Below are 71,400 nucleotides of genomic sequence, written 5' to 3' on the forward strand. Positions count from 1 at the left end.
ACATCTTGACTTGTTGTACATCCACATCCAATCCTGAAACTGGGTAGAAGTTATAAAATATATTCTATTTAATTTCCTTCATTCTTGTAGATGCTTATAAAGATTTAATGCATTACTTCTGGTGCTGTTAATTGTTTGATTTTACTTTGAAATGGTTTAATCCTTGTAAGTACTATTAGGAAAACTCTGAACTGGTAGAAGAAATGCATAAAAAAAAGATGGAAGGCTGGTGAACTATTTGACAGCATAGAGAAGTGTACATCCTCAGGTAAATACTGTATAACTGACACACTCAGTTTTGGATCTTCATCACTCAGGCTGGTATCAGGTTAGAGTATTCTCAGTTGTACTTGGTGATGCTTGAATTTTTTTATACACAGGTATTGATTTGTATTTTATATAGTATGATATATGTATAATTACATTGAATGGATGTGTTTTCTTTTTTAAATACAATTGGTTATTTATGACTTATAAATAAGCCATGTTACTTTAGAATTATTCACATACAGAAAACTATTATATTACAATCAACCTCACATTTAGATTTTTATATTTAATATATTTTTACAGTTTTCTTGATTTTTTTTAGATTTTATATTTTGTAAATCTGAATTCTGCACTCATGAATCAAAACAAAGGACAAAATAATTCTTTTAATTTAGCTGTATACTGGTGGACAGGTATATTTGATGCTTATGATATTAAGATTCACGTCTACCATTATTTAAAGTTTTCTTATGTTCTCTTTTGATACTCTTTTTGTAGTTATCTTCCTTTCCTTCTCCTCTTCTTCATCAGCACTCCTGTTTGTCTTCATGACTTGCCTACATTCATTTTAACATTTTTCACGTACTCTTTCTTTAGTTCCTCATCCATCATGTTGCTTTCCTGCTCCCTTCACCACTCCACCTGCCTTCGTTCAGTGCTCCAGGGCCACTCAATTTATTGCTCTTTGTCAATTCCTCATTTATCACTGGCTATTCTTACTTTCTAATTTATGTTCCCAGATTTCATTTATCATTCACTCCTCATCCTCCCTTTGCACTGAATTTCAAGGGTAATCAGTTCGTTATTTTCATTGCTAATTTCTCATTTAGTGTTTGTCTCTGCTTCCTCATTTATTATTCTATTTTTGTATTATTACTTTCTATTGATCTTTCTTCCCCTCACCTAAAGTTTCATGGTCATATATTTGTTTCTTTTCTGGAACATAACTTTGTTTTCCTTAAGATTTGTGTACTTTTCTTATTCATAGCCATGTTTGCCTGTCAAGTTTATTTTATACATTTTCCTTTCATTTTTTATCTTTTATCTTTTTTTTTTTCATAGTAATAATTTTTTTTTCTTATGATGTTTGCCTTTCTTATTTATTACCATGTTTGTATGTTCAGTGCTCTTCTTTCTCCTTTTATATCTTCCTTACTATTATTATTATTGTTATTATTTTTTTTTTTTATAATTCTCTTCTTTGTTGATTCCTTAAGTAGCAAATATTTTTTGTGAGACTCCCGTTTCTCTTTGTCACCATTTATCATTACTGCCACTTTTACGTCCCATTTATCACTTCCTTCATCACTCATTCCCTTTCTTTTACCTCCTCATTTGTGGTTCTCTTTCTGTATTTCATTATTTATTCACTAGTAGCTTTGGATTTTCTTGTCTTTTCTTTTCTTTATACTCTTATTTGTGAACCTTATTGCCAGTTTTCTCTCTTTATCACCTCATTTATCAGTGTCTTGGTCATTCATCTTTTTTTTTTTTGAGGTTTTCAGATTTTACCTCCATTGTATTTTTATTTATTGGTTTTCATTCATTTCATCTATCCTTTTTTATTTGCTTGCCCATATATTACTTATTCTGTACTTTATCACTTCTTCTTTTCCTTTGCCAATTAGTTTATCATATTTGTTTTCCAGGATGCAAGTTTTTTTTTTTAGTTTCATCAGCTTTTTTTTTTTTTTTTATATATAATTGACATCATTGACATTTTATTTATATTTTTTTATTTGCTTCCTTTTATACAACTCTTTGTCTTTTCAATCTCATTTATCCTTTCTTAGGTAATACTGCCTTTCTATATTCCATCTATTTCTTCTGTTTATCCCTTTCTGTACCATTTCCATCACCATCTATTTCTGTTATGTATTCTTTTCTTTCTTTTACCACCTCAGTCATCCTTCCCATTTCTCTCTATTACTATTCATTATTACTTCCATTTCCCATTACATCCCATTTATTTATTTCATTTGTTCCTTTCTTTACCTCCTCAGTCATCACTGTCTTTTCTATGTATTCTTTTGTTTTTCCTCCTGCCCATTCATCACCATCTATTACTTTTATTTATTCTTGTGTATAGATAGACTCTTTTCTCTCTTTATCACCACAGTCATCACCATCTTCTATTTCTTCATTTCTTTTCTACTACTTCAGTCATTACCATCAGTTTCTTTTATTTATCCATTCCTTTCCTCACCACTTTTCTTTCTTTATCACCTCAGTCACCATCATCAGTTTTCTCTATAATTTAGGTTATTTTTCATTCAGTTCTGTTTAAAACACAACATAAATCCATAAAAATAAAAATAAAAAGGGGGGAGTGATTTTGGGACCTGTAAAGTATGAATTTTTCTATAGTAATTTGAATGGGATAAATTGCTTCCCAATTTGAACATTTCCAATTTGAATAGCCCAAAAGAACCAGTTAAGTTCAAATCATGAGGTGCCACTGTATATTCTTCCCTCTGTTCACCACTTCAGCCATCACCATCTCATTCCATCCTATACAGGTGTCAAGATCCAAGCTGAGGCTACTGTCACTATCACTCAATGGCTCTGGCAGCATTGCCAATGTCACCCTGGCCTCAGCTGAGCACCTCCACCACTTCTATGATGCCGCTGACTGGCTCCTGAGGCACCAAGACCAACAGGGAGGCTGGTCCATCCCGGTTCCCCGCAAGGTGAGCTGCTGGTACCCCTAGTTGTGTCTTGCAACCGTATTGTGGAACACTTCTATGCCACACCTTTGCTACTTTCCAAAGGCTGTAGTTGAAATGACAGGTTTTTAAGGTGTTTTTATGGTTCTAGTGACAAATTGATAAGGTTTTTATGTTATTAATAGGAGAAACACTCTTGAGAACCTGGCTATTCATCTCTGTTGCCTTGGAACATAGCCATGAAGAAAGACCAAAGCATTTCTGAATACAGGTCTTGATGTCATCTCTTGGTTATCCTTTGGCAGTGAAGAGCAGAGTACTGTACAAGTCAGAGAGTTTATAAAGTTAGAGAGAGAGAGAGAGAGAGAGAGAGAGAGAGAGAGAGAGAGAGAGAGAGAGAGAGAGAGAGAGAGAATATGGACCCTATAGTATAAGTAATATAATATCTGTATTGTTATTTATCAGGGCAGTTTTTTGCCACATAAATCAAAGGTTCAGCTGGAGCCATCAGTTTATTGTAAGATAGATTATTGATGGATGGACGGATAGACATAGTTTTCTCAGTTACTCAGTCAGTCAATTGCCAGATGATATATACTGTATTGCTTAAAAAGTTCATATTATAAGTTTAGTTTTATCATCATTAGTTTAAATTGTTGTGTATATTTTGTACTATGTGTGAACCCTCACTCCATTTTCAAGGTACTTAACAATCCTCTAATTTTAGATAATCTCTTTGGGTTTTTCCTTTATGGACTTGCCTTTCAGTTTGCTCTTTTTTTCATTTTTGTTTTTTCTAGGCCAGTATACTTCATACATGACAAAAAAAGATAAATAGATAGATTAGAAAACAACTCTTTGACAGTCAGTAAGTTGACACATGCACACATATCTGAATGAATGGTGTTGGTGCAGGTGATCAGTGGGGTGCTGGAGCTCGGGGCAGGTTGGTACTCTGCCATGGCTCAGGGTCAGGCCATGTCACTGCTGGTGCGGGCCGCCCACCACTCTGGGGATCCCCGCTACCTCAGGGCTGCTGCTCGGGCCACCTCGCTCTTCACCATCAATGCCACACAGGGTAAGCACACAGCCTGGACTGGAATTTTTTATTAAACTTTTAGACCAATAACTAATAAAAAAAAATGGTAGTTCATACCCTTTCATAGTTCATGTTTTCCCCTACCATTGCCTTGCAGGGTGAGTATTGAACTTCACTGGAATTCATTTATTTAAATATGTAGCAAGTAAATAACCTGTTGTTCTTGTTTCTCTCTAAATGAATCATTCAGAAATCATTAATATGTCAGCATTGGACTTCACAATACTATGAAGGTTGTCTGGAAATGTCAGTCAATATACTAAGAATATTAGAGTTACAATGCAATTGATTTTAGTTATTTTAAAGATTGATGTATTTAAAAATAAAAATCATGCCATTTTTTGTAATTTAAAATGTGTGCTGTAAATAGTTTGAGATGATGGACCTCAGTCATGTATTGTTCATTTTAGTTTAACATTGAACTCACGACAAGATATGCACAGCTTCACTTTGTAGCAACACAGTGCTGTAGATTAGGTTTATGCTGCCTGCTGAGCCTCACATTAGCATGTTTGTCCTGCAGGTGGAGTGCGAGCTTACTTCCCTGGCAACACCGTATGGTATGAGGAGTACCCCACCAATCCTTCACTCTTCGTGCTCAATGGCTTCATCTACAGTCTTCTGGGACTGTACGACCTGAAGGAGTTCTCGTAAGTCTGCTGCCACCACTCCCTCACCCTGTGCCTGGTATGCGCTGCTCTGGGATGCCTTCCTTGTCTGGGTGTGGGGAACTGTCTGGGATCATTGATCCTATTTCTCTTCTGGGAGTGAGTGATGGTGACTAGTGATGTGCTCAAAATCAGTTATAATTTTCACTGAGGGCACATGTATTACCATAAATTATACAGTGGTGTATCAGAAGCAAGTGTGAGGTAAGAATGAGAACATGCAGTGACCATTATTGGGTATGGTTGAGATGTATTCATTCTGGAGATCTAGAGTTATTAATAAGTGTTTATGTACTCTTATGATATTTCACAGCAAGCATAGTCTTGTCTGTCTTGTCTGGTCCTTGTGCCACTAAATCAAGTAGTAATATAATTTCCTAAATCAACTTTGAGTTTCACTCTGTCATGCTTTGAGACCATCCAGTGTGCATAGAGAAGTGAATAGTGTATGTACTATTGATTTAACCACAGATTAAAGCAATAAAGATGACAGATTTATTCATCACATCAAAGGGCCCACGACTTATTGTACCTCCACTGCAGGAATGATGAAAGTGACAACAGCAGGGAACTATTTGACATCGGCATGAGGTCCCTGAAGACTTTACTGCCCCTGTATGACACTGGGTGGGGCTCCCTGTATGACCTGCGCCACTTCACAACACACGTGGCTCCCAACCGTGCACGCTGGGACTACCACACCACACATATCACTCAGCTGCTGCTCCTGGCCTCCCTCGATCCTGACCCCATCCTGTCCACCACAGCCCTGCGATGGAAGGACTACATGAATGGCCACAAGGCAAAGCATAACTAACAAGAGGAGAGAGTAGTGAAGGCATCAAATATTTAGGTGGTGGTTCTGGCTTGAGCACATCCTCTCGGGTGTTTGTGTGCTGGAAGGTCCACAAAGAACTGGTCTGCATTTGCACTTTAGGAGCTTTGTCATGTTAGGAGAAAGCCTCACCAAGGTGACGGAGCCTTGTGTGAGAGCGATGTTTGTACACGAGATTAGTATCCATAGGGTGTTCACTACAACAGTAGGGAGGGAATGGGTGTGTTGTATCCCAGCTGTGAATGTTAACTGGTAGCTTAACATTGAGTAGGTGAGATTGCATTCCATTAGCTTTAACACTGAAAATCTTTTGTACGTGTATGTGTGTGCATGTGTGTGTGTGTGTGTGTGTGTGTGTGTGTGTGTGTGTGTGTGTGTGTGTGTGTGTGTGTGTGTGTGTGTGTGTGTGTGTGTGTGTGTGTGTGTGTGTGTGTGTGTGTGTGTACCATGTCCCAGGTACGGTATATCTGAAATTTATCTATATCTGAGTCTCTGTAAACTAACTGTTTCCAGGCGGACATTTTCTGCCATATTTACCGAGGGTTCCTGACTCACGAAGAAAATTTTCCTGTTACAGACACACAGCATTGCATATCCTCTGTCTGGGTTTGAGTAACTTCACATGACACATTTCAGCCATATCACCAATGGGAAAATTCTGGCAAGGATCCAATCTCACTAAGTATGGCAGAAGATCCTGCTCACTGTTGCTTCCTAGTCTCTGAGAAGTGGATATGGACCTTAGTAGTTTGGTGACTAATGTGAGAGCAGCAGAGGAATGGTAGTTTAGAAAGACAGGTGGTTAGTTGAGACTAGTATAACTACTCTGCCTTGCTATGTGATATTTCTGGTATATATTGAACTGGGTCCACTTGTCAATACAAATGTGTACGGGCGGTGGTGAGCAGTGGGCAACCGCGGGAGGTGGTGACCCACTCCTCTGTGTTGTGTTCTGTGGGGAGGTTGTGGGTCTGTGGGTCTGTGGCTCTGCCTCCACCACAGTCCTCAAGTGATCTTCCATTTCTTGTGGCCACAGCTCAACCTGTGAGTGTGTAATTAGTATTTCTTCAAAACTTTTACCAGAGATTGCTGATAAAAATTTCAGCTTTATTTTTTTATACCCAAGTGTGAGGTGCTGAAGGGCAGTTGCCTGTGTGGGTTGCCTGCTTTGCCAACTCAACTTCATAGCACTAATTCCTTTGGCTTCATATTTATTCACAATGCTGCATCCTCTTGTGCAAGATAATATTACTACACAAAGAAATATTTTAAGTGGCTTGTCACATTTGAAGTTTAATCTTTTGAATCAGGATTACATTTCTATCAAAATTATATTTTTCCACAGACACCTCACAATACCTCATCATATAAAGAAACAACTAATGGGGTGACAAACACGAAAAAAAAAACTTTATTTCAACACCCTGCATTTTATATACAAACTGAGATGTGTTTGCCTTTCAAGCAAGTTCCCTGTTTCACATGCATAGCAGTTTAACATTTCCCTGGGCTTCCACTAATAATGTGCTGCTGTGCTGTAGGTAGTTCCAGTCTGAAAGTCAGGTTAAACTACTACTGCCTCAGGGTGGTCCATCAGGCTGCATCACACCTCCCCCTTGGCCGCCAGCACCTCGGCCCTCACCTGCCAGGACAGTCACACGTCAGCTGCAGTTTTCTACGTGAAGTTTGTTGCTTTGGAGGTGGAGCCTGATGGACCGCCACCCTAATGGTCAGATGATTGCCTCCCAAAAGTGACTCTGGAGCTGTTTTGGGTCTCTGGCTCAGACATGTTTCTTCACCTCTGCTCAACATTGTAGTGCTGCAGAGTCTCACCACAGGTTGTCTCTCTCTCATAAACACTGTGTCAACTTTCACTGATTATGCATGATGATTGATTTACAAGAAAGCTAAAAAGGAAAATTGTCCTTGGTGAAATAGATTTGTACAGTACTTAATTATCAATACTTTCTGACAGTTTTTATGTTTTTTGTCTTTTTTCTGTTATATTTAGTTGTAGATTTGCTTGTGATTAAGTTGAGGTGTTGGTATAAATATGTGCATGTGTGTGTGTGTGTGTGTGTGTGTGTGTGTGTGTGTGTGTGTGTGTGTGTGTGTGTGTGTGTGTGTGTGTGTGTGTGTGTGGCCAATTGAGACAACAGCTTATCATTATCCTGTTAATTGCCACTGAGAGCTAAATCCATTTTCAGGCCTAACTTTTGCTACCTTAGGACAACCTTCAATTTCATTCCACTCTCCTTGCACCAAATTGCCTCTCTGCAAATTAAAAGCAAGAAAATGAGAAAGATGTGGAATTTTTAAAGTTGTTAGTTCAAGTTCTGAATATATATATATATATATATATATATATATATATATATATATATATATATATATATATATATATATATATATATATATATATATATTATTACTATTTTATTTATTTATTTATTTTTTTTTTGAAAACTTCTAAAACAACTTTTCATGATTAGCTTTCCTATTCAGGTTACATATAGAGTGGTCATGAAATATCTTTGCTGCTGTGTGTATGTGTGTGTGTGTGTGTGTGTGTGTGTGTGTGTGTGTGTGTGTGTGTGTGTGTGTGTGTGTGTGTGTGTGTGTGTGTGTGTATCTTGTGGTTCTTTCATTAATTTGCTCACTTATTGTTTTACATTAATTTTCAAATGTATATGATGATAGCTTGTAGTTGCTCAGTACTGACCAGGAATAAATGACAGTTATTTCTCCTCACTTGATAGAGACTGGCTGTGTTCATAACCTGCCGTGTCTCACAAAACAATGGTGTGTTAGTTGGTACGATGAAATCAGGGAAAATAGTATCCTAAGTTTGTTGTGTTGTCTCATTAGGTGTTCCAGATACAAAATCAAAGGAAAGTTGACATACTTTATGATGTATTGACAATATATGCACTTTTGAATTGATATTCATTATACATATTTAACAACTATTTCATTTTACAAAAGATATAATTGCATGTGAGTACCTTGAATTAACTTGACCAGATAATTTCCACTTATGAAGGATCACATTGGGTTCTAAGTAACTCTTAGACACACACACCAAGACTCACTCTGGGTTAGTGTGTGTGTCTGGAGGGTACTCACCTGTGCTCCTGGGTCTGCACTTGAGAGAGAGAGAGAGAGAGAGAGAGAGAGAGAGAGAGAGAGAGAGAGAGAGAGAGAGAGAGAGAGAGAGAGAGAGAGAGAGAGAGAGAGTTCAATGACCCAAATATTCTAGACACCATATTTTATCACTGTTTTGGAAGGTGAACTTTAAGTGCATATTTTGACTTCCTTCTCTGTGTATTTACTGGACTCTATTGTCTTAGAGAACATTGGATCTCAGCTTAAGTTCTAGTATGTTTCATGTTTTGATTGTGATGTGGTGGTGAGATCTGAGTACTACTGTGAATGAATCATACAAGTTGCAAATACTTCATCAATTTGGTCTTCCAGTCTCACGTGTACAGCTGTATAGGATCCCCACCCCCCCCAGGGTCCTTGGCAAAAGATTGGATCCCCTAACAATGAGATTATCCTCCCTTAAGGTATTGTACATATGCTTTTGTAGGGTTTCTATAACCTCTGAATTAATCTTAAGATTAGTTGTCATGGATCTGAGTGGAAGTAATCAAGGGGTTTGTGTAGATGGGAAGCACCTCACCTCATTGGTCTGCTTGTCTCACCACAAAAGTCACTCCCTGCTAGTTTATCTTGCATCACATTTTCCCAAAGACCTTGATTGCTTCCCAGAGTGTTAATAGCTGTTATTAGTCAACTTACCTTGAGGAAAATAATGTACATAGATCCTATATTTGTATCTTCCATATAGCTCAGAGGGAAGTGAGCATTGTACTGGGCAACAGTCACCTCCCTATTTTTCTCTCGTGTTCTCACATCAACAATCTCTGCATCCTCTCTCCACTGCTCCAGGTTACTTGGATGCCATTTCTTTACTCATGGGAACTATGGTAGTGTTGTCCCATTGGTCACTGAGTCCATGTGATACACTCATAGTGTTTGGTATAGAAAACACAAAGTTTCAACAGCAAAATGTTAAATGAAACATTCCATGGTTTTTTGGTTGGTGTGCAATGTAAAGGAATTTTTTATGTTGGAGATGTTTTTTGGAAATTGCCACAAAAGCATTCTTAAGAAGTACTCTGCCACACTGTAAGAAACTCAGTCTTGATAATATATACAGTATGTATTTTGTACACCCAACATTACTAGCTGCTAGATGCTTTTATGTTCATATCAAAAGCTAACCGACCATTTAGCTATTCCATTATTTTTCCATGTAATGAATCAACTCCATTTTTTTGCAGAATTTTGTATTTAATCTACTTACTGTGGTTGAACACAGAATTTTTAAATATCCCGCTAATTGTAAGCCTTCTTATCCACAACCCTCATTTTGGGGGCACTGTGGTGGGGAGAAGGCAGCTTGGCCTCCACCACAACCTGGGCACCGGCTCACCGCCCCAGTCACTGCCGGGCTGGTGAGACCGCTGCCATTACCATCTAGTTTTTATATCAACTTGTTGCTTTTCCACATGCTCAATACTTGGCTTACCAACCTCTGTGGGCATTTGCTAGTCAACCTGAGTGTTACCTGTGTAGGCCTCAACTCCCGTGTCCTGTGTTGTGGAGGTAGACAGGGTGGGTGTGCTCCCCCTTTTGGAATCTAAATCTGAATACAAGTTAGCATCTCCCATTGATGGTTCAGACGATGAGGCTTGCATTTGGTGCTGAGGTGCAGAGTGCTGCTCCTCCGGGGTCACCACCAGGGTTGCACTCAACACATCGCTGCATTATAAACTTCTGAGTGTTTGAAACTTCACTTGCTTCTACAGTTATGGCCATACTTGAACTTATTGGATACTTTAGTTAAATTAAGGGATTCTACAGAATGAGTCTTGCTAGAAGGAAGGCTTCTGTTTTGTATGGCAGCTTTGTACATTCCACACTGTCCTGCCAAGGGAGGTCCTGGCCCTGTGCTGGCCCGGGTTTGGCATGGGGAGGACAGCCAGCCTGAGGGAAGCTTGTCCTGCCCATCCAAACCATGGCAGTTCATACCTTAACTCTTAAAGGAAATGGCACATGAGAGAAGAGTGTTAAAGAATTGTTATATCTTTTTATCTTTTTTCTTTATGTATTGAAGTTAATCTTACCTTGCCTGTCATAACCACAACAGCTTGCATTTCCAACCTTTGAAAGAAAATTATGTAATAGAAACAGATGTGATTAATGATGTACAGAGGAGGATTTTTATATTTTTATGATGTTAGTTTGATACTGGAATGTAAGTGGAACAGTGTGTGGGATCTGGTGGAGGTGGTCTTTGATACTGTCGACAGCTGCATCTGTGGTGCATCACCCAAGCATGACATGCTTTTGAATATCCAGTACAAGTAATGAGAAATGATAATGGTAATGAAAAAAAACATATACACATACACAATGACCAACATTGCATACACAAAATTAAGAACCGAGTCAGAAAGATTGTCACTTGACAGATCTGTAATGTGTTAAGTTGTAGCAAATTTGTATTTCTTAGTTATGCAATTTAGTATTCTTACCATGATCTCCCAGTAATTTAGATGTTCCTTCCACCATCACTGTGCATCAGTAACATAAGCAGGAAATAAGTTGTAACATGGCTTTAAGATTTAATATTTTGTTGGCTTGTTTATTATGAAGTATTATAATGCCAGGAAAGGAGTAGAAGAAACTTCTCAACTATTTTATGACAAACTTGGTGGTAAGAATTGTAACAAATTACATATTAAGTTGCATTCTTGTAACCATTATATGTATTATGTTTTGTTCTACTACTTTTAAGGTCATCAGTGCATGTGCACAGAGACCAGTAGAGATCTGGTCACTTGTCATAAGGCAAACAAGGCTAACACATTCAAAAGTATGATAATGTGTTTCTATGCTCTCTCTATTTATTTACTGTGATTCAAATGTTCCAGATTGAATTAGCACTACTGATGGTAATACTAATCATGTTTTTGTTGGAATCTGATTATTGTCCAGCCAAGGTCAGTTTTAGTGCAGAGTAAAGAGATTTTCACTTCCTGAAGTGACATCCACTGCCTGTATCTTTACTTGGTTGTCTTCACATTATCTGTAAGTTATGTATATTTGATATATCCCGATGATGACAAAGTGCAGGGTGGTGCAAAAGTAGGCATACAGTTTTGTGCATCACCTTAAAGACAACCAAACTTAACCATTAAGCATGTGTCATACACCATAATGTCTTATTGGATGTCATATAAATTGCTTTTCAATAACTGTAGTGTATGTCAACTTATGCCTACCATGTGTACAGTGTGCAATACTTAACACACTAACACATTCCCAGTGCGGATAAACAAACACGTAGGAAGAGAAGCAAGAGGCAGGAGTCTCAGTGTGGAGAGTTCTGTTGCCAGTTGAGGTGATAGCAAGTCAACTCTCATCCTCTCGTGACCTCAGACAGATTTCATTCTTTGGAAATGTACAGTTATTATTTGGTACTCTAAATTTGTCTGTGTGTGTTTGTATTTTTGTAGAGGTTCAGGCAAAATAACTTAGTGTACAATGTTTAATGATAATCACATTGTAGTGCAAAATGGGTTATGTTATGTTGGCAGAGTGTTGTGTTTCTACCTGTGAGATGAGATGGTATGTTTTTTGGCTCAAAATAGGATGGCCTTACAGAATGGTAAAATCTGTTGACTGTGAGGAAACAGAAACCAACAGAATCATAGATAACATGAGTTGTCTGCTGTTAATGCTTTGACTGCTACTGAGAAGACTGCACTTATCACTTCCTTTGAGTAACCAAAGTTTATTGAACTTTGCAGAAATAAAGCCACAGGCACTAAAAGATCTCGATAATTCATCTTGCTGCCAATGGTGTCGTTTGAAACTAAACTCTAAACTTGTATCAGACTATTTTATTAAATTAGAGGAGAACTCATAGCAGTGAAAGGGTTGATGAACACCAGAGTGACAGTGTCATTGTGCTCCCAGTGTCACTGCATTCATTTCCTTCATACATATCATGGTGACAGACTTATACAAGAAATATTGTACAGTAGTTTTTACAAAGTGGACGGAACACAGGTCAGTGAATAAGAATTAATCCTTGCTGTTGAAGGCTGATGACTGCACATTTTTGCTCATGCATCATTCTGTCTTGTTATGTTTCATTGGTACTCAGACTATACATAGATTTTACTTCATGAATACATACATTCTTCACTCCACATCCAGAGTCCAGTTATAATGATCACAATCCTCCTCACATAATTTATTTTGTTCATACATTCCCATTCCACTCATGAGAAAGACTTTTCCAGTAAATCATTCCTACTACAAAGTTTTCTTATATACATAGTCATTAGGTCAAGGTTATAATAGGCATATGAAAGTAATTCTTATGTCTTGGTTTACAGATGATGATTTCCGTATATCATTTTGAGTATTGCATAGAGGGTGTTGGCATGTCACGGGTGTCCCAGGGAGGAGAGGACGAGCGGCTGCACCGGCACAGTGCCTGCGATGATGAAGTGATGCAGGGAGGGAAGAGGTGACACCAGCATGGCTCTCTGGAACTTGATCATTGATGCTTCATGCAAGATTTTGCTTTGAGAGAGGAAATCTTTTATGGACGTCTCATTTTTGGTTCAGCGTTCCATTCCTGATTAGACTTAAGAAGAGAGAAGTTTTTTAGAGATGTCTTTTATGAAACACTGGTTGTATTGCTTGATTTCTGATGTTTTCAGTTGATTTTTAAGGAGAAATGTCTTTAAAAGTACTATTCATGGAAATCAGGGTCATTATTCATTTCCTAATGTTTTGTACAGGAATTCTAAAGTCATATTTCTTTAAGATATCGTTTATGAAGCATCAGTGAGTTCCTGGGAGGTGCTGTCAGTCCCCTGCCCCCTGCCAGCATCACCACCACTCAGCCCAAGACTCCCTCGGCCAGAACTGTCCTGCCCGCCAGGCAATCTCTGCTCTGAGCCGTCTTGAACTCAATCAAACACTAGCATGCTGTCTGTGTAACCATTTCGGCCATATGTCTTTTTATATGATACATTGTGGCTTGTGCCAATTAAGTCATGATCACTCTACTGACATAGAAGTGGAATTTCAGTTCTTCATATGATGAAATACAACAGTCATACTAAGATGTTTGTTTTATTTCTTCCTTTCTGAGTCACATGCATGATTTTAATGTAGGTAGAAATAAAGACTTGATAAAACATGTGACTGCAAAAGGCCAGGTTTTGAAATATGCGTAAGTCGTCATCATAGTGTATTAAGACCTCAGCTTAAAGCTTCAGCTGAAGTTGTGGAGCCCATGCATTATCGAGTTTCCTGGCTGACTTTGTTCAGTTTCCTTTCACTTTATTCTCATACTGAAACAGGATGTGAGATCAATCTGGAGTTTTCAAAGCGTTTTCATGTTTGTAGCGATAGTTTAACAAGGATAATAAAGAAAACCCGACTGATTATCTCTGTGGTTTTCGATAATGGCGAGTCTAGTGCTTAGAAGAAATCAGGGAGGAAGTAAGGCCGGAGTGAAATATAAGAATGCGGTACATGTATAGTACAATCCACCAATGAGAAGTTTAGAGAACCTAACGAAAACGACATACATTGAGTGGACAACACAAGAATCCATGTTGTCAGTATGGGGAAGAACTAACACATTAACATTAAACTAGAGAAACAGACACCAAGAGAAGAGTGGAGAAGGTTGTAGCATCACTTTCTGTGCCTGTTATCTTTTAGAGGGTTTATATATATATATATATATATATATATATATATATATATATATATATATATATATATATATATATATATATATATATATATATATATATATATTTTTTTTTTTATTTTTTTTTTCTTTTTTATGCAGAGGTAGTTTTATGGTTGCACGTTTAGGATATAGGGAACGAACAGAAACTTAAGTTCATTATTCTTATATTATATTATAATATTTATGTACAAGAGAATATGTGTATTTTCATGTGAATCACTATTGCTTCCTAATAACAGTTAAAGTTCAGTGCCTCGCGCCCTCTGCTGGCGCTTCGTTTCATTCACTTGACCCACACATTTCTTTATAAATTAATCACTAATTTATGTATAAACTGAAGATATCTGTTCATATATTACCGTGATATATATTCCCTATTCCATAAGATCCATTCGTTACATAAAGAGAGATGAGGGAAGGAAGGGAGGGAGGAAAGAGGTGCCGCAGTGGTTTACTACTGCAGTGTCACGTGGTGTGTGGCGGCGAGGTGATGCGAGGTGATACCGTAGAAAAAGGGCTCTGCCCTTTTTCTACGGTAGAATAATTACACTGTGGCTTTGGCTCTGCTTGATCACCAGCACAGACTTAGGACCTCGGGCAGGCACCAGGATGCATCCTCTGACAGCGAGGTAGGCAAGAATAGTGATGTGTATGGTGGTGGTGATGGTGGTTGAAGGTTCCCACTTCACTTGATTCAACATGGCTTACCTTAGTTACCTACAGTGGTTGTATAATCCTGCTACTATATCCTTGTAACTATACAATATACAGTAGAAAGCTATGGGAATTATGAAAATAACCTTAGCCTACTGATTTTCTGACAATGTTTATTTAGCGGCAAAATATGACGCTTCTTCATATCGCCATCTACACAATGAGGGAATCAAAATGAAATTAATCCACCTAACTTAACCAAATGTAGCCTTCAGACGAACACTTTAATGATATTTTGATACTATCAGCAGCTTGTTTACAAGCCGAGAAAGGCACACGAGGAAAATTGGTAATGATTTGTTTTATACGCATATTTGATCATGTACTGCCTTTTAAATCTAGTTAGAAGTTTCCTGATTTCCCGTGTAAGAATATATGTGTGTTATATACTTCAGGAGGCATCTGGCGGGTAGTTCACCAAATGTTGCCTCATTATTATTTGTGGGGCCGCAACTTTGCTTGTCCCACGTGGCAGTGAGGAGAGGGAGGAGGGAAGGAATATTAATTTTGTGGTGGTCCAGATTTTGTGTATTTATTTATTTTATTTTTATTTGTTCATTTATTTATGTATTACATTTTTGTTCTAAGTGCGTCCCTGGTATGGAGTGAAGCAACACCCACACCGTGAGCAATTGAATCTCAAACTGGGTGTCGTGAATTTATCTGCCCCAAAAATAATTGTTTAAAAATGTACTTGCATCATGAAATTACTTCAAGAATCAAATGTTCATTCAAGTGTCCCGTGTCTGAATTATTAATTATTATTTTTTGTTTAGTCAATTTTAATCCAAGGAGAATACGCACTTTCTTTTCCTAAACAATGCTAAGACAAATAAAAAAAAAAGTTTATTGTTTTATATAAACACAGAAAAGTTGGGGGAGGGGGGGCATGGTGATCTAGTGAAAGCAATAAAGGATTATCATGTTAGGGAAGTACTGCCATAAGCACTCAGCGTGTTGTGATGACAGTCCCGCCAAGTCTCGTCAGCACTCGACACCCAGGCGCTGCTGCATGGCGAGGACACGCTGAGTGATTTATTGCCACTTCTATCCAGTGTTGTCATTGACCTCATTACGTGCAAGAGAGAGAGAGAGAGAGAGAGAGAGAGAGAGAGAGAGAGAGAGAGAGAGAGAGAGAGAGAGAGAGAGAGTATTGGCGATGCTGCAGGTGTGCTTTAAGTAATCTCACACTGGGGCGATACAAGTATATACGATACCTTGCGCGTAATATCGCCAGTCAGGACAAATTGCGTGCATAAAGTTCACGTTGATGTCTGTGTGTCTTTACAGTGTGTGAAGGTTGGACTCCGAGAAACATCCCGTTACAAGTGTCCAATCAGCTGTTCTGCCTCTCTCGACCCCGTAATAGTGATTTTTTTTATTTTTTTTTATTTATACAACCCTCTAACGTGACTAAATAACGTTATTAAGCTCTTACCTTTAAATGCTTCGTTTAGGTGGCTCTTGACTGCCCCATATGTATACTTTCCTCTTACACAAGAGAATAATATGTAAGTGGTAGCGTTAAAATACTTATTTTGTCACTTTAAGTTTAGTTTATTTCATTACAATAAAAACGTACTTAGTAATATGTTGTTTATAGTCTGGAAGTATATTCTGGTTGACTGTATCATTCTTATTTTCAACTCATGCACTTTTAATTTTACACTTAATGTTCTGAGTCACTGTATTTTCTTATGTATTTATTCATTATTGTTATTATTTATTTATTTATTTATTTATTTATTTATTTATTTATTTATTTTTATTGAACGAAAAGAAATTTGTTGGTGTCACTGGTAAAAGTTACTTACATCTTTAATGAACTTTGGCTTGAGCTTTATAGCGGAAAACCATTGCATATTACTTGTGATGTATGTCAGTGTGGGGGAAAAAAAAATGTCAGTACAGGAATTATCTTAGGCTACTGATGAGGCTCGTAATGTGTGTGTGTGTGTGTGTGTGTGTGTGTGTGTGTGTGTGTGTGTGTGTGTGTGTGTGTTTGTTGGGCGGGGAGGGGAGGGGGCAGTGACATCATGACTGCGTTCCTGGCGTCTCCGAGCTGTTACCAAACTTGAATCATGACGCCGCTCGGCAGGCGTAACCCTTTCCCTGCGGCGCTCACTCGCGAGAGATGCCTGGTGCCGTGGCTGATTGTGTGCTGCTACAGTCTTTCTCATAGCATTATACTCTTGGAAAAACAGCGCAGCTTTTGTGGTCTGGCGTTCCTGTAATACGAAAAAGGTTTGAACAGTGTCTCCTGCGTGGGTGGAAGGGCTGTCGCGGCGCGGGTGTGGCGGGGGGCGGGGCTCACCTGGTTGCCAGCCTTGCCAGCCCGTCTGGTGCGCCGCTGTATTGATCCGTCTGATGCTTCTCCTGGTTTTAATTTCTATTCTAGCAGTACTCTTTTGCTGCCATGGCCGCTTGATGAGAGGGAGATAGGGAGGGAAAAAATCTTAGAGTAACGTAAAGTAAAGCGTGGGGAGTACAGCAGCACAGTACACCAGCAAACTTTCAGGTGGACTCGAACTTGTGCCGCACCTGCTGTTATGTTGCCACAGGCCAGTTCCTTGTCCGCCCAAAAATAATGGAATAGTCGGTTAGGACAAATATTATCAGTGCCGAATGGTGGCTGGGGGGTGCAGAGATGGAGTGCGGCTGGGATGGCAAAAGGGAGGTCGTGGTTACTAACGGGTGATTCATGGTAGCTAGTCTCAATTGTCAATCATAGTATCGTGATTCGTCCACATTAGCTCCGGACCTCCCGAAGGTAAAGAAGGAACTAAATCAGGTGTTTTGACCGGCAGCTGGCTAAACCTTTCATATTCTTACACATATATGTATACATTTACATACAATACAACAAACTGACGGTAAAGATAACTAGTACTCCCGAATTTTCATGAAGTAAGCTAAGATAATCATGAAAAGATGTCACTGTGTTAGGATTCGTTTCGATGCTTACCAAGGTGTGCATGCCCGGCCGGTGGAGGATCAGCGGTGCCCGGGCAGGTGGGGCAGGTGTTCCAGGCTGGGAACACTCGGTGGGCAAAAAAAGATTCGTGCGACTCCTGAGGGCAAAAGGGAAGTCGTAGTTGCTAACGGGTAAGTCGAGTTTCTAATCTTAATGCTGTGCTATGATCATGAATCTCCCACATTAGCCCCGGACCTCCCGAAGGGCAAGGGTTATTTTGCAGCTTTTGTCCTCGGCTTCCTGCCTCTCGCGTTCCAGTGCCGCGGTGTTTGTTGTGTCGGGAAGGCCAAAGGCTCATCGATAAGGTTGTGTCTTCCTTGTAAAAGTAAAAAAAAAAAAAAAAAAGCTTGTGGAGAATTTGGTTTACATTAATAATTCATAATTCATTAGTAAATAATGTTTTGGTTTATTACGAAGCTGATTACTAAAGTTTTTTTTTTCTACACTTTACTTTATTTGTCGCTTTGTTTATTTCTTAAATGACTAATTATCATGCAAAGTCAAGTACACCATTAAACAGTTGTAGGGAAAGGAAATCATTATTTTTCACGTTAGTTTTTTTTTTTTTTTATTATTATTATCGTATGCTCACTTTGATTAACTTGCTTGGTGGTATGTGATCGAGGCTATTCACTTAGGGTTACGCATTGATATCTTAACTGTAAACAAATTAATAAATGAATAATAGTAATAAAGTAAAGTAAATCATAGATAAAAAAAAAAAAATGGGATGGGGGCAAATCCTACTTCGTTTCTCTTCACTCCAACTTCCGACTAGAATTCTAACTCCAGCTTGTTATCTCTTACCTTCAGACTCACCCTCATCTTTACTCCAACTTTCTTCTTAACTAAGCTCACTCTCCAATGAACTCCCAGCTCCTTCCTTTAAACTACAAATTCCTTCGCTTTACCTAAGTCCAATACTTCCTCTTAACTCCAAGCTCCTCCCTCTTACCAAACTCCAAACTCCTCTTTTTCAACTAAAAAAAACCCTCTTAACTCCAAGCTCGTCTGTCTTCACTTGTACCTCATAATTCTTAGCTCTAATCTTCCTTTAACCTCCAATCTCTACATCCATAACTTCAGCTCGTAACTCTTCCGGCCTAGCCTTTTAACTCCTACCCTGGGAACTAAAGTGAGCAGAGTGGTGATATAGTGAAAGGCATTCCATATCAAATCTGTCAGTGCAGTTTGGACTCGACCTGGTCATTCTCGTGCTTCAGATTGCAAGAAGAAATGTTTGGGCTGAGACGGTGTTCCTAACTTCCATGATTCCTCGGAAACTAATACATGTTTACTTTTTTTCTTTTTTTCACTGGTTTGCTGCAAGAGAGAGTTCTTTGGAAGTAAAGCAGTGGTAGAGGGCATTGGTGCGGCCGCGTGGGGCAAAAGGAAGTCGTGGTCACTAATGGGTACTAGTATTTATGGTCATGATTCATGCTGAACTGCGCTTTGATCCTCCACATTAGCTTCGGACCTCCCGAGTGTCAGCTGTGTTTGGAAGGTTCTTATCTCTCCTTGGGTTATTGTGCTTACTTTTATACTTCATATTTGGGTGCATGTGGTTTTGTTTATCATTGGCTTGTGTTAGGAATGTTTTGACGTGTGATAGTCGTAATAGAAATGGGCATAGTTCTATTTTTTCTTTTATGTTCTTTCCCTAGTAAAAAGCTCGAAGAAAGTGTTAATTTATCGTTATTCTCAAATTAAAGCATCACTTGTTAAATAAGTAAATGTATAAAGTAAGTAAACAAATATGTAAGCAGATAACTGTGTGGTAATCGCGAAGTTTATTATTACTCACGGGTTGGGGGCGCCTCGCTCACCCGCAGCTATGTTTGGAAAATGTAGGGCGGTATACCTTATATTTTTATGATTAATTAGTAAAGATTGTAGGTTGAAATAGTTCACTACCTGCCACTACAGCCGCATTGCTTCCTGCTTCCCAGTTCTTGGTACCGGAGACCATAATAGTGTGTATATCGAGAGAGAGAAGGATGATATAACAAGGAAAGAAAGCAGCTGTGGAGTTGCCGGCTGAATATTTAGGGAGGTCTAATATAACTGATTGAAGTAGTTACATTTGGAGGCATAGGAAGATCGATATTTAGGAGAATCGGTTTCCTATTTTTGAGCTTAGGAAACGTGACAAAACGTAATTAAAATGTGGACTCGAGTTAGGTTTTGTTTGCGCTGTCTCATTAAATAACAATATATAATGAATTTTTTTTATTTGAATTTGTGATCTCCAAGGTAGAATAATATTTGAATAAAAAAAAGTATATCTATTTATTTTATTTTATTTTTATTTATTTATTTATTTTTGTTCTCCCACACGTAGTATACTAGTAATAGTAGTAGTTGTTGCACTTCAGTACCTCGTTATAAAACCCAACATGTTTCCTTTTACCTTTTTCTTCCATGTAACGTTATATAGCCTATCGCATAACTCATTCCTGGATATCTGCAAGTGGAAAAACCCTTGCTCCACTCTCCCTTCCTCCCACTGTGGCTCTTGACTCCCCCTGAAGATACAAGTGTATGGACATCAGTTCCTTCTGTATAACCCTTTGCAGTTCCTTAGAAAATACATCCCTTGCACTACTCATCTCGCTGCTAATGTCAGGCTTCACATTTCTCTTATGCTTTGTCAGGTAAAATGTATCTCGCCATCAGTTGCTTCAATATAATCTTGTGTAATTCCTTATAAAATATATTCCATAATAATTATGAACACGCTTAAGACTGGAACCCTTCCACCACGTAATCCTTTACTACTGTCAGTCCTAACATTTATCTTAGTCAAGTAAAATGTGTCCTACCATCAGTTCCTTCAATATAATGCCATGTAATTCCTCGTAAAACACATTCTTTGATATGTATACGCGGGAGACTGAACTTGTGCACCTTTCATCCCTCTTCTGCCAGTCTTCACATTTTTCTTAGGCGTTGTTAAGTAAAATATATCCCGTTATCTGTTCCTTCAATATAATCCTATGTAATCCACTGTAAATCCTTATAATATATACTTCTCGATATGAACGTGCCCAAGACTAGAACCCGCGCACCAGTTGTCCCTCTTCTGCCAGTCTTCACATTCCTCTCAGGTGTTGTCAGGTAAAATACGCAGTGGTGGGAGGTCACAGGGGGTCACACAGGGCCATAGGAGGTGACAGGGAAGGGTGCGGCTGGCGTCCGTAAAAGGGAAGTCGTAGTCACTAACGGGAGGGGAAGATTACTTAATGATGAAACTTACTGATACAGCCCAACGTCCGCATTAGCTCCGGACCTCCCGAGATGGTGTTGCCCGGCTTGCCTTGATACACCGCTTGCTCATCCTTGCCTTAGCCTGCTGATGTCCGGGGCTTGATGTATTTTGTGTTTGCATCTGGTTCACTGATTAGAAGATGCAGGGTTTTCATCATTCACACGATGTTTTTTTTTTTTTTTATTGTTTGGTAAAGGTAAAAAAATAAATGTATAACTGTCAGCCTCGATCTGGTGTAATGTTAGTTAATGTATATATGTGTTTTATGTATATGTATCACTAGTTAGAAAGATGATGTAATGTCATTATCCCCTCAGTTTTGGTTTTTGATGTTATTGTTTGGTTCAAGTAAAATTTTGGAATGGTTATCTGTCTGTCTGGACTGTGCTATTGTTAGGTTATATTCCATCCAATGTAATGATTTCTGGATGTGACTACAAAGCGTTCATCTTTTTCAGAATATTCTATATGTTAGGAATTGTTGGGTGTTAATATGATTTATACAACAGTTACTGGAAAATAATATATTGCATATGAAACCATCGTCTATCACAACCTTAGCACGGCCCTGTGGCGCAACGGATAACGCGTCTGACTACGGATCAGAAGATTCCAGGTTCGAATCCTGGCAGGGTCGCACTTTTTATATTTTTAAATCTTATTTTCTTTTGAATACTAAATATTATAGTAAGATATGATAGATAGCTTATGGTGTGCCTCTGTCTTCATGTTCATATTAATGTTACAATCATAATTGTATGCTACCGTTGATGATAAAAATATATTAATTAATTAATTTTTTTTCTCTCATAGATATTTGACATGGTATTATATTCTATCGGCCAGTTATAGTGACGGAGTTTTCATGTCTTTGTTGCTCTTACAATTATATTGTTATATTAAAAATAAGTAGGTAAGAACGATAGAAGAAACAAAGAACAAAAGGGGAAAAATCTAGGGATGAAAGTGATCTTGCTCAAAACAACTTAAGTGCATATTGTGTAGTATACCTGTAGTATGTATACCTGTAGTATACCTGTCAGTAATTAGTGCATATTGTGTTAGCCAAGGTACTATGATGTATACTTGTGAATAAAGCTACTTGACTCTCTCTCTCTCTCTCTCTCTCTCTCTCTCTCTCTCTCTCTCTCTCTCTCTCTCTCTCTCTCTCTCTCTCTCTCTCTCTCTCTCTCTCTCTCTCTCTCTCAGTAGGCACAACGATTTTTCCGTGCCTTATACTGATGGTGTGGCAACGATATTGTCAGCAGACAAATGTGTTAAAACTTAACAGATCAATAAATATATTTGAGTCAGCCATCAGAGTGTAAAGAGAAAAACGAGCTCGTAAGTGTAGGTGCTCATGGTGTAGTGGTTATCACATCTGTCTAACACACAGAAGGTCCCAGGTTCGAGCCCTGGTGAGCACAATGGTTTTATTTTCTTATTAGGTGTATGTATTTTTTAATATTTGTACAGTACTTGTTTTCATCACATTATCTAGCTTGATAATTAGACAAAATAGCCATAGTTATTAAAACGTTACTGATTATTAATATTTCATGGGATATAATTGTGCACCCAGGAAGGTGCAAAGGTATGATGATGTGAAGAGGCTGGTCAAGAGATGCAAATATTACAGAATATATTACATAGGCATTATATGATACGTAGGTAGGTTAATTACACAAAATTGACAGTGAGGTGGCATGCATGATGGTGAATTTATGAATATGTATGAGTGCCCAGGGTGAGGTAGGCAGTAAGTGTGACTTGATGGGAGTGAATAGGTAGCAGTAAAAACATTACAGAACACACTAGTAACATAAACAAAGAAATATGATTATTAGAGTGAACTTAATGGAGAAACGTAAGTGCAGAAGTGTGTTTGCCTTATACATACATACATACATACATACATATAACTTGAAATACAGAAACATACATGGTAATAAGTGGCTCCGTATCTTCCAGACCATCTCATGTTCATATTGAGCCGTTGATTCTCACCAGTCTGTACAAAATTCTATCCTCTCTTCTACACTCGGACATCATTTAAAGTTGTTCCTTACGCTGACACATCCGGTCTTCTGGTTTCCTTATTTCCCGTTTACTTTCGGATTCACACTTCTCTTCATATACAGTTCATTCCTCCTTTTAATGTGTCCACACTTATCTACGACATTGCTGTAAATCTTAACCCTTTCATTGCTCCATTGTCTTGCCTAACCATCTACAACTTTTTAGACTCTTAATTTTTGTATTAGTCACGTAAATTATTATGTAGCCTTAAAAACGACAAAGTTAGCATCATTTTCCCTATCTATTCCGTGTGATCATGCAAATATTTTTTTTCTTAGAGTGCTCATGTTAGCGAAGGACGATCATAGCATAGGAATGTAAAGATAAACAAGTCATTTCTCACCATCAATCCTCTTCACTCTAGTATCCGCCTTCACATCCTCATTTCTTCATCAATCTTCTGCTCACCTGCCCTCTTCATCTCATTGGCAGCTGCACTATTGATTTGCTTGTTTCTCCCCTTGATTTTTGTTTTAATTTTTTCGGTCAGAGTACACCAGTCAGCCTCTTATTGTTTCTCTTTCCAGAATGACATGGATTTAGTCTGTGGTGGTTTGGGAGTCCAGATGCTTGAGTTCTTTAACAGTATATGATTTATCTAGCTTACAAATCATCATCTTCTTCTTTTTCTTCTTCTTCTTCTTACTAATTGTCTTTGCTCCATTTCACTTCTCCAGGTTTTTAATGTTCTAGTTCTTTCATCAACTAAGATCATGCTGACGTTAATCTTGCGGGTTTCGGAGCTTCCTCTTTAATATCTTGCACTGTCACACCAGGAGACTGAACATGCATACTCGTAGACTCAGAAAAGACACTTGTTGAAGAGTCATCTCCCACACTTCCTCCTTTGTTCCCATGCTGCCTCTCACCCTCGTCTCTTGAGTTCTCATTATTTTTCCTTGCATTAGGCTTTCATAAGGACTGTTTTCAAAGGCCACGGGTATTATTTGTCGGTTTCTCAATATTTTTTTTTCTTAGTGATACAGAAATCTTGTTATTTTCTCTCTAGAATCGTAAGCACATTATTGTAAACCCAGATAACTACCACCAGAGGTTGTTAGAAGTAGTTGAGGCTGAGACTTTTAGGAGTAGTTACTGAATTATTCCTACTATTTCTTTTTCAGCCTTTGCTCTCAATCTCACTTTACTACCTGGCGTGGCATCATATCTTAAGTTTCATCCTCCTCAGTGAAGATGAAGGTGCAACTCTCTTTTCCTCCTGTGACCTCAGAACACACAATGCATCACATCACATCATTATTTACTCCTGGAAAATCAAACTGCTCATCTCTCACTGGATTATCACCTCTGACTTAACCTTTAGAGAGATTAATAGCGACACATGCACCTGTACTAAAGAGACTGTGATGACGTGGTTATGAAGCTAAAGCCATTCAGAGACAGGGAATGCTAAGGGAATGTGGTCTTTCCTCTTGCTGTTATCTCCTGGTGCATCTTCCTCAAGTAATAATTGGTAGTAGTAGCAGGAGGAGGAAGAGTAGTTGTGTTGTTGGTTTAATGTAATCTTTGTTAGAGAGTATCTGAAATTTTGTACATTCTCTCTCTCTCTCTCTCTCTCTCTCTCTCTCTCTCTCTCTCTCTCTCTCTCTCTCTCTCTCTCTCTCTCTCTCTCTCTCTCTCTCTCTCTCTCTCTCTCTCTCTCTCTCTCTCTCTCTCTCTCTCTCTCACACACACACACACACACACACACACACACACACACACACACACACACACACACACACACACACACACACACACACACACACACACATTCGTTTTCAAGTTGATATGCAAGAAATCCTGAAAATATAGAGCTGTAAGAATTATGGTGAAAACGTCCTATTTGAGTATTTCCAGGAACAAAAATTAGGTATGGAGGTAGCTACACTGGTAGTAGTAGTAGTAGTAGTAGTAGTAGTAGAGAGAGAGAGAGAGAGAGAGAGAGAGAGAGAGAGAGAGAGAGAGAGAGAGAGAGAGAGAGAGAGAGATTAATATTTCTTAATTTTATTGATCATGTTTAGAGGTAATCGAAAAAAAAAAAATGTTATTACTGTTTATGTTCCTTTACAAACTGAATATGTAGACTGAAATTTTTATGAGCAAGACCGTAGAATATGTATGTAAAGCTAAAAAAGCTGTATCCTGTATTAGTAATTATAAGTGTGTGATATTACTGCGAAAGATATTGTACGCACCTTAGTAAGCTTATGTATGTTGGATTTATTTCATACTTAGTTACTTTGGTGCAAGTTGTTTGAAGGAGATTTTAAAAAGTAACATATCTTAATCAGACTGCTTGATTCAACCTCACTATCCTGCACTAACCGTTATTGTGAGCCAGCTTGGGTGATAAAGAGCAATATATAATATACAGCTGCTGTGCGGGGAATAGCCAGTCATAGAGGCAAGTTTTGAAGGCGTCAGCGCATTTCCACCGTGATTTCCAGCGTGACAAAATGAGTAGTGAGAAATCGGTGGTGCGTTGTTATAAGGCAGTTTCAGAGCATAGCGTCCGGTTGTCATAGTGGAGTGCATGGTTTTGGCCGTGCGGATGGCCCGAAACGCTAGGCCCCTGTGGCGCAATCGGTTAGCGCACGGTACTTATAGACAGTGTACGCTGCTAAGCCATGCCGGGGTTGTGAGTTCGAGCCTCACCAGGGGCAGCTGTTTTACATCGCTTCCGCCTGCCCCCGCGTGGTGACAGGGCCGCCCAGGGGACCGTGTTATGAGTGCCAGTAATTGCAATCATGTGAGAGGCCTACCGGGAGGTGCGGCGTGAAGCCCTGCTGTGGGTGGAGCAGCGCCCCGGTAGAAGTATCTTTTGACTGCCGGTGGAAGCATCGTGCATCCTGCCGCCAGTACGATAACCTGCACGCGTCTCGCTGGCCTCGATGCTTCAAGGAACACCAATACTGACTTTTTTTTTTTATGAATATAACGTGTACCCTGCGTATCAGCGTCACGCCAGACACATGTATTCATTGAGGTAATGTTATAGATTCAAAGAAAAATTTTAAAAATATCATATGTTGACTTAGGTGTTTAAGTTTATTTCCGAAAGAACGTCTCTCGGCTGGGGTTGGTGGCGCAACCTTGTAATCCGGCGACTCGGAGGCCTGGGCCAGCGGACGGCTTGAGGTGAGGATCACTGCTGCGGGACTCCCCATGTTGAGTGGGCGTCCGCACTAAGCTCGGCATCAATATGGCCGCCCCTGGGGAGCTGGGGGCGTCCAGGTTGCCTAAGGAGGTGTGAATCGGGCCAGGGGGGAAACCCAGCAGCCAAAAGCACCCGTGTCGAGCAGTAGTGGGATCGCGCCCGTGAGTGGGCGGCCCGTAGTAGCCTTGCCAACACAGGCGAACCTGGTTCTTTTTGTTTTGTTTTCTTTTTTTATTTTTGACATCATAAGATTGTTTAGTTTAGTGTGAATAAATAAATGTATAAATAAATGTGTATTATACGTATTTTTCTGATCTATGACTTGCTCTCCTCGGAGACTTATCGAAACTGAATAATATAACAGGAAATAATTTTGCAGTTGCCATTTTCCATTATATTCTATTCTCTAGACAAGACTGAAAAAAAATACTACAATAATTATGATGAAAATAATAATAATAATAATAATAATAATAATAATAATAATAACAACAACAACAGCAATAACAGTAATAATAATAATAATAATAGTAATAATAATAATAATAATAATAAAATGGTGAAGATTGCATAGCGTCTATTAAGTCAACCGTGAATCACTTGATAACTTGTATCAGTACATAATCGGTCACCATTGTGATAGGAAGGGTAAAGAAGATAAAATTTATGACTGACTTTTATATCAGCTACATATATACATGAGAGTAAAATTGTCTAGGATTGCTAAAATAATATTGCATGTGTCATTATCAGTCACCAGCAAGTACCTTATAAATTATGTTAAAATAAATAAGTACATGTTGTACGCTGTTTTTTCTTCTCATCTCTCCTTGCACAAGTTGTGTAGTAGTTTCTGCATACAGAAGGGAAGCATCCTACAGCATCCTACAGGCGCCAACATGTTCAGATCTGTGGTGGTCAAGTTAGGAAGTTACAATAAGAGTCGCCTCGTGTTCAGCAGTTTGGAATTGAAAATGTTATATTGTATTTGCTATAATCATGTATGTGTAAATAAATAAGTAGATACTAAGAAACTAAGTAAATACATATTGGCTTCAACCCCCTATATTTGTTGCTTTGCTAATGTCACTCGTGTTTGTGTGTGTAGCCTATATGGTAAGATGTGATCGATAAAATTTTTCTGTGATATGAGGGGCATCCTTCACTGCAAGGTAAAGTGAAGGATGCTTGGCCTTGAGATCGTAGCATATAGTCAAGATAAATAAATCCCAAGAGAACAAAAGACATGAAAATTCAGAATAACAATAGTAATAACTGAAAAACAAAGAAAAAACTAATAAGACAATAGAGACAGAAGAGGAGTATAGTTACCTATATAATAGAATCCTTGATCACAGCTATAAGATCCTAAAAGAGGAAATAATAGTAATAAAGTAAAATAATAAAAATAATAATACAGGCATATAGTCAAGATAAATAAATCCCAAGAGAACAAAAGACATGAAAATTCAGAATAACAATAGTAATAACTGAAGAACAAAGAAAAAAAAACTAATAAGACAGAATAGAGACAAGAGGAGTATAGTTAAAGCAAAAAAGAAGAAAATATAGGTACCGTTGGAAAGAACAGTCACACCCTTCTTCCCTTGGAACAAAACAACAAAAGTGTTGAGGGCAATAGAAAAGCACGCACACTCAACTCTAAATGCCTTGCTTCATGGATCTGGTGCGTGGCTCTGATGGATAACAGGAAGAGAGAAGGGCCACTGTTCTCTTATGGCAGGGAAAGGCAAGATGGGAGCAATGGCGGTGTGGAGGAAGAGGAGGAAGACTTGTTTGGAGAGGATGATGAAATATTCTCCATGATTTCTGAGGATAGCATCAAGTGAGAGAGAGATTACCTATTTCTGTTAAGTAACTCTTTATATTTGTGCTTCCCTTCTTTGCACCTCACTACATTTTATTTGTACCTCACTTTGGATTCTCCTTGTACTTCTTTTTATCTCACTTTGTACTTTTTTCCTTTAAACTTTATTCTGTACCACTTTCTTCTTATTCGTGTGTATATAAATATATTTTTCTTCACTTTGAATAATTTGTACTTATTTTCAACCTAATACTTTTTCTTGTATCTCTTTGCGCCTTATTTTGTACCCATTTTTATGCCTCGTATCTCATTTTGCATCTTTATTACACCTAGTGGCTCACTTTGCAAGCTGTCACAACATTGCATCTTGCTTAAAAGTGCAATGTTTTTGCAGAGTATTGTTGGTATTGTTATTGGTGAATTATAAGATCTGATAGCCACCAGTGTATAGTGATGGGTAATTCTATATACAGTAATAAGTCTGTCTCCCGATACTTCCCTCATCTCCCAAATCCCTCAGACAAGCTTAGGATGGCGATGAGATGACTGGTAGTGATGGGAGTGATGAATGGTGTAAGGCTAGTGAAAGTGATGCTGAGAAGTGATGAAAGGTGATAATGGTGAAAGACTGGTGCTGGAGTGGTGATGTAAGGTATGAAGTGAGATGATGGTGATGGTGATAAAGGTGACAGTAGGGAAATGGGAATGAGAAATAGCTATCATGTTTTCCTTTAGCAGTCTATATTTTCGTCTGTTTCCTTTTTTTATCCCAGTGTGTCCAGATTTTAGGGGCACCCTGTACAAGTTAGTAGTTACTCACATCATATGATGGGATGAATCAAGAAATATGGACTTGAAATAAGTTTCTCACTCACTAACTTTTTCCTTGGTTAAATTTCCCATTTAAATTTATCTATTTGTGACTGGCCAGACATGCAGCTTATAAAAGAATTTTACCATAGGCACTTCTACAACTGTTTTATCTTATCTCCATCACAACAGGATAGAGGAGACACAAGTACAGCAGCAGCCGCAGCCGTCAACAAGTTACCATCCTGGGAGGCCACCACAACCACCGCCTCAGTTCAGACCCTCAGAGAGACTGCCAGACTTTGATGAGGAGGCGGGCTCAACATGGATCTTCCCGGTGAACTACCCACTGAGGGGCTACCAGTACTCCATGGTGGAGAGCTCCCTCTTCAGGAACACACTCATCTCTCTGCCTACTGGTGAGGCAATGGCTGCTGGCTCTCTTTCATTGGTACTATACTAAGTCATTGTTTTGTAAGATGAACTTCATGTGCAAGATACTGAAGATAATTAAGTTTGGGAGATAGTAAATGTTTTTATGTGTGTGTAATTATTTTTTCAGTATTATTGTTCTAAATGTTTTATGTAAATTTTTGTCCTTTGAGGAAAATAATATTTTATGTAATGTATTTTCATATACAGTATCTGTATTTTTATCATTTATCAACTTCCAGCCAAGTGATGGTATTAGAGACTTGTTCAACAGTGTTATTAGCTCAATAGTCAGTATTATATAAAACAACAGTTAGATATTTTCCAGAGAAACTACCTTATTTCTTACTGTGTACATATAAATTAGGTACACAGTGAAGTGTATTGGTTATGGCAAAAAGTGCCTTACAGGTTTAGGGAAGACCTTCATAGCAGCCGTGGTGATGTACAACTTCTACCGGTGGTACCCGACGTGCAAGGTGGTGTTCATGGCACCCACCAAGCCCCTCGTGTGTCAGCAGATTGAGGCGTGCTTCAACATCATGGGCATCCCGCAGGAGGACATATCCCAGATGACGGGTGAGAGCGGTGGGGGTTGATATTTATTTACTTATGTTACTGAAAACAAATATGTATATTTTTGTGGGTGATAATTTTGTGATTTAAAACTTCAGAAAACTTGTGAGGATACTTTGAACTTTAGCCTTTCTTTCTTTATATGTTTCTGTTTGTTTTTCTTGTAAAGGAGGGTATAGTGGAGTGATGAATTAAAATTTCTATATAGCTGATTCATAGTGTTGATCCACTTGCCTTGTCTCACAAAGCAAGTAGTGTGTGATTTTGCATAGTGCATTTTTCATTATTCTGAGCATGGATGAGTATTTATTTCTTCAAAATATTCTTTTTTTTTTGTGCATGTTGGATACAAAAGTGAGTTCTTACTGCAGTTTGGATGAATTAGTGGTGTTTGAATTTTGCATGGTTTCTATAAATTAAGTATAAAAGTGGCCATTTCATGTTTATATTATCAATGAAGTGGTGAGATAATACAATCTGTTACTGTTGTTTGGTATATCTAGTATTATTATTACTCTCTCTCTCTCTCTCTCTCTCTCTCTCTCTCTCTCTCTCTCTCTCTCTCTCTCTCTCTCTCTCTCTCTCTCTCTCTCTCTCTCTCTCTCTCTCTCTCTCTCTCTCTCTCTCTCTCTCTCTCTCTCTCTCTCTCTTCTCTTCTCTTCTCTTCTCTTCTCTTCTCTTCTCTTCTCTCCACATCAGGCACCCTCAATCCGGAGAAGAGGATGGAACAGTGGGCCACGAAGCGAGTGTTCTTCCTCACGCCCCAAGTAGTGACCAATGACTTGTCCAGGGGAAGCTGCCCAGCCAAGCTCATCAAGTGTCTGGTGCTGGATGAGGCTCACCGGGCACTGGGGAACCACGCCTACTGCCAGGTGGGCATTGGTTGACCTTGCCTCTCATTAACAGGTTTCAAACGATCTTGTTACTGGAGAAACATGAACCTCTTGTATCACTAACAGATGGTTCAGTTCTGGTTATATGTGGTGGAATGTGTCACTCTCTTTCATGGTGTTTGGTGTTTCTGTCATTAATGGAGGAATGTGCTGCTCTCTCTCTCTCTCTCTCTCTCTCTCTCTCTCTCTCTCTCTCTCTCTCTCTCTCTCTCTCTCTCTCTCTCTCTCTCTCTCTCTCTCTCTCTCTCTCTCTCTCTCTCACTGTTTGGTATTTCCTTGAGTCTTAGTGACAAGCGGTTTAGTTGTGGTCATTTGTGGAGTAACATGTCACTCTCTCACTGTGTTTGGTGTTTCCATCATTAGTGGAGTTAACATGTCACTCTTTCACTGTGTTTGGTATTTCCCTCAGGCTTAGTCATCTGATCCATTTGTAACCTATTAATTGAGGCTTTTAAAGGAGACTGTCTGCAAGTTAGGAGACTTGAAAATGAGGAAAGACAGAAATAAGAGTGGATGAGAGTGTAGAAGATTACTTGATCTGACTGTACACTTAGTAGGCAAGGACTGTACACTTAATAGGTAGTTTGTCTTTTGTAATTGTTGTTGATATTGATGAGAATGAGGTTACATAAAGATATACTACTCCAGCTACTTGTAGGATACATGAAGTTAGCCTAGGTTAAATTGAATTAGATTAGCTCTTGTAATATAGGCAAAACTCTCTTAGTCCATCTCAAAAAAAAGCTAGGATGGCTTCTTGATATCATAAAAATATGCTCTGTGGTACTATCTGAGATATATGATGTTTTTAAGTGAAGGCCTTGATCAAAACATAGATAATTCTACAAAGGTTTCTTGCTTGTGCTGTTTGACAGAAACTTCTACAGATGTGCAATGGTTGTTTTCAGGTTGTGCGTGGGTTGAAAGAACACGGGCATGATTTTCGTATTCTGGCTCTCTCAGCAACTCCAGGCTCTGATCTGATGGCTGTCAAGCAGGTGAGAAAATTCATTGCATTTTTCTCCTGATATTCATAAAATATGATTTCAGCTCATTACTAGTTAGGTCACAGGTGATCTCTAAGGCAGGAGTAATTTTGGTTGGCCTTGACTGTCCCAACACTACAACTGGAATGCTGATGGCAGAGTGTTGCAGGTGCTGAACAACCTGTGTATATCACATGTGGAGCTGCGCAGTGAGGACAGTCCGGACATCCAGGACTACACGTTTCAGCGCAGCATTGAGAAGGTGGTTGTGCCCTTCGGGGAGGAACTCACCAGCTTCAAGAACAGGTACCTCAAGGTGTGTGCTGCTGTGCTTCCTGTTGTCTTCAAGGTGCCAGCTGTGTGATAGCAGGATTTTTGTACTTCAGTAAATTGTTGCCTGTTTATCTAATGGTCAGCACTGTGATAAGTGAGAGTATTTTGTTGGACAAAAAAAATTAATTGCCTGCTTTAATATTACAAGGCTGGCTTATATATAGTAAAAGTAAGAAATCAATCTGCCCACAAAAATTATTTGTAGAATAATTTAGTGCCATGAAATTATGTTTAAATTTAATTTGTTTTAATTTTTCAGGTTCTGCGAGTGTATGTTGGTAGATTGCTGGATTTAAATGTCTTGCATACAAGAGATGAAACAACATTAACAAAATTCCAGGTATGCAACATTTGAATTTCTATTTCTATTTCATTTTTTTATTAATTCAATTTTCTTTCCTTGGTATTGCTTTGCCATTTTTTTTTTTTCTTTTTTTCCTTTTTGTAAGTTTAGTTCATCCTGGGTAACTTTTTTTACAGCTGCTGAAGTCTCGAGAGTGTTTCCGGCAGAACCCGCCCAACAATTTGCCACGCTACAGGTTTGGCGTGGTGGAGGGACTGTTTGCCTTGTGCATGACCCTCTACCACTCCTATGAGCTGATGCTGCAGCATGGCACCAGGTCATTCTACAGGTTTTTGAAAGGTGTTGCATCATGATACTCATGTTTGTGCTCATGAGATTTTAATGATTGACAACAGCTTTAGATGTAGAGGAAAAGATAGGTAGGCTGTGTACAGGATGGAACATGAGTTTCTGCTGCTATTACCAAAGGTAAAGGTATATGTTATTCAAAATTGAAAATGTTTTATGCACATGTGCAGTTTGAGGTGCTGTTTAGCCGTGGTATGAAATTCCATTATTGGCAGGTGATAGATACAACGGCCTTGCTGAGCACAGGTATTCATGATGGGACGTGTTGATGTGGATGTTTGTTGGTAAAATTGTGAATTATTGTCATGATTTCTACAAGTTTTGCAGTATTGCAGTATCATCATAATGAGACAGTTGGTATTAATGGACAAGTGACCTACTGATAAACATTACACAAGGATAGTGTGGCTGTAATTAACAATAATTAAAATGATATGCTACATGGCACTGTGCCTGCATGGGCATGGAAGCAAGGAGGGGGAAGGAGTGAGGCTAGGATTAAATCAGCTGATAGTCAGTCAGTCAACACGTCCTGCCATGGGTACCTTTGCTCGTCCGGGCCGTTGCATCTGTCGCCTGCCAACACTTAAATTTCATATCATGGCTAAACAACACTTCAAAATGCATATGTGCATAGAACATCTTTGACTTAGAATAACTTGTACTTTCACCTCTAGCAATATCCACAGAAACTTGTGTTACATCTTGTATCTATATATCTATCTATGTATCTATCTGCCTATCTATCTGTATTTATCAGTCTATGTATTATTTATCTGTGTGTGTGTGTGTGTGTGTGTGTGTGTGTGTGTGTGTGTGTGAGAAAGAGAAAGAGAGAATTTAGTTTGAAACTTTTTGGAAAGTAATATTTTCTGTTTTGTTTGACAGAAACACTAAGTGGAGGAAAGAGTAACTACTTTGCACGAAGAGAATTGTGCAACAACGAGATATTTCAGTCAATAATGAATGATCTTTCAAAAAAATTTGAAGCTGATGGTGTGATGAGTCCCTCAAAGCAGGATCAGTCAGGACTGTTTTCTCTGGTAAGCTGAAAGTCCAACATTTGTGAAGCTTTGTGGTGCTTCACTTCACAAACCTAATTACCACTAGGCACAAGCAGATCGTGTTAGTATACACACATCTGTGGTATTTGTATACATAACTGTAACCATTTTACTTAATTTATCATTGTGGTGACACCAGTCTTAAAATTTTCATCATATCTTGTCATATCTTGATTTTAAGCTAAGAATATGCCATAAATCATATTTGAATTTTATGACAGATCAGTGCCAAGATAAGGTGCATATCATTGTATCTGTAGAGTAGTGATGAGTTGTATCTGCCTCAGTAGAGTGCCTTCCTCGTCCACAGGTTGGCTCTCCGCAGCCCAAAAATGGCGCTGGAACTTCCAAGGGGCCTTTTGTCATTAGTCATCCCAAAATGGCAAAGCTTCTTGAAGTCGTTCTTGAACATCACCAAAAATTTGCCCGTGAGGGAAAGTCAACAAGGATCATGATATTTTCACAGGTTAGTGATGCTTGCCTGCAGACTTGTACACTGCTGTTAGTGCTGTATTGACATGATGTATTTAAGAAAGGCTTCACTATCCTGACAACTCTTGTTCAATTTGTGTTGCTTGCTCTTTTCCAAGCAGTTTTTGGAAGTTATTGGTTGAAATAGCAGCATAAAGAATGAAATTAGTCTAGTGAAGGCAGCCAGAGGGGGGATGAAACTCTGGTTAACAGTTTCAAGAGTGTATTAAGTTTGAACAATATCACTTTGTTATAGCCTCTCCCTGGTGATGTGTTACTTGGTGTTTTTTGTCAGTACCGGGATAGTGTGATGGAGATAACAGAGATGCTGCAGCAGCATCACCCGACTGTGAAAGCCATGAGCTTCATCGGCCACAGCACCAAAGCCCAGAAGGGAAGGGGATTCTCACAAAAGAAGCAGCTTGAGGTATAGTATAATTTACTGTGAAATATTTTACTGTTACCCAGGCTACCTCCTTTTGATGAGATCTCAGCATGATGTATAGATATGAATGTTACTTTTGTGAACTTTGAATGCTCATAAAAAAAAAAAAAAAAATTAGTAAGAAGATAAAGTTTTCTTGATGTTCTGTCATCCTAATAAAGAACTAATCTTCCAACAGGTTGTGAGGAAATTCCGAGGAGGCGGCTACAATACATTAGTTTCCACATGTGTAGGAGAGGAAGGTGAGAAAATTATGGTGTGCAGGGAAGAAAGCTAATTCTCTTTTGATGTAATTTCACTGCCAAAGTGGGAGTATGAGCATGTTTACTCTTATGCATGTTTGGTAACACAGAGCAATACATTGTCTTCCCCTCAGGGTTAGATATTGGAGACGTGGACCTGATTGTCTGCTATGATGCCCCCAAGTCCCCCATCAGGCTGGTACAGCGCATGGGCCGTACTGGGCGCCAGCGTGAGGGCCGCATTGTGGTGCTGGTGACCAAGGGCAAGGAGGAGGAGGTGAGTCTTGCTGTCTGGGGATGAACTGATCAACTATTGTGGACTTGTTGATAAATGTGTGAAGTGAGATTGATTAACTTGTTGCAGGTAAGCAGTTAATTTTAGACTTATCTTTGTCTGCATTCATGTCTGGAGATCAGCCTTGTAAAAATATAACAATAAATAATGTTTTATAATGATAACTTAATTTCAGAGTTACAACGCGAGTCAGTACCAGAAGAAAGCAATTAACAATGCCCTGGCAAACACCAGCAAGCTTGCCCGCTACCTCAGTCCTAGCAGCCCCCGCATGGTGCCTTCAGGTGACACTCAGTCTCACTTCTTTGAGAAAACTGCCTCCACTTTTTAGTACTGCTGAGATTTTTTTTTTTTTTTTAGGAGGGGCACCAGCCAAGGGCAACAAAACTGCAATAAGAAAAAGACCCAATGAGGTGCTGTTCCCCAAACAGAGTCAAAAGTGGTAGTCAGAAATTACAGGATAAGTGTCTTGAAACCTCCCTCTTGAAAGAGTTCAAGTCATAGGAAGGTGGAAATACAGAAATAGGCAGGGAGTTCCCAAGTTTACCAGAGAAAGGGATGAATGATTGAGAATATTGGTTAACTCTTGCATTAGAGAGGTGGACAGAATAGGATGAAAGAAAGAAAGAAGTCTTGTGCAGTGAGGCCATGGGAGGAGGGGAGGCATGCAGTTAGCAAAATCAGAAGAGCAGTTAGCATGAAAAATAGTGGTAGAGATAGGAAGAGATGCAACATTGCGGTGATGGGAAAGAGGCTGAAAACAGCCAGTCAGAGGAGAGGAGTTGATAAGAAGAAAAGCTTTTGATTCCACCCTGTCTAAGAGAGTTGTATGAGTGGAACCCCCCGATACATGTGAAACATACTCTGTACATGGATGGATAAGGCTCCTGTACAGAGTTAGCAGCTGGGAGGGTGAGAAAAACTGATGGAGACAACTCAGAATGCCTAACTTCATAGAAGCTGTTGTAAATAGAGGTGAAATGTGAAGTTTCCAGTTTAGATTATAAGTAAAGGACAGACCAAGGATGTTCAGTATAGAAGAGGGAGACAGTTGAGTATCACTGATGAAGAGAGGATAGTTGTCTGGAAGGTTGTGTTGAGTTGGTAGATGGAGGAATTGAGTTTTTGAGGCATTGAACAATACTAAGTTTGTTATGCCCAATCAGAAATTTTAGAGAGATCAGATGTTCTGTGGCATACCTGCACCTGCATGAACTGGTTACTTCCTGAAGGGTTGGATGTCCACAAAAAGATGTGGAAAAGTGCTGGGTGGTATCATCAGCATAGGAGTGGATAGGACAAGAAGTTTGGTGTAGATCATTGATGAATAATAGGAAGAGAGTGGGTTACAGGACAGAACCCTGAAGAACACTGTTAATAGATTTAAGAGAAAAACAATGACTGTCTACCACAGCAGCAATAGAATGGTCAGAAAGGAAACTTGAGATGAAGTTACAAAGAGAAGGATAGAAGCTGAGGAGGGTAGTTTGGAAATCAAAGCTTTGTGCCAGACTCTATCAAAAGCTTTTGATATGTCTAAGGCAGCAGCAAAAGTTTCACCAAAATCTCTAAAAGAGGATGAGCAAGATTCAGTAAGGAGCAAAAGTTTCACCAAAATCTCTAAAAGAGGATGACCAAGATTCAGTAAGGAAACCTAGAAGATCACCAGTAGATCAGCCTTGATGGAACCCATACTGGCAATCAAATACAAGGTTGTGAAATGATAGATGTTTTAAGAATTTTCCTGTTGAGGATAGATTAAAAACTTTAGATTGGCAGGAAATTAAAGCGATAGGATGGTAGTTTGAGGGATTAGAGCAGTCACCCTTTTTAGGCAAACTTCTTACCTCTTGAGAGTTGACAGGATAAAGAAAACAGCAACCTTTGATATATATATATATATATATATATATATATATATATATATATATATATATATATATATATATATATATATATATATATATATATATATATATATATATATACTTCTTAATTAAGACAAAATGTTATGTTAAAATTTGGTCCCTTGTTGTGGACTTGCTTCAGGTCTGTCACCAACTTGCCTCAAGCTGCACATGAAGGTGGATGCCTGGAAGACCAATACTAAGGGCGGCAGATCTACTCCCAAGGGCCGGGGCTCCATTCTCTCCATGATTTCCAGGACAAACAGTGCCACCTCCAAGGTGAAGTGCCTTGTTTTGCTGTCTCGGGAACACACTCTGCATTACATCTGTTGCACATTGTAATGAGGATGTTGATTTATTGCAGATCCTCTAGGTTGTAACACTGCATCCAGTTGGTCACTTTTTTTATTTTTGTGATGATTTGTAGAACATGCTATGCCACATAATGAGAGGTAAATAGGTGAAAGTTTGCATCTTATCTTAGCTACCAACCTTTGCAGAGAGGATGTCAGCTTGGTATAATGATAGATATGAGATATGTTTTTGTATAACATAAAAAAAAAAAAGTATAGTAAGGTGGTCCACTAGACTGTCCCTTTTCACCTGGGGCCAATGGAGCTAAGAGTGTCCATGATGTGTATATGAGTGTGTGGTACCTTGTCTGGGCCACCCTGTGTGGGTTTGCTGGCCTGGATTGTCTTCTTGACTCTGTCTGTCATTTACTCTTTTGAAGTCAGGACTTAACTGGTGAACTTAATATATATATATATATATATATATATATATATATATATATATATATATATATATATATATATATATATATATATATATATATATATATATATATACACATATATATAAGATTAAAGTTGATAAAGTGTGAGTGTATAATGGTGCAACAAAAGGTGTGACTGTGTCTTGAGCAGTCATGAGTGTTGTTTGGTCCCACAGGCTGGCCAGGGAGTACCTCTGATGTCCCAGGATGATTGGCAGTGGTACAGGAACAACAAGGTGGCTCAGCAGGACATCAAGACCCTCCCTCCTCCCTCCCTCATGTGTCTGGATGGTAGGTGGCAGGAATCACCTCGTGCCTGATTATTGAGTGCTATTATTTTTTGTATCCTTTTACTTCTTTTCTGTTATAGATGCAGTGGCAAATATAACAAATTGAACCTAGATAATCTAGGAATAAAAAAATATGAATAACACTATTATTATATATTATTGCTTATGTTGTGAACTTCATCCATGTTCCTGTTTGTTATAATGGTATCTGTGGAGTAGCAACCCTAATGACTTTTTTTGTCTAATTGTTTTCAATTGATGTACAGTCATGGTCTGAAGTAATTTAATATGTCACACTCCCTAACACTGTGTATAATATTTTCCTCAAATCTTAAGACCCAATATTGACCAAGAAGCTATCATTTGTTTGAGTGTGTAATATTACCAGCAGATCAGAGCACTTGAGTGAACAAAAGTGCTCAAAACTGGAAGTAAGTGTAGAAGGTTGCTTAACTTCTACTTAGGACTCTACTCTCCGTTATAATTATGTCAGATTTTTTTGTTATTGTGCCTCTCATTAGTCCTTTCCTTAGCTTCCTAGTGTCTGATCCAGAGAGGCACATCATTTAGGATTTCAGTTATATTGATGTCAAATTTGGATGTTGTGGTGCCTCTCACTAGTCCTTTTCTTAGCCTCCTGGTGTGTGTTTGACCCAAGGAGATGCACCATGTAGGAGTGTACTATTGTAAAAATTCTAACCTGGTATAAGAAATGTGTAAAAAGGGAATAGAAAACTGGTGAACTATTTTGACATAGAAAAGTGTTAATCCTCAAATAAAATAAAAACTGGTGTACACAGTTTTGCATTTTCATCACTCAGGCTTATACCGTGTTAGAGTTTTCCCATATTAATATCAAATTTGGATGTTATGTTGCATCTCATCTTTCTTCTCTCAGCCTCCAACTACACATTTGACTCCAAGAGGCACATCAACTTGGGCAGCTACCAGCCGTGGCAGTCCCTCCCCCAGATGACTCACCTGGTGGGCCACTCCCCACTCACCCTGCACTTGGTGGAGCTCACAGAGTTCATCGGTCTGCAGCAACACATTGGCGCTGATGAGGACCCGTATGGCCTGGAGATGGCGGCATTCCTCAACATGGCTTATGTGGAAGGTGTGGGACTTCATCTTTTGTTGTTGTTGTTGTTGTTGCTTTGTCATGTTTTTATTACTTTCTATCAAAATTGTGTTGCAGTAGTGCATGATATAGTGGAGATTACTGGTTTTTTTTTGCTCACTTTGTTCTTTCATAGTACAAATATTTGATGTCTACTTAATAATATTTTCATATATTATGGTAATTTCCCAACAGATGATGAGGAAGTTCACCAGTTAAGTCCTGACTTCAAAAGAGTAAATGACAGACAGAATCAAGAAGACAAAAAAGAGAAAAAGGGGAAAAGGAAGCAAAATGCTGTGACAAACAAGAGAAAGAAGGCAAAGGTTGTACAGAGTTCTCTCATCACTGCTATGTTCAGCAGGATGACACAGTCTCAAGCAAAAGATAGAGAGGATAATCAGCCAAAAGGAATGGAGCATTTTGAGGATGCCACAAGGAGGCTAGTGGTGGGGTCAAGCCAATCTAGTGTTAAGAGCAGTGCTGTGAATGCCAATATTGTGCACATGAGAGATGATGATGTGAACAGTGCTGATGATGATGATGATGTCATATGTCTGATGGATGACAATGTGAATTTAGCTCAAAACACACCTGGGAGTTCAGCTGGGTCTCAGAATGACAGACATAAATTTCTGGGCAAGACAGAGCCTAGCAAAAGTAACAGACTTAATGAGAACCACACCAGAATAATTAAAGATGAAAGACAAGGTGATATTGAAGGTGAATTGTTCTTCCCAATACCAAGTGGAAATGCTTTGTCCATTGACATACTGGTGCCTCCCCCAAAGATTGATGATGATGATAATAAAGAGATAGAAGAACCAGACAGTCCATCAGAAGTCTTAGAATTCTGCAATAAGTGGGTGACCAGGAACCTAAAGAAAACACCAACAGTGAGACAAAAAGTCAATGCATTATATTGTTCTAAGGATATCTTTGAATCTTTCATCACAGAGGAAGTGTCTGGGGCTAAAAGTGCAAGTACAAGTAAGCATACTAATAATACTGCCTGCAAGTTAATAGATGACAATGATAACTATGAACAGCAACTAGAGACTTCTTTATTGAGCATTGGAGAAGTTTCTCCAGTTATTGGTAAATTTCAGTGTACCAAAAACAAGGTCATGATAAATACTAATGATAATGGAAACAAAATTTTTGGCACTTCTGGAGATGCTGCTGACTTGATAGAACTTGACACATCTCCAATAGTTGGCAGAAACAGTACGCTGCATTGTGCCTCAACCCCTAAAGTTGTCTCCAAATGCTTGTTCAAGAAGTTCACTCCTGGACTGTCTACTGTTGGAGAGTTTTCTCCCATACCCTGGAAAGATACTAATGCCTCTCCCAGTAGTGTTGGTCACTCCTCTGTGAGAGGAGACAAGGGCCAGCAAGACACTCCCAAGCAGGCTGCCCCTCACCTGGACCACCGCAACAGATTCAAGTCTAAGTTAAGTAGATTTGCCAAGCCTGAAGTGCCTGAATTAGAATCCATTGCTGAGATCCTTTCTGTTGACAAATCCAAAGTTAGTAATGGAATTTCTGTTGTGGAAGAAAGTGGAAAAAAATCTCAGAAGAAATTATATCATGATGCAGGAGATGGAGAAGAGGAAATTACTGTTGAATTTAATAAACCTGAAATTCAAAAAAGTAATCTTAATGAAAAATTCAGTGAAATAAAAAATGTTGAATCTTTGCAAAATATGGTTTCTGAATGCAAAAATGATTCCAGTTTTCTTTTTGAAGACCTCAATATGATTAACTTGAGTAAAGATAGTGGGAACCAAATAGCTGAGGAGAAAAATAAAGAGGACATGGCGTGCATGAGCCGCAGTAATATTTCAAACTCTGTAAGAGATTTACCTCAGTCATCTCAGAAACTAAGGGAGGAAAATGTAATTAAAGGTCAAATGAACACAACAAATACTCAACATGGAGAAAGAAGTCAACATGGTGTAGTTCAAGGTGCCAAAGTGAAATCTGCCAAGGACAGTAATAAATATCATGAAGCAGCCGTCAGCAACTCTCCTGATCTGATGGAAGATTGCTCTCTCTTTGAACGCATTGCAGAGTGTGATGTTGAACCAGCTACAGCTAGGTCCTCAGTGGCAGAAAACCTTGACAATTCAAGTTATGGACTGAGCGTAACACAGGTTCTCAACTTTATGAACGAGAAGTCTGATTGTAGTACACAGCATGCCTCCACCTCTAATATATTTCCAAAACCTTCACCGATTCACTCCCAAAAAGTGCAGATGAATAAGATGCAGTCGGTTGGTCACCTGGCTTCAAAGTCTAACCTGAGTCTGAGTAGGAGCAGTCATCATGAGTCAGAAGCTACTAGTTACAAGTGTGAAGTTCCTGGCACATCCACCAGTTCTCAAGTGCGTGATGGTCCCAGGTTGTCTCTTAGTAGAACTCTGCCAAAACTGCCTGGTAAAAGTAATCATGCCATTGAGCAGAAGACACAGCATCAGCATGTCAGGGAAAAGCATATCTTTTTTTGCGCCCAGGAGAATGAAGAGTTTGAGGAGATGTCAGAATCTCTCCTTGCAGATATAGACCTCAAACTTGTAGAAATACCTCGTAGTGTGAATGATGTGCAAAGTGAAAATGTTTCAGGTAGCAAGAATTCAAGTACCATTTTGTACCCAATGCCTGTTACCAATGAGGATCAGGTTAATAGAACACATGAAGGAAGCAAAAATCTCTCCACCACAAGATTTTTTTCAAATGGAACACAAGATGACACAAGAGAAAGTAACAAATTCATGTCCCCAACACAAGCTGATATAAGAGAAAGTAGCAGATTTATGTCCCTAACACAACCCGAGAAAAAGGAAAACAGCAGATTCATGTCGCCAACACAAGATGAGACACAGCTTCTTATTACAAGGAAGCGCAAGGCGTACCATGTAGTGGGGTCTGACCAGGAAGACTCTCTCCTTAGTAGTGACTCAGAGAAGAATGTGTCCAAGGCATCAACAACCTCAGGGAGCAGCAAGACCAGCACCGTCAGCACATGTGTGACAGCTCCCCTCAGGAAGGCTGTGGCTAACAAGATGAGGAATCAGTTTGATGATGAAGATGATGACTTTGTTGAAGTTCTTGGCCTTCCTCAACCCAAGCAGCAGAAAGTGAAGAGTTTCACAAAGAAGAAGAAAAGGAAGGTATGTACTGTAACTGAGAAATGTCTGTTGATGATTGTTGATTTTAAAAGATTTACATGGATTCATTTCCAACTCCAAACAAATTACACTTGAAAAATATGAGTTTCTTGGAGAAATATTAACCCTTTCAATACAAAAATGTTCTCATTCAATGTCTTGAGTTTTTTAGATTTTTTTTTTTTTTCTAAGCTCTTTTGAATATTTCTGTAGTGTAAAGAGACAAGATTAACCTTCACCTTGCTCTCTTTTCTCTCCTGAGTCTCCATGCAAACAATTTCACCATGCTAGGGAGCTTAATGAAGGGAGACTTTTTTCACTACATATGAGTGTGCAGGGGGTCCTCAAGTTATGATGTTCCTATACCACTTCGTAAATTGACTTTTGGTGTAGGTTGGAACCAACCTAAGTACATAAAACAATCACTGTATCTGTAAAAAAGAAAACAAAAAAAACATGGACATAGAGTAAATACAAAATAATAAAATAAATCAATAACAACAAAAAAAGTCAACACAAAAGTATAGGGACAAGCACAGCCAGCATTGTAACTGCTCCCTGTATTTTTTTTTATTTTTTATTTATTTATTCATTTATTTATTTATTTATTTATTTATTTATTTATTTATTTATTTATTTATTTTTCTCCCTCTCTCTCTCTCTCTCTCTCTCTCTCTCTCTCTCTCTCTCTCTCTCTCTCTCTCTCTCTCTCTCTCTCTCTCTCTCTCTCTCTCTCTCTCTCTCTCTCTCTCTCTCTCTCTCTCTCTCTCTCTCTCTCTCTCTCTCTCTCTCTCTCTCTCTCTGCTTAAAAACGTGTACAAAAACTTATCAAAATACACTTGCTTTCAGAAGCTTGAATACCTTGACGATGAGGCAGAAATTTCACTGGATACTAAGGGTATCTCCAGCGATGAGTCCAGTGAGGAGGAGAAGGAGTATGACCGCAGCTTTATGGATGACAGGACGTACCTCTCGCAGGACAACGCACAGGAGTGAGTGTTGAGGCGCCCTTGTATGCACCTTGACCTTTGCTAAAAGTCTTGGTACAGCAGCAGTTAATTGTCTTGTGATTATTTTTTTTAGATTAAGTTTTTACTCTTCTGTCCCTGACTGCATGTTATTTTTTTTAATTTGTTGCATGTTAATTTGTCTTTTCCATGACTGTTTGATCATGAGGTCTTAAATTTACTCTTTTAAATCACATTTCACAACTAAAATGACTAGATTGACAAGTTATAAACCTCAAGTTTAATATTTAATGGAGAAGAGAGAGAGGAAGAATGTATTCAGAGAGAAACACTAAAAAAGCAAAGAGAGAGAGAGAGAGAGAGAGAGAGAGAGAGAGAGAGAGAGAGAGAGAGAGAGAGAGAGAGAGAGAGAGACCACACACACACACACACACACACATAGAAAGAAAGAAATAAACAAACAGTGGCAAGATATGTCTCACACTCCCAGAAATAAAGGCACACCTGGAGCAGTCATTCTATCTGTCAAGTCAAATTTTCACATGCTTTCAGAAGTGTGCCAAAATTTAAGTATATAGTTAATATTTGCTCTAATAATTTATGTACCATTTTGATCTGCTGTAATATTTGACTTTCCAATTTTCTCATTCATATTAAATGTACTTCCAGATTTAGATTTTCACTTTTTATATCTTTTTATAATGATGTTTATTTTTGTTAGTGTAGGAAGTCCCCCATTTGGGTCTCTAGAGTTTAAGGGTTTTATATTATTACATACACACTTCCTGTGAAGAGAAAAGAAAATTTAACTTACGTACAATGTGTCTCCTTTAAGTAAGGAAGATATCTCTATTACCAGACATGTAAAAATTTTGAATTTGAAAAAAAAAACAGTTTTTGCAATTAAAAAAAAAATTAAACTACATAATTTGAAATGATGAAAAGTAGAAGAATGTTGAGATAAAAGGTTCATATAAATCAGTTATGTGTAGCTTTTACTTTATAAACTTTGTTTAAAAGTAAAATATTGTTGAAGTTAAAATCAGTCCATTACTAAAACATTTAAACTTTTTTTGCTGAGTATCTTAGGCAGATATTTTCAAGTTAGGGTCACATGAACATGACCAGAGTGCCTCTAGGTGTTATAAAGAGCCTCATTTAAGTAGAGTTGACTAAACCTGATTATCTCCCATAGCATGAGGGCTGTGTACCTGAGGTCAGTTGTGAGTCCCATGCAGGGGAAGGCTCAGCTCAACCTTCCCCCACCCAAGTACAATTACCTCTATGACTCAGATGCCAGTGAGGTGAGGAACACAGCCATAGAAAAGTTGGTTTAATGTATCAAATCTGTCAATCTTTATATCTATGTACATCAAATACATCTAGTACTGAATCAAATTCAAAATCTATATGCAAGTACACACACACACACACACACACACACACACACACACACACACACACACACACACACACACACACACACACACACACACACACACACACACACACACACACACACACACTAAGTATTTTCCCACCCCCTCTGTACATTTTCAGTTTGTTAACTGCCTGAATAATGAACCGTTTATTATTATTATTATTATTATTATTATTATTATTATTATTATTATTATTATTATTATTACACACACACACACACACACACACACACACACACACACACACACACACACACACACACACACACACACACACACACACACACACACACACACACACACACACACACACACACACTTTGGCTAAACTATAATCCAGTATAGCTCTTTTGTACTGATCAGATTTCTTTTGTGTTCTCTGTGGCAGGGTGAGGAGGGAGAGGACAGCTTTGTGGTGGACAACAGCTTTGTGGAGTATGAGACAGAATACATTGGAGACACAATGCTGGCAGAGGACCCCATCATCAACCAGGTGAGGAGCAGGAGCAGGTGTTTGTATGCTTTTTGTGAATATATATTTATTCTTCTTTCCCTAATATTCACATTTTAGATACTTTGTTTTCTTTCATGTTTTGCATATTTGAATCAGTACAGAGAACCTAAGAACATGAGACCCTGCATAAAACATACCTACTTATTCCACCATTTATCCTCATCCATAAATTTAGAGAGGGTTTAATTGTATATGGCTGAAACAGTAAAGTGTCTAGAGATGACCATCCATTCTTAGGTTCTTCCAACCTTAAGTAGGTACTGGGAAAGTTAAAGGTGATGGAGAAAAGAAGTTGTTACCCTGTTCTATATACTGAGGCCCAGAATTAAGTGGCATTACTGGTCCATTGCTTGCACTCATAGTATGGCATGCACTTTAGTGTTTAGTTATTAATTGTAGCTATTTGCCTTTCAGATGTGTGTGTGTGTGTGTGTGTGTGTGTGTGTGTTTTGCTAGTGTGTCCAGCTTTTGCCATCAGTTGCACAAAGTTCTCACATCACCTTACTATGTTGTTCTTTTCTAGGCTCTTCAGGATCAAGGAAATTCCAAGAAAACTGAAGATGCTGCTACTGGCAATAAAGCAAAAAGAAAAAGAATAATAATGAATGAGTCTACAAGTGAAGAAGATACAGAGAATGAACAGAGTCCAGTGAAAGATCAGTCACTCACTGGTGTGGGGGGGACACAGCCTTTACATCAAGTCAGTGAGATGAGTGTGAGGATCCAGGTCAGGAACACTACTGTGGCTTGCAACAAAAACACACCAAGCTGCTCTAGAGATGGCCTTGGTGATGAGAAAGGTTTGGAGATAATCATGGAGGTCAATCCATTTAAATCACCATCAGGACCCTCCAAGCAGTCTGATGAAGTGGTTCCTGTCAACAGCAGAAGTGAACAAAGATTTACAAACAGTAGTAGACCTGAAAGCACAAGTTCTCTAGTTAGTAAAAGCAGTTATGTTCTGCCAGCAACAAACAGGAGTGGCAGTGCAGTGAATGTGCAGCAGGCACCTCATGGCATAGGAAGGAATGGGGGAAACCAAGAAAGGGCTAATAGTGGTACTGGTAGTGGTGGTGGTGGACCAAGCAAGGAAACCACTGAGAAGGATTCTAATGAAAATGCAGATATATCAGTAATTTCCAACATACCACCCAGTCCTATGTCATCCATGGGAGGCTGCCAGTCACTCTTGCCAGAGTCTCCTCAACTCAACAAGTCCTCCAGTAGTTTCTTTGTCTCTGCTGAGCCTCACAATTCAAGCTTCTCTTTCAGCCAGTCTTCAGGGAGCAGCACACCACAGGTACTGTTTTTGGCTATGTCTTGCAGTATATTGTCAATATAAAATTTGTAGTGGCTTATGATTCAGAGGAAGTCAAGACACTTGTCAGTATAAAGTTGATGTGTCTCAGGAAGCTGTCGGGGTGCTGGTTGACTCGAGTGAAGTCAACAGTGGAGGCAACGTGTTGTCGCGACTGAGGCTGCGCTACAGAGCCCACACAGCAGTGGTCCAACTCACTCATGCTCACTATGCCGTCTCCACACGCATGGCTGTAGCGAGGCTCTCTCTGACAGGTAAGGGACTGGCACCTTAGCTTTTTTATTTTTCATTTTATTATATTTTATTTTTTTGTTGTTGCCCTTGGCCATTGTACCTCTATGTAAAAAATGCCATAAAGAAACTTGTCTCTAAAAGATTTTACATATCAATGAGTAATATTTATGTGCTGTAGCAAGTTATTGTAATTGCATTAAACTTGGTGCCACAGAAATGGTAAGATATGAAAATATGCATACTCGTATTAGCGAATTTGGTAAAAGGTGCAAGAAAGTAATGAGTTTGTGTCTTTTCCAATATCATCAAGCATGAAGAAGCTTGTCTCTAAAAGATTTTACATATCATTGACTGATATTTATGTAGCAAATTCACGTAACTGCATGTAACTTGGTGCTGTGGAAATGTTGAGAGATTGTGAAAGTATGTGTATTGGAAGATATGGTAGAAGATGCAACAAAATAATGAGATTGAGTCTTTTCCATTGACTGCCAGTGTTCAGCAGCACCCAGCACAGGAGCCACCTGGTGGAGAGAGTGCAGGGTATGCTGGAACTGTATGAGCGACCTGTGCTCATTGTGGAGGACGAGGCAGCCAGGGGGAGCCCAGCACACCAGGCACGCTCCCGATACCTGGACACCATTGTGTGTGCCTGCACCCAGGTGTCAGCCCTCAAGGTGCTCTACTCCAAGGGTCAAGGTGAGGTGGCACAAAATTCTTATTGAAACACTTAGTAAATGTTCACTACCAAACTTTTCACCCTCATGTAAAGTTGGGGTGAGGCAGCAGGAAATTCATACTAGAACACTTTATTAGCAGTTCACTACCATACTTTTCATCCTTATATGGGAACTTTTTGTGTACAGATTTTTAGTGTTTGTTCAGTTTTTGTTTAGACATTCACTTGGATTTTAATATATTTGACTTATTTGATGTTTCTGGATTAGTTAATTTTATTATTATTTATTATTTATTAGTAGTGTTTATTCTGGTTTCATTTAGACCTTGATTGTTTACACAGACATTTACTTTGGGACAAATATGTTTATTTTATATCTGATGTTTCTACATTATCAAAATTGTAAGCTTTAATGTTTTTTTGTGCCTTTTTTGTTGCAGAAGAAACTTCCCATTTGTTGTGGCAGTTGCTCCTTCAGGAGAAAACTAAGGGGTTTAAGATATCAGTTGTACCCACAATGACTAAAAAAAGGCAACAGGTATGTGGCAGTATTAGTTTATAGATTTTTTTGTGTATCACTAAATGAGTGAAATTCAGTGTGTTGTTAATAGAGAATAGTTTACTTATTACTGTTATTTCATTTGTGTTTTACCTGGATGCCACCATTGGATTAGTCAGTGGGAGGAATTGTAGATTGAATTACTTTTCACTGTCTGGGGATACAAGTAGTTTCCTGCATACCATAGAAGGTTGCATGTTTGACAAGGACACAACATGATAAGTTTGGCAGTGTTGAATGTTTGTCTGAGTTCAATGTCTGTTGCAGATGGCAAAGTTCTACCTCACTTTGCCAAACATTAGTTACCCCACTGCTGTTGCCCTTGCCCAGAGTTTCAGCACTGTTAGGGAGTTCATCACTAGGTAAGACCTGGCACCATTTTGTTACATGCTGCTGTCTTTGAGCATTTCATGAATGCACATATGCACTAAAACATGAAATCCACATCCCTATTCATAGTCATGAAATGCTTTGTGAAATTCAGCATCTGTTCCTATTTAGAAAGAGTAATTTTCTTGTTATAATTTCAGTTCTGTTGAATGCATACAGAAGAAGGGCAAGATTTCACTGGAGCGTGCCACGGCTGTGAAGCAGCAGCTCACCAGGCAATTCAGGGAAGACATGCTGCCCTGATTGCTCACTCCCTGTGTTATGACAGGTTAGGGGCAATTGTTTGTCATTACAGTTTCATACCAGCTATTTGTATGTACAGTGGCTTTTTTAGAAATAAGGAACATATTTCTATTATTAGATCTTTTTTTTTTTAAGGTCTGGATTTGTAAAAAAAAAATCATAAATTATTGTGGTTAAAAATTTTTCATCATAATTATAGAAAGTTAAATAATGAAAATTAAAGAATATTGATACAGAAAGTGTATATCAATCAATAAAATGTGTTTTTTACTTTCTAAATTTCTTTTAAAAGTGAAATATGGTTATTATGCATGCACCAGTCTTAAGAACTCAAAAAGAATATTTTACATAGAAATATATACTGAACATCAGTGGGCCATTCAGATTTGCTGCTTGAATTGCCTCTTTGGACAAACACCACCACACCTGAAAAGTTATTGTTGTTTGTTGCTTCTTCATTGCCCAAACTTTTTTGGATAATTCAATTGCACTGCAAGCTTATTTCAACAGGATCTTATTACAGGTGACTTTACCAGTAAAAAAAATGAGGACTTTGAAGAAGCAAATTGTGCCTTAATGATATGTGTTTAGCTGTAGTGGTTTGTGTTATTACTTAATGACCAAGCAATCCGGAATGGGACTGGTTGAAAAATTGTCACCATTGAGGGGACTGGGAACTTTCTCCTTTGTGGTTCTGTTCATAACAGGTGTGACATTTTGCTGTGGCTTGCTTTGTCAGGGCGAATGTTAACCTGGTACATGGGCTTATTGCATAGGCACAGTTTGGAATTGTATATAGCATCGTTGTGAGTAAGTGTGAGGAGCATACAGGAGTAGCACAGTGGTAGAGATGAAGGCTGAGCAGCACAGTGTAAAAGAAGTATCTGTTTGCAGGTTTACAGCATCCTGCAAATGGGCTGGTGCCTGGATGTGGAGACAGCCGGCCAACACTGTCCCTGGAACTTACACTCACCAACCTCACCAACACCAGTCTGAGTGGGGGAAGCTGTCCTGAAGCTCAACTCAGTACCTGCAGTGGGTGTAAGGAGTTTTCTCTCTCTCTCTCTCTCTCCCCCAGTTCTATCTATTATTTCCATATTTCTTTCTTGTAATGGAGAACAAAGGTTCCAAGTGTGCCTTCTGTATGAGTGTGAGAATAGCACCAAGAACACCAGCATTGTTTTGTCCCAGTTTAACCTGCACTCCAGATAGACTCACAGTATTTCTCTGCTGGGGAATCTTCATGTCTGTTGTGACTGTTGTGTCTCAGTGAGTGCCGGTGCTCCACATGAAAGATTCTGGTGGTGGTTGTCAAGGCACAGCATATCTAACTATGGAAGTGTAACAAGGTGCATTTCAGGATGATATCAAATGGAATGTTTTGTGCTGAAATTTCTATGTTTACAATTCAGGGTTTTATATTACATTAAGCTTCCATTTGAGTGTCACCCGTGGGTATTGCAGTATGCCAAGAACCCGTACTTAGTGGTTGATGATGTGGTAATGTGGTTGGTTAAAGTATAATTTACCTTTAATAATTACTGTGAACTTAACCAGCAGCCAGATAGAGGTCACTTGCTGTGTGCAATATACCTTTATTTTTATGTAATGTTATATATTTATTTTTTTACTGGAACAAGTTTACAGCTACTGGCTAAGTTTTGACAGAATAACAAAGGTGAATAGGGCAGTGTCCCAATCAAGTGTTAAGGAAATCACATAATGAGAGTGGATGGTAATCTTTTTAGTGTGGGTAATGTTAATAATGCACATTTAATATAAAAAGGAAATAAACAGTGAAGAAAGCATTTATGAATCTGTCAGTAACTAAAGACAAGGAGAGCAGAGTGTGGCCTTCCTTCACAGACTGGTAGAGGAAAAGGAGTGTGATCCCAAACACCCAGGCTTGGCAATGCTGTGATTCTCTGTTTAGGTTTCTCTATACAGCACTGACACTCACTGAAGACTCAGAATAATTTGGTGAGATATTTAATTTGATTCAGGTCAATTGTGGTTCAGGATGCATCATGTGTGTGCTGCTGATGCATCACCACAAGGAGAGTTTACTGAAGTGTTGCTGACATGGTGATTGTCTGTGTGATGGGCCTTTACTGTGGTGCTCTCTTGTATGTCACAAAACAGCTTGTCAGTGCCTTGTATATATATAACTGTTAAAAGATTCTGTAAATACACTACATTATTTATAAACTTCTCTGCATTATGCAGCTTAACTGTGATATTAAGATATTTGTAAGTGTGTATTTACATTTGGTTTCCTTAAATATTTGTATATAAACATATTGTAGTTAAGTTTGCTCTGTGTCAGTAATTCAAGGAACATTGAGGGTGAGAACTGGTCTTGTGGTGGGTGTTGCACAGACTGGAGTAGTATGAACCTAATCCATTACTGTGATGGCTACTGAGATGTATTATTGCCTTCAGACCAGCAGGGGCAGTTTTGAACACTGTCTTGGGGCAGGTGATATTTGTCATTTTCATAGGAGCTCCATTGGCTAGATCTGCCTATTGATGTCTTTCAGGCCTCCCTGCTGACTTTCTCCTCCATGTGCTTAGAGATATTGGTTAAAAACTGCTGAGATTAGTCAGTGAAACCTTTGTACCTTTTTGAATATTTGTGTTGTCATAGGAGTTGATGACTGTGAGCTACAGTGATGGAAGATGTTTTATTTATTGGGAAAGTCCTCAAAACAGTTGTGATAAAATTTAAGATAAGGACAAGTGATGGCATTCTTTTATGCATTTTGTGTGTCTTCCAAAGTAGTGTTGCCCTCAAGCTAATTATCATCTCATATCATGTTTGAAAGGAACCAGTAATACATTGCAGATGACAAAGTATGGTAACTATAAATTTCTGTTTTACATTGCATGTCTCACACACACACACACACACACACACACACACACACACACACACACACACACACACACACACACACACACACACACACACACACACACACACACACACACACACTTTACATCCCTGAAGTACAAAGCTAAAACCCCCACAATGCTGGCTTTGTTTGTCATTATTATTTTCAACCTTTCACTATTTTGTTAGACATGCCTCATCATGGCTTGAGTCAGAGTGAATGAGACTGGAAAGACACATCTTGGTAACTTCATAGACAAATAACATAACAAATGGGGTGTGGCATGTGTAGTGGATATGCTGTTGAGGAAAGCTTTATCAGTTCCCTCCTTGAAATTCATTTTGGCTATGGATACTTTTATGTCAGTCATGTTTGTTAAATTAATTTTGTCTATATTATAGGCTAACATTCCACCCCTTATAGGAAATGAGATAAGACAAGACACTACCTCTCTCTCTCTCTCTCTCTCTCTCTCTCTCTCTCTCTCTCTCTCTCTCTCTCTCTCTCTCTCTCTCTCTCTCTCTCTCTCTCTCTCTCTCTCTCTCTCTCTCTCTCTCTCAACCCATAGATCCACAGTATGTCCCCCACAGTGTGTTTATGAACCAGATACTCATGACAGTCTTCCACCATTTATTCACACTTTAGCCCATATTATGTTTCCTACTTTATATTGACAAGCCATAGCCACTTGTACCAGGTTGACATTCACACTGACAGAAAGCTAGCTGAGGCAAAGTGTCACACCTCATAACACAATAACAATCTATCACTATCTACATACCAGGCCAGCAATCCCGTGCAGGGCAGCCCAGACAAGGCACCACATACAGTCATTCACACTTAACTCTATCAGTCCCCATTGGAAAGTTACAGTCTTGTGGACCACTGTACTGTACTGGCTTAGACATAATGCAGCTAGCCACTTATAACACTAGTAAATTAATAGTATTCATTGACATATCAGGTAGCCACTGCCATAAAGGGATGTAGCAGAGATTTTACACCTTACACGCCAACACACACTGGAATGTCTTGGTCTTCTCTACACTGTTGTTCTTATTTAACCGTGTACTAGTGACAATATGGATCTGCACAGCCATGATGTGGCAAACACAAAGCAATTCATCTGTATTGCTGGCTGACTTCACCCTAAATGAGGGGCACTTAAGCTAAGGCACTTTTGTTAAGATAAGGCATTTATGTTCCAAACTGATTGTGGAGAGTGTGGTGAGGTTATGGTATAGACTGTGTGTGGAAAACAGAATATTCTTGGGCCACCAGGAAGAGCCCAGATACAGGCATGCCCCCATAATCATATCAGTTATACAGCAAATAGTAATATTCTGTTTTACTCTGTGGTCACAGTTAATTTCCTGTGGTGCTACAAACAGGAAATAAAACCATACTTAGTTTCATAAAGCAGATGTGTTTTATATTATATGGAATAAAACAAAAAACTGCATCCCTCATTTACTTATAAACTTTGATATAAAGTATAGATAACACTGATTATTTAGAATTTGTAATGTACTTCACCAAATATTGAACATGTCAGATCAAAAGAAACTGAAAATATGGTTATGTCTGCTAATGGCTTTAGACTTAGCAAAGGCTAATCTGTTCAGTGATGACAAGATAGAAGGTAATTTTACTCATGTATATCAACAACCAAAGAAATGTCCACAATGCTACAAAGATTTCCTTTGTACTTCATGTATTTCATACTGAAACAAGTCCTGTGTTGGCAAAGGAAGTTGCCAATGAAGGCAACACCACCAGGTGAACCACACACCCATGGCTGTAAATTCTTGTAACAAAATAAATAATATTTTCATCTAATAGCTACTTGAATCCTTCCTTTTTCTTGATACCACCTCGCCCCGGCCCTCCGCGGCCCCCACCACCGGGTGGCCCGCCACGCCCACGCCCACCAAAGCCTCCTGGCGGGGAAAATTATGAACACTTGTTAGTCAAGGAAGTGTTTGTGATGATAATATTATCAAGGAGTCAGGTGTTTTCATGTGAGTAGTCTAATAGCTTATATATGCTGTCAAATTAATAAAATAAAATTTCTGAAACAGTAAGGATAAACCAAATCCACGAATACTTCTTAGAAATCAAACATCTATAAAACAGGTTAATTTGTGTTAAGTGAAGTGATTATGCAGCTTACTTTTGTAGTTTCTCCAAGTGAATGTTCATAACATGCCTTGAGAGACATTAAGGAACATCATTAAAGCAACCAGCACTACAAACTCACCTCTCCCAGGGCCACCACGGCCTCGGCCAGGGCCACCTCGGCCTCTGCTCTCCCCTCGGCCGCGGCCCCGCGCCACCACCTCCTCCTTCACCAGGTCAATCACCTCGTCAGGCAGCCGCAGGTACTTGATGGTGGAGCCACGGATGTAACACTCTGGCATCCTCCAGAACTTGTCGCCATCCTGTGGAGCACCAAAGGTGAGTGTGCCTTGCTAAAACTAAAAGAGAGGGATAGAGTGAAAGAAACATTGAATTTCCACACTGGAGGAATGTAAACTTGCTTCTGATCTCAGCATTTGTTCAATACCTTGACAGAGAACCCCATCACTCTCAATACCATGCTTTTCTCTACAGAATGAGGAGAGACGAGCCACATACTGACCCGTGAGGTGCAGATGACGTCTTTGAGGTTGATGTTCATCCAGTTGTCGCAGGACACCAGGTTTCCATTGTATGTCTCCCCATTCTTGAGCTCCACCAACATGGGGTGGTTCTGTGCTGTCTTGAGCAGTGACAGGGGCAGCTGCCCACACACGCCCACAAAACAAAGTGAAAATGAGTACTTACACACACAATACTGGTCATGCACACATTTACATACTTGTAATATATATATATATATATATATATATATATATATATATATATATATATATATATATATATATATATATATATATATATATATATATATATATACACACACACACACACACACACACACCTGGTAAGTAATATCAGACATTGAGAATACATCTCTCAATGGTAAAATAAAAATTCTGTATACTCATATATATACTAGTATTCTTATTAAGTACTGGCATTCTGGATCTTGTTAAGATTAGGAAACCCACTCACAGCAAGGTTTGCTATTCCTTGCAAGAAGATGATTAGGTTTGTTATCCTCTATATGAGGATAATTGGGTTCACTGTTCTAGACATGAACATTTTGGTACAAGTAAGTTTAAGGTTTGAATCATATTCTAGTTGTTTAAAAAACTGGCAAAAAATTTACCAGACATTTCACTACCTGCTTAACTCTCAGAGCTTCTGTTCACTAGTTAACCTTTATGAAATTACACACAAACACACCCCAACAGACTCGTTCATCAATTGGATCTTGTGATTCACACACTGCTACATTCACGGTAGCAAGGGTTTAGTGTGTTCTTCAAGCCTGGCCATGTTCTTATAACAACAGACGCTGGCTGGACCAGGGGAATACTAAGAATGCTGCCAAAAGAAGGACAAACTTATCCTTTGTTTAGGAAACTATCTGTTTAATTCAGATATGCTCTTTACCATAAGTTTGTACAGTTTTGTTGTCTGTCAGGACAACACTGGACTCTTTGCAATAGTCACTTTTCATTTCCCTGTGGTGGTCCTGTCACTCTTAACAATGAAGGGCTGAGCTGTCAAGGTCTTGTCACTCTCAGTATTGGAATGACTAACCTGTTATTTACTGTATCAGAGAACACTACCTTAACTACTGGCAAAGATGAACATTTTCTCAGGTAAACAAGGGAAAAGAAGAAGAAAACAAAGTAAAAGTGCTACACCCCAGAGTAATCAAGAATACTTATCCAATCACGAGGGAAACTGTAACTGTCTTCAAACTTCCACGCTATTCAAATCCCAGCCTTGATATAACTCTGCCATTCAACTCTCAGCACATTATTATTAGATACTAGAGAATAAGACTGCAACACACACACACACACAAGTTTTCCTGAATGATGGTTCGGAGTCAAGGAACACCACCTCATAACACACAACATTTCACTAGCACACCGCCATTCCTCTGTTATCTTCACGTCACACACGCTTCACAGTCTCCTGGTCTCCCTGCCGGCTCAGACTGCCTCATACTTCCCCGTTAAATGAGAAAAATAGGCGCCTCCACACTCACCATGTTTGCTTCTCTGCCGCCTTGTGTGGATGTAAACAAATGAGGCAGCCAGGCGCCATCTTGAGGCCACCGCGGCACCATACGAATACTCCTACCATACCATTTGCAAAATTAAGGGTAAATATTCCAATATTCTTACAGTTATATGTATTGAAAACTATTCATTCTACTTATGTGAATATGAACTGGATCTCTCTAGCTGTTTTATTGAATGTAAGAACGAACTATAATATAATGGTGCCTAGAGCTGTTTTGACGCCATATTGGTACTCTTTGATAGTATTTTAGGAGACAATAAAAGTAATTGGTGGCTTATTTATTTTATTTGTGGTGTAATTTTTATAATGATACAGATTATATGAACGAAAAGTGTGGTTTTGAGACTTAAACAACAAATAAACACACGGGTAGGAGTGGTTTTCTATTCTAGCCAATCTATGGCGAAACGTTTGGCGTCGCCTCTCCCATACTATAAAATTTACGATTTCAAAACACTGTTAACTAAATGTAATGGACAAATGAACATTACTATGAACAGTTATATAAAGAATAATGGTTTCCAGGTTCTAAAAAATATATATTAGTTAACATACAAATATGAAATACCTAAGTAACGTTAGTTATAGCAAATTATAATAATAAGTGAAATTACATTAATATTGTTACTACGAAGCTAAAAAAAAAAAAAAATGTAGAAACCGTTAAAAAAAAGTCGAATATTGATAGGCTCGTGGCACTGGTTCAATACAGGAAGTAAACAATGACTGGTGACCACGTGACGCTCTACACGTGGAGCAGTGACAGGACTGTGTTATGCAGTGATGTTACAGTGCGGTTCTTTGACAGTACATTATTCTGGTAATGTTATAGTGTGCTCTAGTGATTCAAGTAATGGTGCAGTGTGATAGCAGTGCGATTTAATAATTGTACTTTGTGCTTAGTGACGGTACAGTGCGGTGCTGGAAGTGATGGTACTGTGCCTTCTTAACTTCACTGTCACTGTGTACTTGTGTTGAAAGGCGAGGAGGATATGGAGACGAAACGAGGAGGACGAGGAAGAGGAAGAAGACGAGAGGACGAGGAGGAGGAAGACAAGACGAGGAAGAGGGAGACGAGAGGAGGACGAAGAGTGGTGTTGGGAAGGTAAATTGGAACGCTATTGTTTTTACTTGTTATTGTTAGTGTTTTGTCGTCATGTGTGTGCAGTTCAAGGAAGGTCGACTGGTTCTTATCTAATTGTTCTTGCCCAATTGTATCTTTACAGGATTGAGTCAAGACTGTTATGTCCCGCCTTTTAAAGTTGATCTTTAGGCTTTGGCTGCTTCTTGTACAAACAACTTCGTCACTCAATTAATTGGCCTGTATTTCCTATATTTCCTCACTTAATATTTATTTATTTATTTATTTATTTATTTATTTATTTATTTATTTATTTTACAGTTCTTTACGCTGTTCTCAAAGTGTTGATTGTTGTGGCACCACAAAATCCACGATATCAATATCTTCTTTTCCTTGGACACATTTGTGCATCATGATCACGTCACCTCGTTTTCGTCTTTATTCTATATTGGTGCACAGTGTACTGCTTCATTATTAAAAAAAAAAAAAAATGATATAGAGGGGAATGCACTGGCCTACTTGGAAAGTTACTTGGAAAATGGAACATGTGTAGTACAAGTCGGAGAGTCCTTTCAAGGATGACACCTCTTCAGAGACGAGTCCCTTAGGGGGTCTTGGGTCACGTCCTCTGCTGTGTCTACACTACCGGATCTGTTGAGAGGCATGGTGGAAAGTGCAAACTTTTGGCTGATGACACTCAGTTTTATAATGTCAATAAGTATTTTGGTGGATGCTGAAGACAAGGAAAATAATCTTATGTGTGATGTTAAGGACTGGATGAACTCAAAACTCAAAAAGTATCTACATTCTCAAATAAATATTGTCAAAAATTTTTTTCGATTTTTTTTAAAGGTTTGGACATGGATAAAAAAAAAATATATATAAAACATGAAAAATAGAAAAATAAAATTGCTATAAAAGTTTATATCAGTCAGTAAAGTGTGTTTTTTACCCACTGGAAGCTTGTTCAAAAGTGAAATGTTGACAAATATTATTATTTACGCACTCCTCGTATGAACTCAAAGAATATTTGACATAGTATGCAGAAAGTCCTTCTTTTAAGTAAGAAACATAAATACATTATTGGATCAAAATTTTGAGATTGAATTATTATTATTATTATTATTATTATTTTTACTTCACTTCATCAGATGTTTCTATTTCTATTTTCTGCATTATAAGTTCTTCAGTTGTGAGTATCATGACTTCGCCTGCTTGCTTGTTCTTTGTATCTTTCCTCCTCGCGCGGCAGCAGTCTTGTGTCCCAAAGTCTCAGTCTTGAAGTTTTTGTTGGGTTCAGTCTCTTTGATGCAGAACATTTGCCTTTTTTTCTTTTTATCGTATCTTCGACCTCCAGTGAGTGAGAGGCCTGGCCATCCGTATTACTACATTGTATCTTCATTTTGCTGTACCTACATTCTGTCTCTGCATACTTATCCTTATTTAGTTTTCGTTTTCTTTTTGTACCACTTTACCTCTAGTCCCACGACTGTAGAAAAAAAAAAATCATGTGTCCTTTCACGGTTCTTTTTCTTAGATTCATATTTTTCTTCAGTTTTTCCATGCCCTCCTTAGACACACACCTGGTTATTGTTGCGTCCTTTTCCATCCTCACCTCCCTTTAGTCTGCTAGGGTTTTTAATTACGTCCTTCATCACTGCTGGTGTTGGGACAGTTATTTGAAGTGGTCTGTTCTTGTCCTGTTCACATCTCCCAATCCTGTGCTGATCTTCAATGTTTTTCGCTGATATATAATGTGGGAGGTACCTTATTTATTATTACTGTGATTCTTCTTCTATCTCCGTCTCTTGTTATTCTATTGGAAATGTCTTCTTCCTTCTTGCCATGTTTAATGATTGCTTTATCTTTTATTCATGGTGTGTGTGTGTGTGTGTGTGTGTGTGTGTGTGTGTGTGTGTGTGTGTGTGTGTGTGTTATCGCTGATAGAGTATAGTATATACGGAACGTATGTATACGCCGCCAGTATTCCTCGTGTAACAAACATCCTCTTCTAAAAATATAAACTGTATCTCACAAGGGTACTGTATACATCCTTAGTTAAGCTTACATACTACTACTACTACTACTACTACTACTACTACTACTACTACTACTACTACTACTACTACTACTACTACACAGGCCAGCGCGGGGAGTGTTATTACTGAAGACGCTGATGTAAACAAGTGCCTGCAGGTGCTTCATGTTAATTAGGCCTTTTATCAGCTGTTCCTGGGCCGCCTACACTGCCCAGCCACAAACAATCTCCTCGGCGATTAGTACAACACTCAGTTATTTCTGGCTTCTTGTTAACTGCCCAAAGAAAACGATAGTGAAGTGGATCTGAAGTGAATTAGAATGTGATAGACTGTGATCTCTGACCGTCGTGATTCTATCTTGGCTCGTATTTTGAAGCATTTGCGCGCCACAGCTCCACTACATGCAAAAGGCTCGTGGTTGAAGTTATAAGGGTTTTTAAGGATGTTTTTATGGCTCTAGTGACCGATTTATAAGATTTCTGGATTATTAATAGGGTAAACACTCTTGAGAACTTAGCTAATGATGTCTGTGGCCTTTGTAAACAGTCATGGTGAAGCTACGTGGGGTTTTTAAGTGTTTTTTTACTGTTTTAGTGACAGATTTATAAAGTTTCTCGGTTATTAACAGGAGAAGCACTGTTGAAAATCCTGCTAGTCATGTCTGTGGCCTTTGTAAACAGTCGTGGTGAAGTTACGTGGGGTTTTTAAGTGTTTTTTTACGGTTTTAGTGACAGATTTATAAAGTTTCTCGGTTATTAACAGGAGAAGCACTGTTGAAATATCCTGCTAGTCATGTCTGTGGCCTTTGTAAACAGTCGTGGTGAGAGAGCAAAGTGTTTGTGGATACGGGCCTCTGTTGCAGGATCCTGTTGTTGTTTTCATGTTTGTATTCCTCCGTCTTCATTTATTCCTGCTTTCTTACTTCCTCCTTCATTTCTTCTATTCTTGTTTCGTATTCGTTCTTTCGTGTTTCACCTCTGCTTGTTGTTAAGTTAGGTTAGGTTAGGTTAGGTTAGGTTAGGTTAGGTTAAGTTAGGTTAGGTTAGGTTAGGTTAGGTTAGGTTAGGTTAAGTTAGGTTAGGTTAGGTTAGGTTAGGTTAGGTTAGGTTAAGTTAGGTTAGGTTAGGTTAGGTTAGGTTAAGTTAGGTTAGGTTAGGTTAGGTTAGGTTAGGTTAAGTTAGGTTAGGTTAGGTTAGGTTAGGTTAGGTTAGGTTATTTATTTCTTATGCTGTCTTACTTCCTCTTTCATTTCTTGTTTCTTCCGTTCTTGTTATTTTGTATTCGTCCCTCCATACCTTATGTTGCTGCCACTAGAGTGCGCCACAGCTCGGTCCTCTGCGCCTTCCTGCCACACCCATCACTTGCATGTCTTCCCGGGCCTCGCTGCTACTCGGTAAACTCAGCGGCGGGTTAATCCTCGTTGATAAGGAACAAATCCCGTTTTTCCACTAAGCTAGCCAGTCATTAATCACTGAGGGGGGATATGCCCTTCCTGAGGTTAACCTAGGAAAGGCCCGACGGGTAGGCGCCACCTCTGCACTCCCCAGCACCCCTCAAAATAATAATAATAATAAGAAAAATATGGTTTGCGAGGTAATACAGATTTTTACTGAGGGTGCGCAGTCTCAAGGCAGGCGTGTGGGCGGCATGTCATGAGTTACCCATCATCCACTTCGCCAATAAAGCCTCGCTGGATTAAGGCCACAGTATTTTAGTAAAGTAAAATGAAAAAAATAAGTGAATGCTAAAGGCGTCTTTAATTTCACTGCTATAGCACTGATCAGCTGTAGGTCACTGATCTGGAGCTGAATCTGATCAGGATTCGCTCGGGGTGAAAAGAACGCTGGGAGCCATTACTGATCAAAACAATAACAACACAGGCAAGTCGCTGCCCAGCTGTCACAAGCGGCAGACTGTTGGTGCTCGCCACTGTGCTCCCAGGAAGTGTCAGCGAGGACTGCAGCCATCATTTCCTGGGGAAGTTGTGCCGAGAGGGCCACCCCTGAGTCCCAGCCATTTGCTTACCCAGGTGGATCCCCCTTAAGGAGAAAAGAACGGCAGTACGAGACTGGATTCCAAAGCTCTCTGCAAACATTATACGGTGAAAGTACTCGCTGTGGTGAAGTACATGCACTAATCTGAGCCCGCATATATGCATACATTCTCATATGCATACACAGAAACAACTGAAGTAATGCACACACACACACACACACACACACACACACACACACAGGTAAAAAAAGTAACTTACATACAAGGTAAAATTAAACAGCAAAGTAAACACACACACACACACACAGACACACACGTCAGTTTAGCTTGTGTTAGTATAGTGTTAACACCACACCGCCACACCATACCATACCACGCCACCACCACCACCATCACCACCACCACACGACACCACCACACCATACCATACCACACCACACCACCATACTATACCACAAAATACCACACCACACCACACCACAGTATGGCTCCCCGACCTGCCCAGCCCACCGAGCCCCGCCAAGCCCCGCCGACCCCCGCCCCGTCCCGCCGCGGCTAAGGTAACAATTTCCCGTCACATATTTAGCGTAATTTCGCGGGTTTTGCAGGTGTTTCCAGGTGATTTAAAGGCTCGCTGTGTAGGAGTAGGTGGAGGAGGTGGAGGTGGAGGGGAGAAGAGGAGCGTGGGGGGGAGGAGAGAGGAGGAGGAGGTACGGAGGATTGGTGGAAAAAAAACTGCTTCGGCTCTATATCACGATTTTTTCGTTGTTATTAGTGGAGTTTGCATTGTTTTGATATTTAATTGATTGATAGAAAAGTAAAACAAGTTATGATATGTAATAAGATCTTGTCTAGCTGTGTTTTTGTTTCTCGTTAAAATGACACTTTCGTCATTTTATGAATTTCCCTTTTTTTTAATGAGCACGCCTAGGGTTGTTTTGGTGTTTGATTTAAGACTTAAAAAACATAAGAAGTTTATCCCAATTAATGATATCCAATAAAATCTAGTGTAACAGTTCGTATTTTCAAATTTAAAATAAATCCGTTGCTAGATTTGAAAAAATCTTTTCTTTATACGACGAAAAATTTGTGTTTTCTATATTTATCTGGAAAGTAAAGATTTTTTGTATTCAGAATATGTAACATAACTTAGTCTGGCTGTGTTTTCCTTCTCGATATTATAAGTTTTTTGTGGCCCCGTTCATAAAAATTACATATTACGTCTTGGGTTTTTCTTTATTATTATTCAGGCTGGAAATGTTTTCATATTCCAGGAATTTATTAAAGTATTTGGTAAGTCAGAATTTATAAAGCATTCCAGTCTAGTTCCGTTTTTTCGAGGGGTCAGTTTCAAAATGGATTAACGTACGTATTTTGAAAGCGTGACGTCATCAGTGACGTCATCAAGATACCAAGACTCGGGACATCCCTCCATGCCAGTCTCTCTCCGTTCAATGTTCAGTGTGTTAGTTGAAGTATATGGCAGGTCAACATATATAGTGCAGCCCACTCTGGGCGTCTTTCTTCTCGCGAGTTTCAAAATGAATTGCCGTACGTAAAAATAAGGGCCGAGACGGACATTTTTCCTGCCTCCCTCCCTGCCTGCAAATCAATATTTAGTTTAATCTCCGTGTGTTTCCAAACTCAGATGTGAAGGAAAGCCAGAATTATCCACGAAAATAGACAAATAACCCCCAAAATGTTCCTTAAATAAAGTGAATGTTGCAGTCCCATTCAGAGCGCCCACCGTGAAAACATCAGTACCCAGACCGAGACCTTTCCCTGCCGCGTCTGTTCGTCAATATTTCTCTCAATTTCCAGCGTTTTCCAGGTATTTCCAGGTGCTCTCCAGAATAAGATGTGTAGACTGTTGTAGTAATAGTAGGAGGAGGAGGAAGAAATGAGGAATGGAGGGAGAGGAGGAGGAGGAAGGGGGAATAGAAGTGGAGGATGGGTGGAGAGTGGTGGTAATAGTAGTAGTCGGAGGATGAGGAGGCAGAGGACTTGGAAGAGGTAGAGGAAGAAATGAGGAATGGAGGGGAAGGAGGAGGAGGAGAAAGAGAAAATGAGGAATGAATTAGGAGGGGGTTCTCTCTCTCTCTCTCTCTCTCTCTCTCTCTCTCTCTCTCTCTCCAACAAATATAATAAGAAAAACGAAACAAAACATACATTATATAATACAGAGGCCCTTCTTTTCTTCTTCTTGTCTTACATAAAAAAGAAAAAAAAACAATAAGAGTTACGTGTGCTGGACTAAGGCAAGGATTATTCTGTAGCAATATTAAGTTCTCTTGGTAGTGGAAGTTACCTAGAAGTGTAACTAAAGCCTTTGCTGTTGTGTTAGGTTGTGTGGTTATGAGGTCAGAATGTAAGTACAGTCGCGAAGTGTTGTAACCTGACTCTCTCACTTCCACTGTGCTTAGAGTGTAGTGTTACTTCAGTGTTCCTTCAGTGTTCATTCAGTCTTCTTTCAGTGTTCCCTCAGTGTTCCTTCAGTGTTCCTTCGGTCTTCCTTCAGTGTTCATTTCTGTGTTCCTTCAGTGTTCCTTCGGTGTTCCTTCGGTGTTCCATCAGTGTTCCTTCAGTGTTCCTTCAGTGTTCCTTCAGTGTTCCCTCAGTGTTCCTTCAGTGTTCATTCAGTGTTCCTTCAGTCTTCTTTCAGTGTTCCTTCAGTTTTTCTTCAGTGTTCCTTCAATGTTCCTTCGGTCTTCCTTGTCTTCCTTCAGTGTTCCTTCAGTCTCACGTCCCCTGATCTCCTTGGAACCTTTCACTTCTCAGGGTTTCTAAGGTGACCGGCAGCACATCGGGGGATTCACAGTGAGACGGCACGGGGAAATTAGTGGAAGAAAATACACGTGAGTAAACTTTTGTCTGTGACTGTACATACAAAGGCTGCCGGTGATTGGGGGCTGGGGAGGAGAGGGTTCGTGTTCCTACCTACCTATCCTCTGTGTGTTGTGTGGTGGTAACGAGGCAGTGTGGATGAAGTTAGGGAGAAAGGAAGGAAGGAAGGAGGGAGAGAGGGAGGGAGGGAGGGATGGAGAGAGGAAAAAGTAATTGTTGATGTGAAGGGTTGTGGTGGTGGTGGTCGTGGTGAGTTTGTGGTGAATGCTACTACTACTACTACTACTACTACTACTACTACTACTACTACTACTACTACTACTACTACTACTACTACTACTACTACTACTACTACTACTACTACTACTGTCTTCGTTCTCGTCCTCTTTCTTGTTCGTGTTCTCCTCTTCCTTCTCCTCCTCCTCCTCTTCATCATCATCATCATCATCATCATCATCATCATCATCATCATCATCATCATCATCATCATCATCATCATCATCATCTTCTTCTTCTTCTTCTTCTTCTTCTTCTTCTTCTTCTTCTTCTTCTTCTTCTTCTTCTTCTTCTTCTCCTCCTCCTCCTCCTCCTCCTCCTCCTCCTCCTCCTCCTCCTCCTCCTCCTCCTCCTCCTGCTGTCTCTCCCTCTAGTACGTAGCGTAGAATAGTTACCTAACAATCTATATATTAAGGTCCTCAAGATCTTTTGCTGTTTGGACTTCCTTTGTATTCCTTTGTATCCCCCCCCCCACCACCACCAATGCATGTGTTTATAGTTACGATAGTTATGGATCTGTGGGGGCAGTGGCCGTAATGGTTCTTAACGGGCTTCACCTTGGGAAGGGTGATTAGGTCATTAGGTAATTAGGTGATTAGAGACAGGCTGGGAGGCAGGTAAACAAGGAACCCAGAGTCGTTTGGTTATTGATGAGTGGAGTGGTACAGGAGAGAGAGAGAGAGAGAGAGAGAGAGAGAGAGAGAGAGAGAGAGAGAGAGACGTGCGTGCTTAGATGCGTGCGTTGAGAGTCCGTGCGTTGCGTGTATGCTCCGGACATCACAACCACCACCACTACCACCACCATCACCACCTCATCCTCATCTCTCGGGTCAGTGTAGCCGCGACCGCGACGGAGGGAGGAGGTACGCCGCTGTCGCTCTCGCCGCCCTCGCCACGCTGTCACCTGCCTCGCCGTGCCTGCCTACCTGCTTGTATCATTAAGGCACCTGTGTTTGGCCGCCCCTTACCCCTTTATTCCCTTCACCTCACCTGGCCTGCTCTCTCTTCTCCTTTATATTTTTTTTAGTTATTTAATTATTTATTCTCTTCGTTGTTTTTATTATTATTATTATTATTATTTTTATTTTTGGGTTTGTTTTGTTGTTACTTACTTGTTTTTTTTATTCGTGTGTTTTTTAGGGTTTGTTTATTTGCTTATTTGTTTATTTGTTTATTTTTGTTCATCGTGTTCTGTTACTCATTTTTATTTAGTTATTTATTTTTTTCCCTGAATTTTCTTTTTCTTATTTTCTTCGTGTTTTGTTTTCGTGTTAGTTTGTTTATTTTTTTCTTCTGTTCCGCATCATTTTGTTCGTTTCTCTTTTTTATTTAATTTTCTGACTTTTTTTGTTTTCTACTGTGTTTAGTGTGTGTATGAGAGAGAGAGAGAGAGAGAGAGAGAGAGAGAGAGAGAGAGAGAGAGAGTCTAGGCTATCTCGCTTCTTAATACATTCCCTTGATTAATGTTTTACTTTATTTTTACTCTTTTTAATTATATCTTATTTTTGTCATTAAGTTAAAGTTCTCACGTGTGTTTCCTCCGTCTTGTTGTTGTTGTTGTTGTTGTTGTTGTTGGTGGTGGTGGTGGTGGTGGTGGTGTCGCTGTCTTTTTGTTTCCTCTCTCTCTCTCTCTCTCTCTCTCTCTCTCTCTCTCTCTCTCTCTCTCTCTCTCTCTCTCTCTCTCTCTCTCTCTTTCGTTCCTGGACGTATCTTCATCAACCTTTTTATCTTTATTTTCTTTTCTTCATCTCTTTCCTTCCTTTCAAAGTTGCCACTCACTCCACAACACTTCTCACCTGTCCCACTTATTACCGCCATCCTTACCTGGAGTGTTTCTCAGCAGCAAGTAATTTCTTTTCTCTTAAACCTGCTGTTCTTATTCTTTTTCTTAGATGTTTTGCTAATATTTCACGTTTTCTATGAGATTCAGACCTTAGCCGGAAACTTCTTAACTTGTGTCACGTGGGAAAAGTCGTGTGTTTCTTTTTTTAACTTGTAGTAGAAGAAGAGGGGGAAAAAAGTTGCTTGTATTGTTTTTGTGTAAAGTGTTTGAGTTGCTTGTTTGTCTTGTGTTTAAATTGTTTTTGTTTTCTTATTTATTTATGTATTTATTTATTTATTTATTTATTTATTTATTTATTTATTTTATTTATTTTTTTGTCTAGTATTGAAATCTTTTTTATTCTTATTTATGTATTCATTTATTTATTTTGTCCAAAGTGTCTAAATTGTTTATGTGTCTGTCTGTGTGTCTGTCTGGTGTTGAAATTGCCTGTTTTTTTAATTCTTATTTATTCATTTTTTATTTGTTTAAAGTGTCGAAATTGTCTGTTTGTTTGTTTGTCTGGTGGCTAAATTGTCTTTTTTTTTTTTTGTTCTTATTTATTTATTGATCTTTTCTATTTACTTATTTTTTCTAGAAGTCTCAAAGTTGTATGTTTCGTGTTTGCCTGAAATGTGCTTTGTGATATTTTTATTATTTTATTTTATTTTTTCCTAACCTAACCTAACTTAACCTAATCTAACCTAAAATGTTTTACGTCCTGAAAAAAAAAGTTGTCTGGTTTTAATTCCCTGTGTGTCTGTGTAGCTTGGTTTGTCATTCTTTTTCCTCTTAAGGGATCGAGAAGTGTTCGTTTTCTTTCTTTCTTCTTTTTTCTTCTCATGCCTTCTGCGAGTTGCCTTTCCGTTTTCTTTGTTTTTTCTTTTTTTCTTCTCATGCCTTCTGCGAGTTGCCTTTCCGTTTTCTTTCTTTTTTCTTTTTTTCTTCTCATGCCTTCTGCGAGTTGCCTTTCCTCCGATATTTGTTATTTAGAGTTTTCATTTCTCTTTGTTAACGCTGCTTGCTTTCTCTGATTCTCTTCCGTGTTTATTTATCGTAATTTATCGCCATTTTCCCCTTAATGTGGAAAGTACGTGTTTTTTTATATATATATATTTTTTATTTTTTTCGTTTCCGCTGTGCATTTTCCTTTCCTCCTATATTTATTTTCTTTTTTTAAGTTTCAAGAAAAATTCAATGTTTTTCTGTCCCTTGTGAACGCTGCTTGGTTCGTCTGCTTCTCTTTCGTGTCAATGTCAGTTTGTCACACTATTAAGGTTTAGAAAAGTCTCGTTTTATATAATTTTTCGTGTCCTCTTTACGTTTCCTCTCTTCTGACATTTCTCTTTTTTTGAAGCTTTAGGGAAAAGTCGGAGTGTTCGTGTGCTTTGTGTACGGTGGTTGCCTTCTCTGTCATTTTTCTTCCCTTGCCTAAGCCTATAGAACCTGCAGCCTTTGTGTTAGTGTCTGACCCGTCATCGAAACCCTTTACTATGGGTATTACGACACTTCTGCCTAACAACACGACTTTCATTTGATAGTACGACAGCTTCCCTTAACGGTAGAGCACTGACGATAGTACGACAGTTTTACCAGATAGTACGACATATTTGCTTAATAGTACGACGTGTATTTGATGGTACGACACTTTTGCTTGATAGTACGACAGTTTTACCAGATAGTACGACACTTTTGCTTTATAGTACGGCACTCATTTGATAGTACGACACTTTTGCTTGATGGTATGGCACTTTTGCTTGATAGTACGACACTTTTACTTCATAGTACGACAGTTTTGCTAGTTCGACAGTTTTACACCATAGTGCAGCACTCTTAACTTCGCTGGAGTAACCCTGAAGACTTTGAGCAAGAAATACAACTAGCACTAAAATCTACCAGCTTTTTTATCACTTAACAATTACAAATGTCTTTCTTATACACCAAACACTACGTACATTACTTCATTAACCCTTTAACTGCCATTACACACACCTTTCCTTCATCACTAACCACTTTGAGACTCGTTCCCTTGCTTGATACCCACCTCCAAACATTTTATTGGCTAGAAATTGTAAAATCTATTCGTTCTTTTATCCCGTCTCTTTCTTGTAGATGTTCGTTAAAGACTGATGTTGCTTTTAGTGCTGTGAATTGTTGCTCGTCGTAGAGAAAGGGTTAAACTTCTAGTAAAGTATCCCTAAGTTGAGAATTTTGTTGACCTTTCTTTTGGGCCTTTTTTTCTCTCTCTCTTTCTCTCTTTTTGTTGTTCTTGGCCAGTCTCTCTCTTACATAAATAAGTAAACGAAACAAAATTCCTTATTAGTCATGGATTATCAGCTCTTGTTGTAGTGATAGTAACAGTAGATGGTCTCCTCGCCCCGTCCCCCTCACAGCATGTCGGCCCCGTGGTAGGCAGCGAGGCACTATTGGCGTGGCACCAGGCAGGCACCCTTTGGCACTCCAGCGTGTGAATACAGTGCCCGCATACCCGTGACTTGTCGTGCGCCTCTACACCTACTCTCTCTCTCTCTCTCTCTCTCTCTCTCTCTCTCTCTCTCTCTCTCTCTCTCTCCTTGTTCTTAACTTTTACATTTACGTACACGCGTGCAAGTGAGGAAGGACACAAGACTCACGTACATACACGGACACACACTGTACGTACACGCCTCTACGCACACGCCTCCTCCACTCCAGGGATGCTGCCTCGCCCACACCTGCTGCTGGTCAGTGCTTATGTGTGTGTGTGTGTGTGTGTGTGTGTGTGTGTGTGTGTGTGTGTGTGTGTGTGTGTGTGTGTGTGTGTGTGTGTGTGTGTGTGTGTGTGTGTGTGTGTGTGTTTTATTGCTGAGTTGCGGATCTATTTTTGTAATTATTGTTTGAGTTGTGTTTCTTTGATAATGTAGTGTTAAGAGTTCTAATTTCTATGTAATTCTAAAAGCTGTGGTCAAGAAACATTTGTCTATATGTCTGTGTGTGTGTGTGTGTGTGTGTGTGTGTGTGTGTGTGTGTGTGTGTGTGTGTGTGTGTGTGTGTGTGTGTAATAATAATAATAATAATAATAATAATAATAATGAACGGTTTATTCTTTAGGTAGTCAACAAACTGAAAATGTACATTGGGGGTGGGGAAATACTTGACATTAATCCTAAAGGTAAGTGAAATCTAGAAGAGACTATTGATTGATGGCTCGCACCATGGTGGGAATCGCACTGAGTCTGTACCGGTCCGTACGTGGCGCCTTTAGGGGCGTTATCTTATTGTGGTGTCTGGTGGCACGGGTAGGGCGAGGCGCGTCAGGCGGCAGCATGTTTCTGAGACGTGGATGATTCAGAAGTCCCCTTCCAAACTTCTCTAGAGCCTCACTGTACCTGGTGGATAGTCTGGACAGCTTCAGGGTGTTCAGGGCTTCTTCATAGGTGGTGTATGCAGGGCCAAGGATGACCCTGCACGCCCTTTTCTGCACACTCTCCAACTGTAGCTGTTGAGTTTGTGTGAGGGAGGAGGATCACGCTGGAGAGGCGTACATGAGTTTGGGGAGGATGAAAGTAAGATACACCCCCCTTAACTCATCTGTCGGCGTCCCCAGCGACCTGAGTCTGCGCAGCATGTACAGCCTGTAGGTAGCTGATCTTATGGTGCTGGCGACATGCTGCTTCCAGGTCAGCTGGTCGTCCACCGTGACTCCGAGGAGCTTGGCACATCGGACAACCTGGAGGGGGTGAGGGCCCACTGAGAGCTGGGGAGGGGGCACTGGTACAGAGGAGGTACAGAAATGCATCACCACAGTTTTGTTGTGGTTGATGGTCATCCTGCTCTCCTCCGTCCACGTCTGCAGCCGCTCCAGGATCGCTTGCAGTGGCGAGTAGTCCGGGTTCTTGGTGGAAACTGGGACGCCCACGGTGCAGTCGTCCACATACTTGTGTGTGTGTGTGTGTGTGTGTGTGTGTGTGTGTGTGTGTGTGTGTGTGTGTGTGTGTGTGTGTGTGTGTGTGTGTGTGTGTGTGTCGACATATTGCAGAAAGCCAGACAGGTTTGCATGTTCAGGTTAAGCTGGTGGAGAGAGAGAGAGAGAGAGAGAGAGAGAGAGAGAGAGAGAGAGAGAGAGAGAGAGAGAGAGAGAGAGAGAGAGAGAGAGATTACGTGTGTGTTTTGCATGTTTGTTGCTCTGATGAATGCTTGGATGAAAGACGGAGAGAGAGAGAGAGAGAGAGAGAGAGAGAGAGAGAGAGAGAGAGAGAGAGAGAGAGAGAGAGAGAGAGAGAGAGAGAGTGTGTGTGTGTGTGTGTGTGTGTACCCGTAACACAAGAAAAAAATAAAATAAATAAAAAATAAAAATAAACATTTATAACAACGGTAACTATAGAGGGAAAGCTTCACTATAATAAAAGTTAAATAAAAAAAAAAAGAGAAAGAAATTGTGTGTTACAATGAGTGGGAGACAAATGGAGCAGACTCAGTAATCAGCTTGTTAGTGCCAAGTCATTAAGAAGCTTTAAAAGAAGATTAGACTAATTTATGGATGGGGGTGACAGACGGATATAGACAGGCATTCTTTATACAGGGACTGCCACGTGTGGGGCTGGTGGGGTGCTGTAGGGGTGGCTAGTGAGTGGGTGGTGTGGGGGTGGCTAGTGAGTGGGTGGTGTGGGGGTGGCTAGTGAGTGGGTGGTGTGGGGGTGGCTGGTGAGTGGATGGGTGGGGGTGGCTGGTGATGAGTGGGTTGAGTTATATATTACCTTATATTGAGAGGGTAAAATGTGTTTTTTTATATATCTTTTTCTTTTCTCGTTCTTTTTCTTTATATATATATATATATATATATATATATATATATATATATATATATATATATATATATATATATATATATATATATATATATATTCTTCAACCCTTTGAGTCCTATTGTCGTCTTTGGTAATATTCAGAGCAGTGGAGGAATGAAGTTTGTTATGGACGTAGAGAGAGAGAGAGAGAAGAGAGAGGAGTAGAGAGAGAGAGAGAGAGAGGAGAG

General features: G+C 39.2%; 3 protein-coding genes, 1 long non-coding RNA gene and 3 other non-coding genes across 14 annotated transcripts in view; 6 read left to right on the top strand and 1 right to left on the bottom strand.

Annotated features, from left to right (window-relative positions):
- The window catches only part of LOC135113612 (D-glucuronyl C5-epimerase B-like), a 251,472-nt gene extending 237,718 nt beyond the window's left edge, over nt 1-13,754 (top strand). For all 5 annotated transcript variants that reach the window (XM_064028971.1, XM_064028972.1, XM_064028970.1 and 2 more), the window contains 4 exons: nt 2,790-2,960; nt 3,852-4,014; nt 4,559-4,685; nt 5,247-13,754. In XM_064028971.1, the coding sequence (XP_063885041.1) occupies nt 2,790-2,960; nt 3,852-4,014; nt 4,559-4,685; nt 5,247-5,520 (735 nt within the window). In that variant the 3' untranslated portion in view covers nt 5,521-13,754. The remainder of the gene's footprint in view (nt 1-2,789; nt 2,961-3,851; nt 4,015-4,558; nt 4,686-5,246) is intronic.
- A 1,127-nt stretch (nt 13,755-14,881) lies between these two features.
- On the top strand, nt 14,882-52,224 carry LOC135113613 (Fanconi anemia group M protein-like). Of its 4 annotated transcripts, none has more exons than XM_064028976.1 (28): nt 14,882-15,024; nt 29,421-29,647; nt 30,072-30,239; nt 30,936-31,108; nt 32,038-32,127; nt 32,285-32,431; nt 32,708-32,788; nt 32,929-33,091; nt 33,989-34,143; nt 34,475-34,630; nt 34,931-35,062; nt 35,259-35,322; nt 35,457-35,599; nt 35,793-35,901; nt 37,667-37,803; nt 38,479-38,593; nt 39,491-39,709; nt 39,908-42,885; nt 43,732-43,874; nt 45,046-45,154; nt 45,681-45,785; nt 46,330-47,106; nt 47,216-47,378; nt 47,854-48,057; nt 48,478-48,575; nt 48,864-48,958; nt 49,127-49,254; nt 50,124-52,224. In XM_064028976.1, the coding sequence occupies exons 1-27, from the start codon at nt 15,005-15,007 to the stop codon at nt 49,227-49,229; spliced, it is 7,074 nt and encodes a 2,357-aa protein (XP_063885046.1). In that variant the 5' UTR covers nt 14,882-15,004; the 3' UTR covers nt 49,230-49,254; nt 50,124-52,224. The 4 variants fall into 4 exon arrangements, with proteins under 4 accessions (XP_063885046.1, XP_063885045.1, XP_063885047.1 ...); XM_064028975.1 differs by lacking the exon at nt 14,882-15,024 and adding an exon at nt 28,027-28,436; XM_064028977.1 differs by lacking the exon at nt 14,882-15,024 and adding an exon at nt 28,322-28,460.
- Trnar-acg (transfer RNA arginine (anticodon ACG)) lies at nt 21,916-21,988 on the top strand. Its single transcript has one exon. It is a non-coding gene; the product is annotated as a tRNA-Arg (tRNA).
- Trnav-aac (transfer RNA valine (anticodon AAC)) lies at nt 22,706-22,778 on the top strand. The gene has a single exon. It is a non-coding gene; the product is annotated as a tRNA-Val (tRNA).
- On the top strand, nt 26,002-26,096 carry Trnai-uau (transfer RNA isoleucine (anticodon UAU)). The gene is made up of 2 exons: nt 26,002-26,039; nt 26,061-26,096. It is a non-coding gene; the product is annotated as a tRNA-Ile (tRNA).
- On the bottom strand, nt 52,130-56,436 carry LOC135113614 (U6 snRNA-associated Sm-like protein LSm4). The gene is made up of 4 exons (XM_064028979.1): nt 56,292-56,436; nt 54,765-54,905; nt 54,384-54,564; nt 52,130-54,063 (listed from the first exon to the last, which is right to left on the bottom strand). Exons 1-4 carry the CDS (start codon nt 56,370-56,372, stop codon nt 53,966-53,968), a joined length of 501 nt encoding a protein of 166 aa, XP_063885049.1. The 5' UTR covers nt 56,373-56,436; the 3' UTR covers nt 52,130-53,965.
- A 9,839-nt stretch (nt 56,437-66,275) lies between these two features.
- LOC135113902 (uncharacterized) overlaps nt 66,276-71,400 on the top strand; it is a 52,587-nt gene continuing 47,462 nt past the window's right edge. The window contains exon 1 of the long non-coding RNA XR_010275105.1: nt 66,276-69,109. This is a non-coding gene — a long non-coding RNA (uncharacterized LOC135113902). The remainder of the gene's footprint in view (nt 69,110-71,400) is intronic.

Source organism: Scylla paramamosain, chromosome 26 (genome assembly GCF_035594125.1).
Source record: "Scylla paramamosain isolate STU-SP2022 chromosome 26, ASM3559412v1, whole genome shotgun sequence".
In the NCBI taxonomy this organism is placed as follows: Eukaryota; Metazoa; Arthropoda; class Malacostraca; order Decapoda; family Portunidae; genus Scylla; species Scylla paramamosain.

What these genes read in the sequence shown, in the direction of transcription:
- LOC135113613 (XM_064028975.1), top strand. Translation starts at nt 28,291, where the DNA reads ATGGATAACAGGAAGAGAGAAGGGCCACTGTTCTCTTATGGCAGGGAA. An exon ending in GGAACCACGCCTACTGCCAG is followed by an intron (nt 31,109 to 32,037) that starts GTGGGCATTGGT and finishes GGTTGTTTTCAG; the next exon opens with GTTGTGCGTGGGTTGAAAGA. An exon ending in TCGCAGGACAACGCACAGGA is followed by an intron (nt 43,875 to 45,045) that starts GTGAGTGTTGAG and finishes TATCTCCCATAG; the next exon opens with CATGAGGGCTGTGTACCTGA.
- LOC135113614 (XM_064028979.1), bottom strand. Translation starts at nt 56,372, where the DNA reads ATGGTGCCGCGGTGGCCTCAAGATGGCGCCTGGCTGCCTCATTTGTTT. An exon ending in ACGTCATCTGCACCTCACGG is followed by an intron (nt 54,565 to 54,764) that starts GTCAGTATGTGG and finishes GGTGCTCCACAG; the next exon opens with GATGGCGACAAGTTCTGGAG. An exon ending in CCGTGGTGGCCCTGGGAGAG is followed by an intron (nt 54,064 to 54,383) that starts GTGAGTTTGTAG and finishes TTTCCCCGCCAG; the next exon opens with GAGGCTTTGGTGGGCGTGGG.